Source organism: Salminus brasiliensis, chromosome 16, assembly GCF_030463535.1.
Source record: "Salminus brasiliensis chromosome 16, fSalBra1.hap2, whole genome shotgun sequence".
Taxonomy (NCBI): Eukaryota; Metazoa; Chordata; class Actinopteri; order Characiformes; family Bryconidae; genus Salminus; species Salminus brasiliensis.
This window is the reverse complement of record NC_132893.1, coordinates 20,176,665-20,248,753: the sequence shown is the minus strand read 5'-3', so window position 1 is coordinate 20,248,753 and position 72,089 is coordinate 20,176,665. Positions and strand designations below refer to the sequence as shown.

The 72,089-nt window shown below is 40.0% G+C and overlaps 4 protein-coding genes across 4 annotated transcripts in view; 2 read left to right on the top strand and 2 right to left on the bottom strand.

Moving 5' to 3' along the window:
• kpna7 (karyopherin alpha 7 (importin alpha 8)) overlaps positions 1 to 331 on the bottom strand; it is a 4,655-nt gene extending 4,324 nt beyond the window's left edge. The window contains exon 1 of the mRNA XM_072658455.1: positions 266 to 331. Coding sequence (XP_072514556.1) covers positions 266 to 331 — 66 coding nt within the window. The remainder of the gene's footprint in view (positions 1 to 265) is intronic.
• Positions 332 to 3,673: 3,342 nt separating this feature from the next.
• On the bottom strand, positions 3,674 to 8,973 carry tyr (tyrosinase). Its single transcript, XM_072658420.1, has 5 exons — positions 8,133 to 8,973; positions 7,302 to 7,518; positions 5,579 to 5,726; positions 5,253 to 5,434; positions 3,674 to 4,022 (listed from the first exon to the last, which is right to left on the bottom strand). Exons 1-5 carry the CDS (start codon positions 8,955 to 8,957, stop codon positions 3,781 to 3,783), a joined length of 1,614 nt encoding a protein of 537 aa, XP_072514521.1. The 5' UTR covers positions 8,958 to 8,973; the 3' UTR covers positions 3,674 to 3,780.
• A 4,368-nt stretch (positions 8,974 to 13,341) lies between these two features.
• grm5a (glutamate receptor, metabotropic 5a) lies at positions 13,342 to 52,801 on the top strand. Its single transcript, XM_072658312.1, has 9 exons — positions 13,342 to 13,658; positions 14,559 to 15,304; positions 23,516 to 23,765; positions 36,110 to 36,345; positions 37,473 to 37,719; positions 38,312 to 38,480; positions 38,840 to 38,966; positions 45,625 to 46,564; positions 49,294 to 52,801. Exons 2-9 carry the CDS (start codon positions 14,617 to 14,619, stop codon positions 50,198 to 50,200), a joined length of 3,564 nt encoding a protein of 1,187 aa, XP_072514413.1. The 5' UTR covers positions 13,342 to 13,658; positions 14,559 to 14,616; the 3' UTR covers positions 50,201 to 52,801.
• A 1,888-nt stretch (positions 52,802 to 54,689) lies between these two features.
• On the top strand, positions 54,690 to 67,673 carry rab38b (RAB38b, member of RAS oncogene family). Its single transcript, XM_072658744.1, has 3 exons — positions 54,690 to 54,917; positions 61,397 to 61,677; positions 66,659 to 67,673. Exons 1-3 carry the CDS (start codon positions 54,719 to 54,721, stop codon positions 66,809 to 66,811), a joined length of 633 nt encoding a protein of 210 aa, XP_072514845.1. The 5' UTR covers positions 54,690 to 54,718; the 3' UTR covers positions 66,812 to 67,673.
• The last annotated feature ends 4,416 nt before the right edge of the window (positions 67,674 to 72,089 follow it).

Below are 72,089 nucleotides of genomic sequence, written 5' to 3'. Positions count from 1 at the left end.
CACTAACATTAATAGCAGTGAAACTGAACTTAAGGTAAAGCGTTAGCTTGTAGCATTACACCACTCTCCTGTACAGCAGCCTACCCACCAAAAGAAACCCCTAGCAAACCATTCCGCTACTTGTTATAGTTATACAGCCCATTTAAGTGGCCTTAAAATGCAGCTAGAAACTGTAATACTTTAAAATATGTATTTTGGCACCAAATCACCATCTCTAACTTAAGAATTTGACTTACTAGTCACTTCCCAACGCCTCAAAACTTACCAGCGGGTCCTTGCCCTTGTTTTTAAACTTGGACAAGCGTTTATCGGTCAGGTTCTCGGTAGGCATTGTGCAGGTTCAACTTGTGAAGACTTGCGAAAGAAAAACAGCTAAAACGACCCAAAGACCCGCTCAAACCAACCAAAGATCTCAGTGGAACCGCGCAGAAAGCCTCCTATTTCTACAAGCCACTCCTGAGCAGACTGCAATTTAGAGCGCAGCTATAAACAGGTGCTGCCAATCACCGAGCGGTGGCGGCGTTCACACAGCGTTCACACTCAGGAGCGCTGTTCCTGGACCAGTTTTGCTGACCAACGTAGTGAACTTGGTGTTGTGTAAAGAGTGCAGCAAACCTGACCCTGGATCTGTTGTGCTGTTTTGGGACTTGGTCACTAGCACTACCCTCTGGGTTCCAACAGCAGGATATCCCTCCGCGTCCCTTCAGCCTCTTAGACACGCCCATGTGACACGCCCCCATAGAAGGCACGCCTACTTGGTTAACGTCAGTGCAGAGGCGTATTTCACTAAGCAGGACTTCAGCAGCTTGCCAGAACTGGATTGCGGCTGAGTAAAAAATCCACCCCATTATTTTACTATGATTAAAGAAATAAACCAAGAATAGACCCTTACCAAGCAAATTATTAGGGAGGCCTGTACACCTAGTCATTCATGCAATTATCTAATCAGCCAATTGTGTGGCAGATGCCTCCTATGTCTCCTGGCTTGATGAAAAAGATCAATGGTGAATGAGCAGACTGGTTCAGACTGACAGAACACAGATAACCACCACTCTGTGCCATTGTGGTGAGCAGCAGATCATGATGTTGGGCCAAGAACAGAAAGCTGAGGCTGCAGTGGGCACAGTTGAAGACTGGGGAAAACATAGCCTGGTCTGATGAATCCTGATTTCCGCTGTTGGACACTGATGGCTGGTGTCAGATTTTGGAACAAACAGCTTGAATCAATGAACCCAACCTGCCTTGTGTCAACAGCCCAAGCTAGTGGAGGTGATGTAGTGGTGTGGGGAATGTTTACTTTTTCTATGGGCCTGTTAATACCTATCATTGCTTGATTGGCACAGACTATTTGAGCATTGCTGGCAACGTGCGTCTCTTCATAGCCATGAAGACGTCTGCAGGAAATGTGTAATGCAGTCATGTCAACATGGACCAGAATCTCATATGTTTTCAACATCTTGTGGAACCCCTGTCATGAAGAACTGAGAGTGTTTTAGGGCTCTTAATAAAGTGCCCAGTGAGTGTATGCCTGTAACTGCAAAGACTGTGGACACTTTCAATTCAATAGGAGTCTTTATATAATTGTCCCCCTGGAAATACTTAATCGGGATTCATTTTTACCACATTACATTGAAAGAAAGTATTGGGACACCTGCTTATTTATAGTTTTTTTTTCTGAAATCAAGGGTATAATTAAAGGAATTTCTTCTGCTTTTTGTTGGAGTATCTGTCTCTACTGTCCAGGGATGGCTTTCTACTAGACGTTTGAGCATTGTTGTGAGGATTTGATTGCATTCAGCATTCAACAAAAGCATTAGTGAGGTCAGCATGTTGAATGATAACTACCTCACCTCGTCCCCAACTCCCCAACTCATCTCAAAAGTACTATTATTTCAAAGAACACAGATCTACTGCTCCATAGCTTAATGCTGGGGGGTTTTATACCCCTCTAGTCCAATTCTGTTGGCAGTTCTTCTCTGCAGGAGCTACACGAGCTGTGTGTGCATTTGTACATATGTGTCAGTAGCCGAATGCATTTATTAGAAGGGGTGTCAACAAACATTTGGGCATGTAGTGTATGCTCTTTTGGTTTCTGCAATTTTCTTGAAACAATTCCCAATATAAAATGAAAAGTACATCTTTTATTAGGATTAGCCTACATTGTGTTAATGGTGGAACCGCTAGTTCTCCATGAGAACTGTATTTCTCGAGCAGTATCTTGCAGTGGGGGTGTTTTATGGTCTTATGGGCTGAGACAAATTCATTTCTCCTGAAGGGAGATGTCAAATTGGACTAATGTTCTTATCCTGGTGCACCCTGACTGCACGTTTTCCCCACTCTTGCACACCCACGTTAAACCCATTTAAAGGCTGGTTAATTAGCTAATGAGTCGAATCGAGTGTGCTAATGTGGGGAAGTAAGCACTGCAGTGGAACAGGATTTGGAAAGGCCTCACTGGGCCACACAAGCAGCAGGATTTGACTTTATTCAAAGAGCTAACATGCAAAGCAGACTTCAGATGTAAGACTCAATCGATTAATGCTAGGCTATCTCTTGTCTCCATCTTTACAATGTCTGGTGACATTTTAATACCATATTGAACCAGTTGAATTCAGTTATCTGTGTTGGGTATTAGACCCAACGCAATGAACCTGAAAAATGACACGAGATAAAGTTATATTTGTGGGAATATACTCTTTTTTTAAAGTACGTAAGCTGTTGAACATGAATGGAAAACTGATGGCTGTAGACCAAACTTTTATTTGAAGTCTTAACAATGCATTGTAACAAAAATTAGGAAGGCTTTGTGTTCATTTGCCAAGGACATAATGAATAATGAAGGAAAAGAGCTACCTTGATTCTTAAATTACAATTAAAAAGCACTGGATTTTATGAAGATGAAGGGGGTTCTACCTCAAATACGATCTATTATTGAAGATTTCATCTAAAGTACAAATGTGCTGATTTTCCAGATCCCAAGGCTTTTTAATGGTTAATCACCCATGACATTTCAATTTTATCCAAGGCTAGGCTTAAAGGGCCCATATTGTAGAAAGCTGAATTTTCCTCCTGTAAGAAAAGTGTGATGCCGTATGTAAACACTGTTGAATTCTGCAACAAAAATTGTCTGTTTTGTATACATTGCACGTTTGATGTCAGGAAGACAAGCACAGTTACATATATTGCACCTATTCCTGAGACAGTGAAAATTGTCGAGTAAATGATTAAATTATTAAGTAAATTACTGTTGTCTGCAAAAACCTTTCTGACATAATGCGAATCTGGTAGCTGTTCTTTTTAGTGTGTTAAAATGTCTTGATGAATGGACCAATAGAAATGCTCCAAAATGACTTGGAACAACATGTATTACCATTGACTTCCATTGAAAGTTAAGCCATTTTTTCCTTCTTCCTGTAAAGTTGCTATTCTGGAGATATAAGGTTTTCACATGGCTAAATGTAGGATATAGGCCCTTTAATCCATTCCCGTGACTCAGCGCGGCATCTCATGTCAATGATTCCCCAACTCTAGTCCAGCTTTCCTTGGCCTTGATCATTATCTAATATGGCTCAAATACAGGAGAATGGAACTCTGCAGTGGTCTGTGTCTAGGACTGAACTTGGAAGCTCAGGTCCAGGAAACCTGTATGCATGCTTGTATGTCTCCCCCTGACGTGCACAATGCTCATTACATTATCTTACATATACTGTTGACCCCTAGTGCCCACATCAGTTATTACATCATTCTCCTGACACTGTCGCCCTCTGGTGCCCGCATCGCTCATGGCCTCATGGTTCTGTAAGATGCGGAGGAGCCCTCAGTGTCAGTGCTGATTATGAGGGGCTGCTTCTCGGAGCTCTGCTGTCTCCGTCTGCGCCGTAGTACGGATTTGCCGACTTTAGCCAAGCCCACAGCCAAAGCTGCAGAACAAAAGGCCCCCAGAAGGGCCGCACCCAAGAGCCACGGCCAGAGCCCCCTCGCCTCCTCCAGATACGACACCACATCATCCAAGAACCGCTGACCTGCAGGTGGACATAGATACTCATGTGAGGACACTTGATAAGAATGGGAAGGGACTGGCTGAAGAAAGTTGAGATGATTTGATTCCATCAGTAAATATAAAGGGTGTCTCTGTGGTATATTGGGATTGGTTTCCCGGAGCCAGAATAAGCCTAATCCTAGACCAAAAAGAGTGGAGTTTCAGGGGAATATAACTGAATAGGCTTAAGCCATGTCTATGAAACCCGGTCTTAGACTCTTTTAACTCAAAGCAGCTCTTTGATTCCTTTAGGGGGGATTTCTCCTTTCTTCACACATTAAGGTAAAGTCTTATCAATGCTCACAATAAAGGTGTCAGAAGTAGTTGTTTGGAGTGATGCCCTAGAAGAACCACCATTGGTTACTAAAGAACCTTTTAATGTGTGTTTTTTTAGGAATCCACTCGACTGAGAGGGTCTTTAGGGAAGCACTCTTATGGTTTATGTCTATAGAACCACTTATGGCACCTTTTGTAACACTTTAAAGTACTCATATCACAGATTTTTTTAAAATAATAATAATAAAAATGATAATAATGATAATGAATAATAATAATGACTAATAATGATAAAGATTCTATACAATGTTTAATGTAGAATAATAAACACTCAGTATTCCAAATGTGCTCTCCAGTTCATACATGCTGCCCTAATTTTAATCATTTTTAATAATGTCATAAAATCCAACATATTTACAGAGATCTGCTTATTCAGCTCAGTGGACCCTCACATAATAAGCAGCCCTGGACTACTTTTTTAATGAATCATATTACAGGGAAGCCAATCAAAACAAAGGTCATTTGCATGCATTTGTCTTAAAGATGCAGTATAAAAAAACAGCTTTTTTAATTCTAAGGAAGAAAGTAAGGCTGGGAAATAATCATGTAGAAATGAACTGGGACCACTGTTGCCATATAAATCCACACAAGCCTTATAAATGGGCTACAAAAATGTAGGCTATATTCTCTAATATCTGTCTCCTTTCAAAGCAGCGTTGTTAAAGTGTGGTTAGAGCACATTTGGTTATAGGAACCATGCTTATAACAGAGTAAGAAGAGTGTAAAGAACCTTTGGTGGTTCTTCCATGGCATCCCTCAAATAACCATTTAAAGCATCTTTCTTTTTAAGAGTGCTGTGCAAGAGAGAACCTTTTAACCAGTGTAAAAACCAGTGTAAAACCAGTGCTTACAAGAAAAATGGCTAGTTTGTACTCACCAGGATCTCGCAAGTAGGAGTACTCATAGCCCAGGTCTTTGCTGGAAAGAAAGTAATCTCCATTTCTGTACAGAGGAAGGAATGGTGCCATGTAGTATTCACTGTTGTGTCCGATCGGAGCGTTGGCTGTAGGGTAATGAGACCTTTCCGGTTGGTGCCTCCTCAACCACTGTTCATAGATGCTGAAACAAAGAGATAAGCAGATGCAAAATAAGGCTTCATTCAAATAGCAGTTCTTCAATGGAAGGCAATAGAAGAGAAGAGAGGTGGGTATACGGAAATGACCCATTAATGGAAGTGCTCCATTTCTCCTGGCTTATCCTTACCTATCTACAAAGGCATGATGCAAGAGGAAAACTGGGTCATTGGCTGAGCCCTGCACTGAAGTCATGGAGCCGTTCATGAAGATGTGCAGCGCTGCATGCATTCCCAGCTTAGGACTGTTTCCCAGACCAGTCCGAGGATCCCCAAAACCTGCATGAGGAGTTACAGGAGAAGGATGTTAGAGGAAAAATGCACACAATCGAAAGGTCTTTGTTTACTGACAGGGTGATATAATCCATTTATCTCATGATGAATTAATAAACACCAGCAAATCCAGTAAATTCAATGTTTTTCTTTCTGCTTAATTGCTGTTTTTTGTACTGTTCACATGCTATAAGCATTGTACTGTATGTGCCATATATGGAAGGAAACACCATGTGTTGAACGCAGCATGTGACCAGGTGCCCAAAATATTCTTTAAAAAATCATACATATCACTCCAGATTCAGGCGATCAGCCAAGACATGTTAGACCCCATTTACACCTGGTTACTTCATGTCACTAGCATCTGGATTGTATCCTGACATGATTTTAGCCTGACATGTTTTACACTTGATTGTCGAATGCGTCTGGGAGAGATGAATGGGCTCCAGTGCGTCTCAGACCACCTCCTGAAGTGGCTTGAGTGATGGGATTTGTACACTACACTAGCATTTGTATGTGGCATGGCCTTATCCAGATATAGTCTAGGAAAATACGGAAGCAAATGGAAAATACTGAAGAAAATGACCAGGAGTAAATAGGGTCTTTGATGTCTGATTTTTAATTTTTTTTTTTTAGTCCAGAATGGGAAATGCTAGGCTAGCATTGCTAACAAACAATAGACAAACTGTCACCAATTTTGTCTCAGTAAGGTGAAGGTGCATGTATTTGTCACCATACAGTGAAATGTGTCCTCTGCATTTAACCCATCTGTGGTAGTGAACACACACACTAGTGAACTAGGGGCAGTGAGTACACATACACCCAGAGCGGTGGGCAGCCAACTCCAGCGCCCAGGGAGCAGAGAGGGTAAAGGGCCTTGCTGAGCCTGGGAATCGAACCCACAACCCTGTTATCAATAGCCCGGTGCTCTAACCACTGAGCCACCACGGCCTCATGTAAATATGAAAATACATGGCCTTCAGATAAATGTCCTTCAGAAATCTTCAAACTAGACCACATACTGTATAAAACTAGTTCCAGTTACTTTAAGTGGTTGCCCACCACTCAGATATGCTACGCTAAGTTGATTTTAGTCATACTATGTTGTAAACAGCACTGATTAGTCTGCCTAAGACAAATGAAGATCAGCATTCATTTCAAGCGGGCTTTTACATGGATTGGATTAGTAACAAAGTCCAGCATTTGCTTGGAAATTAGCCTAGCATCTCCCATTCTAAACTAACGAACCAAATGTCAGATACCAAATGTGTTGACGGCCTGCGGTGAACTTCATGTTAGCGTGACTTTTCTCTGAACTGGTTGAACTAATACATGCTAATGTGGTGCTAATTTGGTGTATAAATGTGTTCTGATTTTTTCTCTCACTTGGGATTAATTTGGGTGATAAAGAACTGGAGGAACAGCAGCTACAAACCATAATCTTCTTTAGGATTTAGGATTAATTCTGAAGAAAGTTTAGAATAAGTGTTTAAGTTTAGGATTAGATTTAATGTTGCCCAATTAAATCGTATATTATATTATAATTATACATTGCTGTCTGGCTATCTCATAGTATTTAACCTTCCAGGGTGTTTCTGAAGCTCATGTTGGCCGTGCGGTCCATTGGTCCGGTGTCATACTGGGACAGGCTGAGAGTGAAGTCCACTTCGGCGGATGTGGGCAGTCTGTCCTCAAGGGTCCGGTCATGGTTACCAGGGTTGCGCAATAAGGGTCCTTCCTCCGTGCCATCGCACAACACACCTTTCAAACTGTACTCTGGTGCTCTGGAGCAAATCACCTGCAGGGACCACAATAACAGTCAGTTCGGACCATCTGCCATGTTCAACCAACCGTAAGATTCATGGATGCATCTAATTATCAATACGTTTCCAATATCAATATCAGCATCTCAAAGACGTCTGTGGCATGTAAGGGGTTCTGTGATGCTTACAAATAAAGGTTCCTCAGTGGTTCTTGGTTTGAATATGTGGCTTGAATTAGTTGTCTGGGGTTCTTACCACCCTCACAAACTGTAGTTTCTTTAAAACAAGGGTTCCTCAGTGGTTCTTGGCTTGAATATATGGCTTGAATTAGTTGTCTGGGGTTCTTTCCACCATCACAAACTGTAGTTTCTTTAAAACAAGGGTTCCTCAGTGGTTCTTGGCTTGCATTTAAGGTTTCAAGCCTTAATTGGCATAGAATTACTTCTTTGAGGTTCTTATATATAATTCACAAAAAATGAAAGGCTCTTTAGGGAGCTAAATATGGTTTGATTATTGCAGTTCTCCAATCAATGCCACTGTTAATTTCGAGAGCATACCTGATAACCTGGCAAATCAGTGTATCTGCACCTATTAAATATATTGACCAAGTTCAGAATTTCCAACATTTGAGAAGATCTTTCTCACTTACCTTCCAGGAGGAGAACACAGATGATGGACTGATGAGGTTTGGGTTAAGTCGGCTTTGGCTCCCCACGAGATCATCAGTGCATACTTCACATTCCTGTGCGTCTCTCCAGTCCCAGTAGGGAATGGTGAAACCGAAGTCTCCTGTTAACTTTCTTATCTCGTGCTCCCAGCGCAGTAAGAACACCCTGTGCCATGGCAAAAAGGCCGGTGCCCAGTGCCCAAAATCGACCCCCCTCCATATATTATTGGTGCCACCTAGCATAGCATGTCGAGAAACGTAATAGTGCATCCAGACAAACAGGTCGTAGATGGAGACATTCCTGAACAGAGGGTCGGTGCCATTGTTCATTTCTCTGTAGGTGCCAGTAGCAATCACGTAATCCTGGCTGATCGTATTCTTGGCAAGATTAAGGTAAGAAATGAACTTCTGCCTTTCTGTAGTGGACAGCTGGAAAACCTCCTTCCGAACCGATTCACGCCTCTCTGCACAGTTTGGTCCAAAGTAACCAAAACTGCACTCTCCACAGTTGTAGCCCATGTAGTTCTGGAGGCAGCGGCAAGTCCGGTTGTAGAACACCAGTGGCCATTTCTCTCTGTCATCCAAACCTTCAAATGGGTACTGGGGGCCATTTGCCTCCTCGGACACCACCACGTCTTGACACACTCCCCGGCCTGATCGCGCTCCGCAGGCTGACCCGTCCCCTTCCCAGGCGGGACAGCACTCCTTGGAAGAGAGGACCTCTGTGGTGACACATTGCCGAGGAAACTGCTGATATGTTGGTTTCAGAAACTGAATGAAGAAACTGATCAGAGCCAGCAACCGCATCTCAGCAGTGATCTCAAAGCTTCTCCTGCCTGTGATTGTCCAACAAGAATTTGGGGTTAATCCTTTCAGGGTCTTTTTTTTCTCCTTCTTCTTCTTTTTAAGGATTCCCCCCCCCCCCCCCCCCCCTCGCCAGCTTCTTCAGATCACATGCCTCTCAGCCTCAGGTCGTTCCAGAGTAAAAATTCTTTCAGTCAAATCCTCTGTTACTGGGAACTCGTCTCTCCACAGCAAAATCCCCAGTGTTGAGTTAACTCATAAACTGCTCTGATTACTCCCAGCTCCCAGACTTACATGAATATTAGAGGTTCAACACTTAAGGTGGTTTAACATTTTCATGCTTATTTACTATTAAAGGTTCTTAAATAGTTTCTTCAATGTACAGCTCTAGGAAAAATCAAGCATGAAGGGATCTATTCAGTGCTGAAAATCTTTGGCTTGTAACAACAGCAGACCCCTTTTTGTTGCTATATTTGTAAATACATACATCATTTTTTAAAGGGTCTATTTTTCAAACCAATCCTCAGGGACCCCAGATAGTCCAGATTTTTCCTCTAACTCAAATCACAACATACTAGTTTATGAGAACCACTGATTGAAAAAAAATCTACAAGGAGGTTTATTCCATTATTAGAATTATTTATCCAGGAAAAATATTTATGATTTCAAATGGTTCTTGGGTTTTTGTAGTTCTATTTTGAACTTAGAACCTATTTTTGAAGGGGTAGGAGGGTAGGTTGTATAAAAGTTTTCCTTGCGCAAGTACTTAATTTTTACAAAGATGAGCTTTTCTAAAACTGTCCATTGTAAGCTTTGTAAGAATACGTTCTTCTGTACTTTTAATAAACTAAAATTTAAAGTTCTTTATACTCCAAAATGTATGTAGAATTATTTAACCAGGCAAAGAACCATACATGTCTTTAAGTGGTTCTTTGAGTTGTATTACCTTTACTAAAGAACTCTAGAAGACCTCACTGGTGTAGTGATGGCAGCTCAGTGGCTCAGGGCTTAGAGCACTGGGTTAGTAATGACTGGGTTGTAGGTTTGATACCCAAGTTCGCTATAAGCTGCCAGTATTGGGCAAATCCTGTCACCCTGTCTGCTTGCTGCAGTGAAGGTGGAGTGTGTGCTCACTAGTGTGGGTTAAGGATGAAGGTTGAATTCCATTTGTGTCCAACATAAATGGGGAGTGGGGGTCTTTAAAGACTTGGAACAATGGTGGAACCCTTTTGGTGCTATATTGAACAGCATACAAAAGACCGATTAAAATATTTACCATTCCTTGAGTCCCCCTTTGAGAGTCATTGTTCTATAATACAACCATTACCTTTACTGAATAACATTTTTTTAAAAAGATTTTAAGATTGTATTGACCCAAATGCACCCTCTTACATGGTATATACATGGTAAAAGACTATGTATTTTTATTTATCCAAAGAAGGTGGTCTTAATCACCATATAGCACTTCTTGCATGCATAAACCCACTCCCAACAATGTGTATTGTAGATCAGTGTTGGCTGTTGGTCAACCAAAAATGCATTGGTCTACCTTTATTATGGAGGACGTTTATTATAGCACATGTGAAAGCAGTAATATGCCTCCATTCACAATCCACATTAGAAAGTCAGAGGCAACAGTCAGTGTTTTAACTGCTTGGATCTGAGTTGAAGTTTGATATGCAGTGCATGACTTAACCAGATGATGGCACTGTGTTCAAATAACAGAAGTACTACTGCGTTCAGGTCCCACTTGTCGAACAGACCAGGATAAGCCTTTTTTTTTTAAAGTCAGGTCTTAATATTCTCCTGGCTCTGTAGACGCATCTTGCAGATAGTGGTGCTGCTGAGAAGTGAAACCAGCTTAGCGTCACATTATGTTGAGTATAAGAATATTCTCTTACCTTATCATCTGTTCTGTTATTGGGCATGTAAAGATATATTGTGTGTATTAAAATCTAGACCTACATTAAATTTATAATACTCTTATATATTAGGTGTCACTGAGCTAAGACCTTTGGGAAAGGACACATTAAAACGATTAAGCTCCAGGAAAATGTCTTGCCAGAGGGGGGTAATAAAAGGATGCAATCAAACCCATTACTTTTTACAATTTTAAGACAAAAATGCCAAAAAAGTTTTTTTTTTTGAGTGGTAGAAGAACTACTCACTTCTCACCCTTTCTTTTTTTTATATAAATGAGAAGTGAGCTCTAAACACAAAAAATAAAGGTTCTAATTAATGGTTCTTGGAATAGAATATTATTATTATTATTATTATTATTATTATTATGTTTTTAATGCCATTTATAATTGTGCAGTACAACCAAATTGTTGTACTGTACTGTTCCAGAGGTATCGAACCCAAGCGGATGCAGACATGGGGTCTCACGGCTGGGCCATGATGTTCTCTTTTGTGGTATGTTTGAGCACAGGGTCAAACATACTACAACACCCCTAGAGCAGCAACAGAACAGCATTTCTTAACCCTGGTTTTGAAGACCACTGCCATACACGTGTTTTTGGTGGTTCCAACACAAAGTGCAGAAGTGCAGACACAGAGGCAATTTAAGAGCAATCATATTTTCGGACTGGGGGAGGAAACCCACACGGACACAGGGAGAACATGGGAACTCCACCAAGAGAGGGACTGGAACCCAATACCTCAGCGCTGAGAGGCAAACATGCTAACTACCAAGCCACCCACACATGATCACATAATCAAACCACCAAGCCACCACTACTTCTGGATTTCTGACACATTTGGAGGTATGCGGGCATCTCTTTCTTAGATGAATAACAAAAAAGTAAACCTTATAGACCAACAAGACACTAGAAGATGCACTGCTCATTAAGTGATGGAGTGGGGTGAGGAGTGTGGAGGTCAGATCCTGGCCAACATCAGATTTAAACAGCATTAGGAACTTGTGGGATTGTGTTGGGAAATATGTGCAGAAAGACATCCAGCCTCTATAGGAGGCCTGTGGACAGCAGTGAAGAATGTGGGGGAAGCTTTTAATTTAGAACCGCTTTAAGAAACTGTTATATGACTAATATGGCGTAAGGCAGTCATGAAGACCAGAGACTGTTATTTATTTATTTATTTTTTGTGAGAGATTACATAAAGTACATGAGCCAAAACATTAAGACCTTAAGATATAAGATATAAGGTCCTCTGTGTACCACCAAAACAGCTCACTCCACAAGATCTATAAAGGTGTGGTATCTGACACCAAGAGATTATAGCAGATCCTTTAACTTGTCTGTTGCGAGGTGGATCTGCCGTGGATTCAGCACACATGCACACAGCCATTAGATTAGGCAACCCTCTCCCTTTGCTCCAAGGTCCTATCCAGACTTATGTGTGCCCGTTTTCGGCACTTCTGCCAGTGAACAGGGTTTAGCATGAGCACTCTGGTCTGCAGCTACACAGCGGGTGTGTTTTGAGGATTTCCTACTGTAATCATCATCAAACATTTCTGAGACTTGAGCCTGAGACTTAGCCTTTCTGCTGGTTCCACCCAGATGGAATAGCTTTCACTGCCCTTACCCATCGATCGGCTTTGGGTGTCGACACCTATCGTACAATAAAGCTGACCAAGAGCCCCCCACAAGCTTTGCCATTTTGCAAATGTTCTGATGCAATCATCTAGCCATAACCATTTGGCCCTTGTTAGAGTTGCTGAGGGCTTCATGCATGACCTATTATACTGCAACCAACTACCAGAACTGGCTGTCCAGTCCAACATACATCCCAGACCTTGATATGTGCCATTGTTATGGGATAATCTGTGATGTGATTTGCTTATTTGGCTCATCAGTCTATATCAGGGGTGGGCAACTGAGGCTGGAGTTCATCACAGTTTGCTAATTTCCCTGCTCTAATAGACCTACTAAACTAAGCAGGCCCTCCAGGACAAGAATTGACCACCCCGGTATACTATATACAGTTGTATGCAAATGTTTTGGCCCCCCTTAGTCAAATGACCAGTACAGTATTTTACAACAGTACAACAGGATACAGAGAACATACACCTGTGCAGGTTAAAGCCTAAGTAAAGTTTATTTGGCGTAATTGAACATACTGGGAAATGTTGTTTTCCAACCTATATTCTGTAAATTATAAATAAAATATTAATAATAATGAATCATTAATGATGTGAATTATTAATGCTATTAATAATAGCCTGCTCCAAATTGTGTCCATACTGTCTACGAAATAGGGCTGTTTCCCAACTGTTTTCTGCCTGCCAGTAGGTTATTATATTCCTCTAGAAAGACACGCCAACCTGATTGGTGGTGGGAATTCAAACTTCCTGTCACTCCAAACACAACAGCGTGCGCACCCACACATACACACACACACACACACACACACACACATACACACTCGCAGCCTACGCTTCAGACTCAGTTGGATGCTGTGGATGCTGCACAGAGCTGGTGAGCACAGTCCAGCTGGTTCGTTTGCGAAGCTGGGCGTGAAGTACCCTTAGGCTTATTAGCAGAGACGTGTCCCGATCTATCTGTTTCGATCTCAGACGCTCGAAGTAAGCGCGCAAAAGCGCAGGCTGGGGCAGGCTATGCACGATGCCATGTGACGAACCCGAATCGACACACGGCGCTGAAGTGAGCGCTCAGACAGACAGAGACACCCAGCGCTGCGAGACACGAGCAACCAGCCAACCTGCCAGCCAACGAGAGAACGGTAAGATGCCTGTAATGCTGCTTGATGTTGCTGTAAACGTGAAATAGAGTCCAGTGAATAGCATCCAGGGGTTTGCGATGTGGGTCGTGCTTACGTGATCACACTGGGACTTCTCAAGTTTAACGGAATGTCAGTGTCGTTTGATTCATAGCCTGGCGCGTCTGCCTTGTTCCAAATGGTGTCCTGAAGGGCAGACTTACACTGGATGGACTTTTCTATAGATTTGCCTGTATAGGTCCAGTATAGACGAGTATGCGTTCCGAGTGTTCAGCACCACGGACAGCTCCGCGCCTCGCCTGGATTGCTTGTGTTTATGTGGGTTGCAGTTGTGAAAATGATCTTTTCAGGAGTTCCCAGAACTTTGAACACGTTAATGACCTTTACTGAAGACTGGTTTGCCATTTCTTGCTGGAATCCTTTCAAGAAAACATTCATATGATCAACGGTAATGAAAGTGTGACCATTGCTTCACAGGTTTCTCTCCTTGCCAACGCAGCTGGCACGTTTTCACGCCAGATTAGTCATTTGCCAAGAGGTATTTTAGTCCTTAAAGAAGACGAGTGGAGTGATTATGGGTCACAGAAAAACTGAAGTGATATTTATTTTGCTTTGGCTGGAGCTGATGGCTGTTTGTAGAAAATGTTTGAGGATCGTTTGAAAAAGCACATCTTTTTTGAGGCGCGTGTTCATTCGTATCTTCTTCTGCATCTCCGTTTCAGAGAGATGGAAAACATGTCTTTTCATCCAACATTGCCCTGACAACAGCTTTGTCACACTTCACAGAGTGGAGGATGGGTGGGTGGGTGGGAAGGGGGTGGTGGGTGGTAGTCATCTCCGAAGATATTGTCCTAGATGTTCCATCTGAGCTTCTCTTTTTTCCTTCCCTGTTATCTGTTGCAGATGCCCTGAGGGATCTACCTGCATTCTGGCACCGACTGATCTGAAAGGCAGGCAGGAAATGGGGATTTTGCTCTTCTTGCTCTTCTTTGCACTGTTTGGAGATGGCATCCGACCCACAAGTCTGGGCCCGCTGGTCAAGGCTCAGTCCAATGAGCGCCGGGTCTTGGCCCACTTCCCTGGTGACATCATCATCGGGGCTCTGTTCTCGGTGCACCACCAGCCGCCAGCGGACAAAGTCCACGAGCGCAAATGCGGTGCCGTCCGCGAGCAGTACGGCATCCAGCGCGTGGAGGCCATGATGCACACGCTGGACCGCATCAACGCCGACCCCAACATCCTGCCCAACATCACACTGGGCTGTGAGATCCGTGACTCCTGCTGGCACTCTGCCGTGGCCCTAGAGCAGAGCATCGAATTCATACGTGATACGCTGGTCTCGGCTGAGGAAGAGGAGAGCATTTCCAAATGTGCAGCTGATGGTGGCGGGACACCCATGAGAGGGAAGAAGCCCATAGTGGGTCTTATTGGACCTGGGTCCAGCTCGGTGGCCATCCAGGTCCAGAACCTTCTCCAGCTCTTCAACATCCCACAGATTGCCTACTCGGCCACGAGCATGGACCTTAGCGACAAGTCCTTGTACAAGTACTTTATGAGGGTGGTGCCTTCGGATGCTCAGCAGGCTAGAGCCATGGTGGACATCGTCAAAAGATACAACTGGACCTACGTCTCGGCTATACACACTGAGGGTAAGATGTGACGTGTGCTGCTTGAGGTGATTAAACTTCTCTTGTAAGACTGGCACACAGTCTTACAAACAAAGGTTCCAAGAATGGGTTCTTTAAAATGATGGCAAAGAGCAGGGGAGTCAGGGCGAATTTAAAGGCCTGTGACTGACAAGGTCCCTAAAAATATATCAATTAACGCATTTTTGGATCAGGTCAAGAATTGTTGACTTGTGAGGTCCAATGTAATATTTTTCATGGGGCCTAAATCCCTGGCAACGCCCCTGGTCAGATTATTAAATCTGCTTCAGCCATATCCAAAACTGGTACTTGTATAAAATGTTAGACATTCTTTAACAATATTGAAATTGCTAACCTGCCAAATTGGTACTATTAAGGTTAGTATATAGTCTATATCTTACAGTATACGTGTGTCGTATGCAATTGGGATGCAGCCTAGGCTTATGCTTAATCTGGAATGCAATAGTCAAAGAATTGCACACATCTATTGTACATGCAGATCAGAGAGAGTACCAAAATAAACTGTGTGTTTTTTTAAGACAAGGTCATGGTTGGGAGCAATGTCATTTACTGTCCACAAAGAAGGCCTTAGACTAAACATTCGAGAACCACTCTCTTTCTCTCTTTCCAAAGAAACATTTTTTTGCCACCGTTATTGGCTTTATAGACTGCAGTGTAAGGCTGCCATTGAGGTAAAAGAAGGTAAAAGAACATTAGGCTTAGATTTTCTTTATTTTTAATAAGAACAAGGTTCAATTTGGAGAACGGTGAGTGGCCTGTGGCTGTGGAAGTGAAACTCAGTTAAGACTATTCATAATTGAATCCTTTGGACAAGGATTTGGATTAGTTTGAGAGGTTTGCTCTGAAAGATTCATATGTACTGTATTTTGTGTGGTCTGTAACAGCGTGACTAGTATTATCTTTCACTCTTAGCAAGCTTTAATATTGTTGGGGAGGTATAATGCATCAGCAACCCACAGTAGCCAACTCTGGCCTATGTTTACCACTTTTCAGTATATCCTTTATTTGTAATGGTGCAAAGGTGAAATGTTGTATTCCAATAAGTAATCATAAGTCTTTGGCTGAATCCATATGTAAGCTAAATTTAAAATATGTAAGTGTTGTTCCCTTGCGGTTTAAATAATCTGTCGCATTTTTTTGATAAAGCCATTACGGGAATGAGAGAACCATCTACAGTTCTACCATGCTGTAAAGCCCCCCACCATCTCTCTGTCCACAGTCTCCCGGAGCAGGACAATTTTGATGGGAAACCATTGTTTACAGGAAGTAAAACAAGAGTGTAAACAGAATTCGGTCAAAGTAGATCCAGATTCTTTCCAGATACAAAACGCATGTTAATGGCAGGTGTAAGACCTAAGACTCCTAAAAATAAAGGTGCTACAAATGGCTCTTTGAGCGGTGCCATTGAAGAGCTTTCTTTAAGCCTTTCTTTAAAATGTTCTTTACACTCATCTCTATTCATTTCTATTCATCGCTCAAAGAACTAGTTGTACTACCTACATTTTTTAATAGTTTCCTAGCGAAAATGTCACACTTGATACTAAAATGAAGCCTTAAGAGTGACTGCTTACCAAATGAGGCAACAGAAAATCTGAATTTTGCTGTCTTCTTTCATTCACCTCAGAACACGTCTAAAAACACCACAGTGAGTGTGGTTTTAATGCAGTTTCAGAGAACTCTGGACAACTCTGAGGTTGGACAGGTAGTTCAGACCTTAACCCCTTAATACAGAAAGGCTTATTACACGCCAAGGTGCATTATTCAGTAACTAAAGGGACTTCTGTACCAACTAGTGGGGCTATTCTTTGGTTATAGAAGTTTGTACTTCTATAATACTTTCTAAAACTAGGCTGTTTAAGGGGTTAATCCCCTAACTTCAGGACAACAGAGACTTTCAAATAACATCAAATACCTTCTCAAAATCCTTGATGTTTGGCAATGTAAGCTACATCTTGAAACAAGTAAAAAATGCCTGATTTTAATAATAAATTCTAAACTCTGATATAATTCAATAAAGACAGGTAATCCTATCAAAGACAACTTAGCTTAACTGAAATCATTTAATTTTCTGAGATCATTTCACTGGCTTAGATTATGTTATCTAATATGGGGTCATAATACATAATATGAGCTGAAAAATGAAATCGTGGGGCCCCACCACGCACACTGTAATTGTGTAATTACTGACACTCACACTCTGTGCTGTTAATAGGTCCATCCTGACAAAATACATTAACGTTCTTCAGCGTGTTTGAATAATGAACCGTGTGTCAAGTCGCCTGTACCAGCCCTTGGTGGGCTCCAAGACTGATGACCTGGCAGACAAATGTTAATTACAGCACTGTTAAAAATGGAAGAGCTGGCATCTGTGGAATACTGAGGAGTAGTACTTGTACACCGAAATATAATCTTAAGGCAAAAGGTGGCGGAGTAAAGTGCTGTACCCTGTACTGATAAACACTCATTTCATGCTAATTTGAGCATTTAGCTGAAGCACAAGAGAACAAAATGTCTAACAAGTACCTCTGAAAAGAGCCATAGAAAATGAATCATCACCTGTAATTATAAAGCTCTCTAGCTAATGATACCCCGACCTGTTTCAGATCGCTTCAGATCAGCGCTGTGTTTTCCAAAATCCAAAGTGTTTCCCTTCATCATCGGCTACATTATATGTAATTGATTTGAAACTCCCCCACATTACTCCGGCCCTGTTTGCCTATAAACAGTTGATGGGCATATTGAGACCCAGCGTGACTCCGTTACTGTGGTTACTGTGTAGGCGCCCTGCTTTTGTTTTCGTCTCTCTGTTTGTGTCATGACAGACCATAGAATTCAGTAGGACAGCTTGGCTCGCTCAACGAGGGCCGATCATGATCACCATTTACATATTCGCTTTATTTTCTCCCTGCCAGTGGGCGGCGGGTATGGTATAATTAATTTCCCAGGTGGAGTGTACCGTGCTCGAAGGCTATTGGTCCCGGGTGGGCAAAGGAAATAAGGTCAGCACACCAACAACCATGTTAACGTGAGAGCAGGAAACAACAAACAGCGACCCGTATGTTCATACACTGAAAGAAAGGGACGCATTGAACGTGACCATCATTTCCACATGAATAAAATACATTACAGAAACTGAATACTGTCCTTCAGTTCACTTAGGTAATAACTGTGCTGTGTAATATCCTTTCATCCAGTAATCAGAATATCAATGCTTATTACTACATTATAAAGCAATAACTAAGGTAATTATTGTTTTTACATCATAATCTTTTGAAACACCATAAAAGATGAGGCTTTATTCATTCATAAAGGCACAAAGGAGTGTTCCAGCAGTTTACATACAAGACAAGCACAGAATACACAATGAGCGTACGGTAAAATAATAATAATAATAATAATAATAATAATAATAATAATAAATAGAACAAATATAGTGTCCACACATGTACAAATATTTGTGGACATAGTCTTTCTCCATCTCTCTGTCTAACTGCTCTATTTTCCTCATCCTTTCATACAGTTTTTCTCCTTTTGGGATGGTGACGGAATTGGTGTGCACCTGGAGATCCTTTAGTATAGATAAACACAAAGGTTTTGGTCCCCAGTGCAAGGGTGGTGGGGTGGTCTCAACTGACCAAGGCTATAAAGAAAAAAAATATATATGAATAAATAAATGAATTCATAATAATCATAATACAGCTATCATGAGCAGTTAATATTAACATAAGCAACCTAAAGTTAGCTATTCCTATAAGTCAACAAAATACAGCATATAATATTTTTGCTTGTTCAAACATATCTTGGTATTGTTTGATTTTATTTTACTTTTTGTTTGCTCGAAATTTTCACCCATTGGCTGGGTTGTTACTAACTCTACAGCTGAACCTCACAACTACGCAAAAGCTATCCAGCAGCATGCACATAACCCAGCAAAATGACCCAACGGGCTAAACTCATCCTCTGGGCACAACAAAAAACATCCCAGCAGTTTTTAGAGTGTTATAGTAATAAGAGTAAGAGTAATAAGCAGCCAGTTAATTTGTACATATTGGGCAGATACATTAGCCACCAGCTATTGTCTTAATTAGGGGTAACAAGGGCATAATAATGATCCTGACATATCAGGCAAAAAGATGTATGTATGTATGATGGATGTTGGACATATGTAAAATGTACACAAATAATGCGCTGAAAAAAATACTTTATTCACCTTGCTTTTAGGAATTAACAGCCAGCTACTGGCTTGTTAAGGCTCCATAAGTGCATTACAAGGGCATTACAATGTCACCCTATTTCAAAATGTTGCCAGTTTTTTTATACCCCATTAAACTAAGCCAGATTTCTTGGCTTGTCTCACCTCAGAGCAGAGTTGTAGGTAGTGCCATCTCTACACATCCCACATGCTGTTCTCTGGCAGAGAGGAACAGAGAGAGAGAGAGAGCCTTTGAACGCTGTGCCCCAAGAGGAGACGCAAACAGAGAAATTTAGAAAGGAAAATCTGTGACTAAACTTGGAAGCTTAAAAAAAAAAAAACAACGCTGGGAACAGCTTGAGGAATTTGGCGGTGTATAATAAGAATGTAGGCTCAGGATATAAATCCCTGTCCTCACAACGACTGAGGAAATTAGATTTAGAAAAATCTGATGTAGGAAATGATTCAATGCATCATTAGATATCAAACTCCACAACAATTGTGAATTGGTTTAAAAAAAAAGAAACAATTTAATATGTGCCAAAATGAGAGACTAGTTTATAATTCAAATAGCGATATATCATCAATGGCAACGTCTCAAAATCAGTACAGTTTAATTCAACCAGTGAAAATACACTTTATGTGACCAGCAAGGTTCAGTTTTAGAACCTTTACTGAAACTTGAAAGGAGGAAGAGAGTGTGTACTTATGACTCACAGAGGCCTGGCTAAGAAACCAAATGTTTCAAGCAGAGATTAATCATAACATAGCAAAGCCAGCCCACTGCGTGTTAGCTGGAGGAGTGCTAGGAGGAGAGAAATGCATCCACTTCCCTGGAGAGACAAGTACAGAACTTATTTTGTGTACACTTAAGAAGTTAATAGCTATTATGTTCCCATTCTCAGGGTATTTTTGATGCACAATGTTTTCAGTATTCTTAGGCCCCATTTACTCGTATCTGGATTTGCCTTAAAAATGCCTTAAAAAGTCTTTCGTGTTCATGGCAAAGATTTTGCACCCCATCAGTTCAGTGCTTTTGTGTGGACAGATAAAACAGAAATTCTTAAAAACGCTGACTTCCTTAAGATGTTCACTAGATGCTGACCAATGACTGTTTTTGGGCGGGTTTTTATTTACTGTGAGAACGTCTTGCATTCCCATTTGGAAAAAGCTACAAAACTGACCTTTTCTGCCTGGGCAAGAGTGTGTGGGTGATTCAGAGACAGCAACATTGCCATGGCAATGCATTAAAAACCCTATACTCTTAAAAATAAAGGTGCATGGGTTCTTAGAGTGATGTCTCTGATGAAAACGATTTCAAGGCGTCAATGTTAGAGGGTCTTTACTTTAGAGTCTGTATGCGAAATCTCAATATGAAACAACAGACAGTGAGAACATTTGGGTATTTAGGTCTGTTTTGGCTGTTACACTGCTTCTTAAGGAAATTGAAAAGAGGTTTGTGAATTTGCGCCCTAATGGACAGCTGTGCTGGGGGCGCTGGTCTTCTAGCTCAAAGCAGAAGCCATTTGAACTCCAGCCCAAAGAGTTCCCTCCTTCTATCATTTATAATATATTTATGTCATATATCATATTGTAGAATTGCAGGTTTATTCCCCTGGAAATGTGTTAAGGTCAGTTGATATATATATATTTTGATTTTAGTGCATTTATACACTTAACTTTGCAAGTAAGTAATTTGAAAAACACATGAGTATATTTTATTATGTACTTCTTAGGCAACATCTGTCATGACAATTGCATCAGCGGTGGATTTATTTTAACCTCTTAAACAGCCAATGACCTGCAGATGGGCTGAAAGTGTTATTTCAAACTTCTATTACTAAAGAATAGCCCCGCCAGTTTGCACAGAAGTCCCTGTAGTTACTGAATAATACAAGCCTTGGAGTGTTAAATGGGGTTAAATCAAGTGGATGTGAAAACAGCCCAGAGGAACCTAGGAAGCGGATTGGGTACCAGTAGCAATCTGTGCTGCCCACAGAGGATCACAAAATAATAAAGAGCTAACGTTAGTTAGGCTTTTGAACGTGACAATCAAGTCCTGTTAGGCAGGAGGGTGGGTTAGTGTAGATTAGCTTACATTTGCTAGCCAAGCAGACACTTACTTCACTTGCTAACTGTTTTATATATATATATATATATATATATATATATATATATATATATATATATATATAAAATATATAAAATATATATATATATATATTTACATACATATAATACAAATATATATATATATATATATATATATATATATATATATATATATATACACACACACACAAATCACTCTTGGTTCCACTAAAAGAACCATGAAGGTTCTTTAGGTCTTCAAATGGTTAATTCCACTGCCACGTCTGTACTACAAACATGCTCATATGGTGTCATTGTTTGCCTTGCAGATCTCCATGAGCACAATACACGCATCGTAGACCAGCAGTCCTACTAAAACACTTGGTACATATGGGCAGAAAGTAGGTGACCTGATTCTGAAGAGAAATGGAGGAGTTTACCCCTGACACTGTGCGAAAGCGGGGCACAGCAGAATGTTGCTCATTAGTCTGTCTTTGAATGAAGTGTAAAAAAAAAACAACAAAAAAACAGCTTAGACTACATCGACTAAATACATGCAGTTTCTGGTTTAAGGGACCCACTGAAATACATGCTTCTATTCATTGTGTGCAAAACAGTACAACTGCTCAAATGAATCACAAACACACCCACATAGACCCACATAAAATCACAGAAGCTTTTTATTCCTTTCAGTTCAGAAACCCAAATATTTAGATTCACAAAGACGTCATGCTCTCAAGAAAAAAGGAGCCTTTGGGGTTCTTTGGAGCAATGCCATTTGGAAGGGGGGGGGGGGCATTAGACATTTGACACATTCAAATCTCAGTGACAGTCACTGGAACGATTCAGATTGGGCAATGAAACTGAATATGTCAAACATACATGATGCTATTACTTCTGAAAATAAATGTGCTTAAAATATCATCATTCTTGTCAGATGGAATCTGCATCCCTGACCCAGTGTGTGGGTCTTAAAAGAACTATTTTGTACATGAGTCTGAGCGTGAAGAAGGTTTTTTTTAAGGTTAAGGAACTTTCCCGAGAACCGTTTGAGTACCTTGCATTGCCCAAGAGTAAGGCCTGTCTTAGTCTGACACAATGCATATTGATATGGAAAAGCCTGAAATAAACCCTATATGAATTTATTGGTAGGGATGTCCTGATTCGATCCAGTGGATTAATCCAGGCATTAATTAATGGATTGCATTGGCTATTGTAATCTCAATCCAGTTCAATCCAGAATCTCTGGAATAGCTATTTTTTGAGTATGAAATATATAGTATAGATAAAAATGTCAAAGTTGCATATACTCAAATATACAAAATACATACTCATAACCAGTTGGTTCTATTATCCCACAATACAATGGGAAATGTAAATGGAGGTGCTAGTCTCAAAACAATTATTATAAAAGGCCATAACAATGCAGTGGCTAAAGTGCAGCGGCAGTGGAGGCTAGAAAACTGACATATACTGGCATAGCAATGCTTTATCACTTCCTGCTGGTAGAAAATGGCTTAGTATGTTAATATTGTGTGTACTAGGGAATCGAAGCCTAGTCTACCACAGGGATGACAGTGTTGTTACCCACTATGCTATAAAACCTGCACATAACCTGCTGCACTGCAACTGGTAAATGTTCTACACTTTAAGCATAAATGGTTATATATAGTACCAAAATAGGTTCTGCTACCATCATCTCTCTTTGTTGCTATGTAGAATTGTTTAAAAATACAAGATTCAAATGTAGGATGCTCTGAATAAGAGTGCTAACTAATGCCATAAATCTCTACCACCCTAGATACCCATAAACCTGCATTATTGTACTTATCTGTGTTTCTGAAAGAACACTGGAGCACCATGGTTAATGTAACACTTGTCAATAACATGCTCTTGACCTTGATCTGCAGGAAACTATGGTGAGAGCGGAATGGAAGCCTTCAAAGATATGGCAGCTAAGGAGGGCATCTGCATTGCGCATTCCGATAAAATCTACAGTAACGCCGGGGAGCAGAGCTTTGACCGGCTGCTGGAGAAACTGCGCAGCCACCTGCCCAAAGCCCGCGTGGTGGCATGCTTCTGCGAGGGAATGACGGTGCGCGGCATCCTCATGGCCATGAGACGCCGCCGCCTAGTGGGCGAGTTCCTATTGGTTGGCAGGTAAGCTCACTCTACACTCACTTTACTCAATAGCTTATAGTAGCGTCTTTTGTTTTGTGCTTGAGCCACACTCTCAGGAACAAACATGTACCTTTCATGGTCTGATTGCTGTCACTGAGGTGGTACAGTGATCTCCAAACCCCCCCAAAGCCAATCAAGGACTTCTAAAGGTAGTAATTAGTTTGATCAGATTGGGTGGATTAGGGTTGGATCCAATGTCTGCAGGAAGGCCACTTGGAGATTGAATTGGGTTGGAGACCCCTGCTGTGTGGTAATTTCCGGGGTTCTTCTTAGAACCTTCACTTTATGTGGAGCTTTTTTAAACCCTACAAAGGATCATCTCACACACAAACACACAGACACACACACACACACAGGAGTTCTATAATTCCAGACTGCAGTCCATCTCCTATTAGTGTATGTTACGCTGGTACGAGTGGATCAGACACAGCAGTGATGCTGGAGTTTTTAAACACTGTGTCCACTCACTGTCTGCTCAATTAGACACTCCTACCTAATTGGTCTCCCTTGTAGATGTACAGAAGCTCATCTGTTGCTGCACAGTTTGTGTTGCTCATCCTCTAGCCCTTCATCAGTGGTCACAGCTCGCTGCGCACAGGACTGGCTGTGGCTGGATATTTCTGGTGGGTGCACTGTTCTCAGTCCAGCAGTGATGCTAAGGTGTTAATAAACTCCAGCAGCATTGCTGTGTCTGATTCACTCGTACGAGCGCAACACACACTAACACACCACCACCATGTCAGTCTCACTGCAGTGCTGAGAATGACCCCCCGCCCAAATAAGACCTGCACTGTGGTGGTCAGGTGGTCATGTGGGGTCTTGACCATTGAAGAACAGGGTGAAAGGATGCTAACAAAATATGCAGAGAAGATGGACTACAGTCTGTACTTATAGTACTACAAAGTGCTGGGTGGTGGTAATGTTCTTATTTGACTGTGTATATTTTGCATGCACTCTGAATGGCCTCCATGCAATTTAGAAGATTTACCATTAACAAAAAGATACATAATAAAAGTGCTTCATGAAATTGCACCTTTGCCATGTAAACATGAATGTGGTGCACTAGGAAAACACACTCAAGGTACATAGTTGGACCTTTTGTTCCTTTCAAGGTACAATTACACAGTTTGTACCTTGGAGAACCACAATGTACCCTTTTCATTCTGACAGTGTATGAGGCTTTTGTATTACCGTGGTTCGAACGGCATGACTAAGCCATCACACACTTTTCTCAAACTGCTCTAAGCTGTTGCATAATCTCAAGTATTGTCTTTTTCAAGTGGACTTGTTTATGTGGTGTGTGACACTGTATGACACACTGAGATCTAAAAACAGTAGCAGGAACATCTCAAAGCCTGAACTCGGTCCTGAACTATTGTACTTTTACCACGCTATTGCATCGAGTAGGTCTTCGTGGTGTGGATGTGTCTTGGGGAGGTTTTACATTATGCTATTGTAAAGTTCTAGTTATAACTTCTGTTCTCACCCAGCAGAAACCACTACCACCCAGCAGGCCACCATCATGAGCATCATCATCATCATCATCATCATCATCATCCTCAACTTCAGTTGTTGATCATCTCTGCATCATCTCTGCTTTCAAGAACTTTATCTCAGACATTCTGGCACTCTTACAAGTTCTTGTAATCGGAGTAGAGCTTTCTGCAATCCACTGATTTATTATGGATGTTTTTCTACGTTGTTTTGACTGTTGGCTGATAAATGTGTCATTCTCTTCATAGCAGTGTCTTGAGACGTGTTGCACGGTTTTGCTCTCATTTCTTTCACAGTCATCTCTATTTGGCTTTTTCAAGGTCACCTTTTTCCCCAAGGTTCCTCTACTGCTTCTCTTAAATAATCTTAAATAAATAGCTATTTTAAACTGAACTCTAAGGTAAAAGGGTTTAACATAGTACTAGAAAGGGTTATTCAACTCACAACGGGAGTAGAACCCTTTTTGGTGCTATATAAAACCATTTTTTAACAGGTTCTATAAAGAACCGTCTACAAACCAATGTGAATAACCTGGTAAAGAACCATTTAAGCGTCCACACAGATTTTTGAGTTAAGTACAGAACCATCTCTTTTACTAAAACCTCAAAAAAAAACTATTTTAAGAGTGTAGTTATAGAACAAAACATCTGAGTTTGGTAAGTCATTACTTCAAATCAATCTGCTACATACTTTTAATTTCAATATTGATCAAACAATAGAAAAAGGGTCTCTGTTCTTTTTGAGATTATTCATTTCTGATGACACCTTCTGTGAAAAGAGTATTTTGAGAATTTGCCCAGGAGCTTTCTTCCCCCAAAAAATCGGATATGCTATTCATGGCATCATGAAGCATGAGTGTATTCTTCCTATTTTAATTCCCCCCAGTGTGACATCTAAATGACCTATTATTAGGTAATTATCATTATTACTATTATTAAGACCCCGTTTTAGTCTTGGCTGTCTTATTAACAGTTACATTTGGGTAATATAGGGAGGAATTGTGTATTTGTAACTTTTTTAATTAAGAGTAATCCTTTTAACACCTTTTAAGGGTGTTTACACTGATACTGTGATCTGTACACAGCAGAATTGATGCATGATTGATGTTTGAGCAAACTTGCAATTTATGACAACGTATTTCTTAGCTGACCTGAAGGAAATGTGAGGGTAGCTGGTAAGAAAACATAGCACTTAACCCCCATTAACATTCTCTGCATCAGTGTGTTTTCTTGTAAACTCTGTAAAAATGTATTATTAACTGATTTAGCACATAATGTAGTCTAAAGTAACTGGACAGTAATGCAATTATTCCACGTTTTTTGTCTCTCCACTCCAACCTATTTAAAATGGAGTATGATGATTATGAAGTTAAAGCAACAGTATGTAACATTTTTACATTTATTATTATTAATAATAATAATAATAATAATAATAATAATAATCCCATAATATTATTCTACCACATCAGTCCATATGCTCTAACATCTCTTAAACATCCAGAAATGCATGTAAGCAAGTCCTCCTTGAGGGGTGGCTAGAAGGTATCCCCAGAGCAAGAAGAACCAATTCTCACATACTGCTGCTTTAATGCACAAAATACCAACTTCAAGTGTAATTTAGGTGTATTTCTAGTAGTAATGATTGAACTATATACGAATCACAGGCCTCCGTAGTTCATATATAATTTGTTTTTAGTAAACATAATTTTTATTAAAGTTATGCTTCTATGGTTGTACATATTTAAAATTTTAGCAACAAGGAAGTGAACTGTCATTATATAAAATAAGTTTATTCAAATAAACTGTCATTAATACACTTGCTTGCAAATCCTTTCGAACTGATAACAGCTTGAAGTCTGCAACCAACCGGCATTACCTGACACTGCATATCATCCTTTGGGGATGTTCTGCCAGGCGTGTCACTCAGCCGTTTTCAGTTCCTGCTTGTTTTAGGAGCCTTTTGCCTTCAGACCTGTCTGCAGTGAGTCAAATGTGTTCTCAGTAGAGTTCAGGTCAGGTAACAAATTTGGCAAGTCAAGAACATTCCACTTTTTTAACCTAAAAAAAGTGCATAGTTGCTCTAGCGGCATGCTATAAGTTGTTGTTCTGCTCCAAGGTGAAACTCCATGCATTCAGGCATTTGGTTGGATGCGAGCAGTTAAGATGCTTTGGTACAGATTCCAATTTCTTTCAGCTGCCGCTGCTGCTGGCTGTCACATCACCAATAAAGACAAATGAGGTGGTCGACTCATCCTTTTCCCTCCACACCTTTATCTTTCCATCACTGTGGTCCAGGTTCATTTTCATCTCATCTGTCTGCAACATGTTCTGCCTGAGCTCATGTAGAACAGTAAGCTGGTGTTTCTGCTGTTTGATTTTGAGGTTTATTTGAGATTCGCTTTGCACCTTTTGTAGTAAACTTTCCTGCTGGTGAGGTCCTGCTGGTGTATTCTTCTTTTGATGGTGCTTTTCATGGCTATCTTAATGCTCACATTCAAATATTCAGTGAAAGCCTCTACTGACATAAGCAGAACTTTTGTTGTTAGCTCAAGACTGACAAACTACGTTCTGACAAACCCAGGGATGCAAACTGAAGTGAACTTGGACCAACACGCCTACAAGCTCACGTCACAGTACTGTAGAACCACACTGGCCTACCTGGTGACTAAGGCCATACCTAGCCCCACTGGCACCATTAGTACAAGCTCAGTGCCACCAGTTTCATGTGGACTCTATACATTACAACAACAGTCGTACACACTACACAGCCACACTGCATCAATGTTAATCCACGCTGACCTTCTTGCATGCTGGGGCTGTACTTAGCCCCACTAGCACCAGTAGAGTAGCAGCATGCTCCTGTCATTTAACCCCTTACCACATGACTGCTCCAAGGCTTATTACACACTAAGATGTATAACTCAGTAACCACAGGGACTTCTGTACAAACTGGTGGGGCTGTTCTCTGGTAATAGAAGTTTGAACAGTTCACTTTCAGCCTGTCGGTCAGCTATAGGCTTTTTAAGCGGTCAACCATTTGGCGCAAGGTGGTCAGCATAGGTGTCTAAGCTCAGTCTTTTATTATCACAAGCTTATAGTTTTAGCTCAAGCTTTTAGCTTTTTTGGCTTTAGACTCTGAAAAGATAAAGTCTGACACTCTCTCACATCTCTCACCTGGTGATGCAGCAGCGTAACATTAAACGTTAGCATACTGTATCTCTATTGAGATCTGCTCTTGCTTTCTACTCAAAATATGTCACATGTGGGAGAGGAGAAATGTGCATCTTGCTTGTGTGGCGCTTTTCCCCTGGCTCACAGTGTGTCAGAGGAAAACAGGAGTGTGATATCTCTGATCTCTCACAGCCTTTAATGCCGTCAAACCCCTCATCTACATGCACACATGCAGGTGTTTGTGGAGTTGGGTCTCAGCAAAGCAGGAGAGGAGCTTTTTCTGGCCAATTTTCCCAAAGCAGGTTACAAAAGCTTTGGAAGAGAAACGAGGAGATTTTTATAATCCGGCCGAGGGAATATGTAAAAGTCTTTTGGCTAGGCAACCACAGGTACCTTCTCTGGAATATGTTTTCTGCACTGATTTGACTCTCTTTCACTATATGTCCAAATATTTGTGGATGCAGTGAATGCATTCAGCACCCATTGCTGGCACATACACACACACAGCTTGTCTAGTTCCTGTAGAGGAGTATGTTTAACCAGTGCAGATATGGCAGAAATTGTGTTGACTGTTTGTTTATCTGTCTCAAAATAAGAGCCAGTGGCATCAACCAGCATTAAGTTATCCTGAGCTTTTCAGCTTAAATTATAACATATATTATATACAGCTACGGTTAGTGTAGCAGGTCCCTGCTTAGCTAGCTAACGTAAGATAATCTCTAATAATACTCTGAATGACCCTCCTGCCTAATAGGACACAACCTACCTAACCTAACTAACATTAGCTCTAACCTCTAGTTCTTTAAGGAGTTAAAGCAGACTCTCTGAAGTCACAAAGTGTACTTTAGGGAACCAAAACTGTTTTGTTAATATACTAGTTATACTAGATTTTTTTGCGTTTTAGGGTCAAAGTGCAATATAACAGTTAAGATAACGTAAATAAAATGTATTTTATAGTATTGCACTATATGTAGCTAATAAATATATCTAAAAGACTTATCTAAAAGGAAAGCAAGAAGGTAGGGTACAGGTAGCTTGTTGGCAGGCTAAACCAAATGTCCTACCAAGCCAATTTTAACCCATGAGTCACATAACTACATATTGGGTAGCATTGATATGTGACTGGCAGTTAATTTGTCATGGATTTGGTCTATTCCAATCACTTCTTATTTTTATCGATGGTTCTGAGGTCCCGCTCTTAAAGTCCTAACCAGAAAGAGAGCTTGGTTGGCAAGCGAACTAGACAAAATTGTAAAAAAAATTTAATCCTGAGTGAACAGCTTTTTGCATTTTATTATTTTAAACCTCTAATTCTGAACCAGAACTGAAAAAAGGAGCCAAGAGTGAGTACTTGCAGATGTTAAATATGATTAAATGTGACGTTGCTTCAGAGACCCGTTTTGCACTTGTGTTTTAATGTTGAGGTACTGTGATCAGGTCAGAAATAAATGCATCAGGATTATTAAAGTTTGATGGAAAAAATAAGAAAAACGATATAGAGAGGGAGAGATCCTATAACCATGCTTGCTCTCAAGAGTCTAAAGGTTGTTTATTTATGCACAGTGTAAATTTTTAAAGGGTGTCTATTTCAGAAAATGGTGTCATAGGTGTCATGCTGAGCCTCTGGGCCCTACATGCGGTCTGGCTGGTCTTAGTGATTCTGCATGCCTTTTTGGAAGTGTGTGTGAGTGTCTGTCTGAGTGTGTGTGTGTGTGTGTGTGACAGGAAACAAATGTGTCTGAGCTTCTGCCCCCATTTGTCCCAACATGTTGGGATGAGGAAGTGGGAGAGCAGGTGTAAACCACAGCCTAAGTGAAGAGCTCCGGCTGGATCAGATTAAATACTCTCGGAAATACAAGAGCCCGACACCCCAAAAACAGTTTAAGCCATGCTTTGGGCCATATTTCACCATATTTCACCATATGTCACCATGTGTCTCCGGGGGTTCTTCTCTGAAAATTCTTTCAGGTTTTTAATATATAATGACAAGTCTTAATCTTCAATGGCAAGAGTCAAATATTCCAATTGAGTAAGCCTTATTCTCATCCAGAGACTAAATTCCAAGAACCTACAATACAGGCTGCACATTTGAAAGCAGCATTAATTTTGTAAAGAGAAGCATCACAATCTGCAGCTGCAAAAATCTGCAAAAAATCAGGTTTCGGGATGAATTTGACAGAACATCAGATGTGTGTCGACCTCTGACCTTCTAATGAGTGATATGATTAATGTGGTAGATGTTTTGGAGTTTATTTTAAGGAGCATGCATATTTAATCTGGGAATTCTGTTTAGAGTTAGTTCAGAGTGCAACCCAAATCAGATTGGCTTCCAATTTACGTTTTCTTTTTTTCTTTTGTTCAGATTTTTTTTTTATGGCCAGATTGTACTCTCTTTGGCTCACATCTCTATATTGGTTGCCATAGCAACCTGTGCACATGACTGTGCTGACTAGGGAGTCCCATTTATGAGCTTAGGTGTTGATGTATTGTTTACTTAAGAACTTGCTAACGGAAAGATAATGCTGTTTTTCACAACAGTGCTGCACTTTTGAACAGCTACAGTAGAACAGAATACAAAACAAAGAATATTAGTGTTATATATGTTAGTGACCTGGTCAGCAGATAATGTTTGCAAAAAATGAATAGACCCTTCTAGTAATATCCAGGGACAGAAGATTAAGTCTTTGCTAAAGCAGTCGTGGTAAAACTGCAATTTAATTATGCAATTATTTAATTAGCTAGAAGTGTTAGAAGGCCTCCATGTTTACCCCCTTAAACAGCCCATGACCCACCAGCGGGCTGAACGTGTTTTTACAAATTCTATTACCAAAGAATAGCTCTTCCACTTTGTACAGAAATCTGTGTAGTTACTGTATAATACATCTTAGTGTGTAATACGCCTAGTAGTGTTAAGGGATTAGGTTGGAACATGTGAATGTGCACCCCTGACCTTCTTGTTGCACTTTCTGATGTTAAGAACAAGCTGAATGTGCAGCTTATGTTTAATGCTGTGTTCTAGCCAACCAACAACCTCAGCATCAGTCTGCATGACAGGCAGATTTATTTCAAAAAAGTTGTTATTCATATAATCTCAAGTAATTCTTGTAACCTTTTGTAGTCAGATCATGGTTTTGTAGGTTATAAATAGCCTATTGAGTCCTTTACTGTGCAAGTCCTGCGATATGTGGCACCAAGACGTTAGCAGCAGATCCTTTAAGCCCTGTAAGTTATGAGGTCAGGCCTCCATGGATTGTTTCAATAAGCCTTGGGCACTCATGACCGTGTTACCAGATCACTCGCTCTTCTTCTTTGGACCAATTGTGGTAGGTACTGACTACTGCATACCAGGAACACCCCACAAGACCTGCCTGAGGGTTTGGAGATGCTCAGACCCAGATGTCCAGCCAAGACAAGACAAGACAACCATTAGTGTTGGACAGATGGAATTTGACCTCCACCTTTAACCCACAGTGAACACAGCATATACACTGGTAATCAAACACACACACTGTGGGCTATGGTGCCCAGGAAGCAGGGAGGGTGAAGGGCCTTGCTCAAGGGCTCAACAGTGGCAGTTTGCTGAGCCCGGGTATTGAACTCACAACTCCGTCATCAATAGCTCAGGGCTCTAACCGCTGAGCCACCACTGCCCCAAGAATCAAAGTGGCTTAGATCTTTATGCCTAATTGTCAACTGCTTCCAACACATCAACTTCAAGACCTGGCTAGTCACTTGATGCTCAATGTATATATCCCGCACTGTGTATATATTGTCAGCTGCCACTGGAATAAGATAGTCAGTGTTATGTTTTCACCTGTCAGAGGTTTCAATGTCATGGCTGATCGGTGTAGAGCCATGAAAACTTATACATACTTATAAAACATAATACATACTTTTTTTCTGCATAACAGGATCTTTGGTGGAAAACCGTTTACCAGTTCCACTATCATTACAAGTCAAGCTTTTTGCTAAGACTACAGTTAGGGTTAGGGTTAGGGAGCATTAGAACTTTCACACAGGTAGATGGCTTCATGAGCTGAACCCAGTGTGCTAAATTAGATTAATTAGATTTAATAAATTAGAATTAAATTTATGACTGGAAATTAATGGATCATTTAGAAAAAACATTTCTACATTGTGTCTCAGAAGTCTTGTGAAATGTTTATATTTTCCAAATTTAATACAATCCTTTTATGTGCATATCATATCATCAGTATAACAAAACTTTGAACTTTGAACTGTAACATGAATTTCAGAATTCCTTGCTCTTTGGTGTGTTCTCCTTTTGCTTTAATGTCAGTGTGCACTGAAGCTGTCACGGACTCCACAGGCTTGGGAAAGTCTCTGATGGGTAGATCAAATCCGCCTGAGAATCGTCTGAACATGAGCTTCCACAAAAGGAATAAGACTTAAAAACATCTCACCCTCTTTTTTACAGAGGCCTTAACATGACCAAGGTCAGACATTTGCATCATTTTTGTCCTCATCATTACCTTTGCTTTCAACCTTCCACAACTTACAGGTTTAACTTCAGAAGCCCAAATGAACTTCATAAACTTGAATGAACTACAATAGACTTAAATTACTTCCCAATGTTTTTAATAAGCAAATAATGCCAAATAAAAAGCAGTTTCAGCTGGCTGGGTTTTTGTTACGTTAGAGAATGCAAGACTAGAATAAAAGAAAAAAATCCCAGATCGTAAAATATCAGTCTCAGATCTTTGGACCTTCACTTTAGATCTTAACAGATATGCTATTATATAATTTTTAAAAATCACTATAGTGCCTGCTAGCTCTGTTTGCTGTTGCATACAGTGTCATTATAACAGGGGAGTTATAAATAGTTTTTAAAAAATAAAAAAACTATTTAATAGTTTTAAATAGTTAGTCTCAGTTGAACTCATTATTTCCTGTTTAGCGCTCGCTGTAATGATAGTGGTAGTAATTACCCAAAATGAGTGTGTGAGCGTGATTTGTCAAGTTCAGCTCTCTCTCCAACTACAACAATAGTTAATGGGGGGAAAAAAGGCCAGAGAACAACTCCCAATTCAGAGCCACGAAAAACAGCCATGCCTGAGCAGCACAATTTTACAACTCAGTGAATTTCCATTATTCACTAATGAGCGGTTTACTTCTGCTGCAGTGCTTTAAGCCATCTGTCTGTGGTGAATCAGGGAGGAAGCGATGTATTGTATTGGCTGCAGATTCGCCATTGACAGGAGCTATTCGAAATCTAATCAGAGGATATTATTGCCCAGAATGCAGTCTAATGGCTTATGCCTCATTGGTCTGAATACGTTTGATATAAATCATTCAGAAACACACTTGTCTAATAAACGTGTGCTCAGCACGTCTGGGAGCTGAAGCCAGGGGGCCTTTATTGCCTTTTGGAATCTGAATGCGCTACTGTAAGATTTCAAAAAGCCAGATATGAAATGAAAAATCCCAGAGCAGCTGTAAAACGTTTGCTGCTTCTTTTTTCCCCCCTTTAATCTGTGGGACTTGGCTAAACGCGCTGGAGTGGCTTGGCTCCTGTGCAGGGTCTTTTTATAACAGCATCAGTAGCAGTGGGAAGTTATGAAGGAGGCCGACCCGGCGGGGTCAGTGTGTGGGCTTTTTCTCTGTGCTGCAGTGATTCAAACTCCGCTAACACTGCCCTCGCCGCTTTCTCTCCCATCGCGTTTGGCTCCAAGGACTAGTTATGAAAGCCTCTCCTTCCCTACAGAGGGAACACAAACGATACAAAGGCCTCCCACACGTCGAGTTGTGTAACGGCAGCACTGCAAGGTTAGGAAGTGTTCGAACAGACTGAACGCTAAATAGTGTGTATATGTGCATTGGGGAAGGGGTGTGCTTGTATTCAGACCTTTTCAGGATAACCAGAAAAACTGAGAAAAACAAGGGTGCACTGTAGGAGTTTCCATAATTACCACAATAAACGACAGTGGTGTAATTACAGTCAGTGTGGTCCTTTCAATGGGTTTTACAGGTGTATAATGCACCCTGTGTTGTACATACTCTACCAGAGACGTCACTGTATGACTGCATTACTGTAGCATTGTAACAGTAATCTTAAACTCATCTTCAAAATGAGTTAGGCTCGAGGTGTATTACTTATTCCAGTAATAGCTGATGCTTGCTAGAAGTTGATACACAAGCCATCATACAGTTAAAGCAGGTTTAATAAATTGGTTCATGCTGCGAGGCACTAAAACAGTGTGGTTCATAAAAGAAAAAGTGCCAATGTATTGTTCCATGGTCTTTATCATGTTCATGCTCAGTGCTGAGAGCTCGATTAGCACTGATTACACAGCTCGATTGAGCTGAGTAAGGGCTGCTGTAATAGTGTCTTAGTGCAGTAAAATCTGTCTGGCTGCAGAGAATAGTGGCATTTCAACAACAGGGAATTGTTAAATGAGGACCAAAATATATAATATAAAGGCTATGTGGCATAAAAGGACATGTTTCATGTACCATGTCATGTGACCCTGCCTGATAAAAAACTTAAGCCTGCCCTCAGAGACTTAAGATGTAGACCTCATATTTACTAGTCTTTAGTTGTGAAGGGACACAGACATCAATAATATGGCTTGTAAATAACGTTGCAGTAGCGATAATGGACGAAGCTGGAAGTTGGCGTGATAACAATGCTGACACCAGAGTAGCGATGTTGAGTCGACATGCTATCACTACAAATTTTGACACATATTAATGCCACAGTATGTCTTTGCGCTCCACTTCCCTCTACAATAATATTTTAAGCAAGGAGACCCAACCTTTTACCTAAGATGGCACCTCCTCTCAGCAGCACGTAGACTTGTTAGCTTTGTGGCAAAACGTAGTCCTCAGATCGTCAGTACGAGAAAACGTCTCTTCTAGGCAGACAAGATGCAGTTCCTGTACATGTGCATTTCAACAAGGTTTGTAAGCCAATCGGTAGTCGAAATTGCCTTTTTAATGATGGCCAGCTAGGCGGTATTTTTTGGGTTGGGACAACCCAGAAAAATGAGACAAGCCTATTGCACAGTTACACTGTAACAAAACACTGTAATTATTCACTGTGATTATAGTCTTACTTGATTGTTGCTGTCCTCTTGTTGTGTCCTCTCAGCGTATGATTGAGACAGACTGAGAAGAGACTGTAGCTGGTTAGCTTTTAGCCTTGCCCCCACTTACTTTCCTGGGTTTGTATTTCAGAAGTCTTTTTTAATCAAATTTTATTGAATTTAATTTTAAGCAACAACAGAACAGGCTGATGAAATGACTATAGGCAGGTCCATCGTAGAAATATAGTCCCATAACTAGCAGAGTCAGGTATTGGTGTACTGCTCTCCAGTATCAGCACCACCATATTTTTCCAAAGTGGCCGTCACCGTACACTTTGACTGGGACTTTTGCAAGGGCTGGGTTTCTGTACATTTTTGGGGTGTAAATACCCAAATTCAAGACTGTTACACAGCAATGTTGGGCTTTTGAAATTGGTGTTTTTTTGTCAGCTCTGTTTTGGTTAGGCCAGATTTTCTTTTGAATAAGCACACAACTGCACCAAATAAAATACCACTATAGAAATGCTACACCTGGAGCAGACATAGGACAGATTTAACTATTTCTGATTGACACACTACTGTTCATATCATGCATTTAACATTCTCTCCACAGCGATGGCTGGGCTGACCGCTATGATGTAACAGACGGCTATCAGAAAGAAGCAGCAGGTGGCATCACAATCAAACTGCAGTCTGCTTACGTTACCTGGTTCGACGACTACTACCTGAACCTGCAGCCAGACACAAATCAGCGCAACCCCTGGTTTGTGGAGTTCTGGCAACATCGCTTCCAGTGTCGGCTAAGAGGCCACCCACAGGAGAACCCCAAATACAACCGCACCTGCACCAGTGAGTACAGCCTATTACTGCCTACACCTCACATGCATTCAACTATTTAATAATATGCTAAATCAATTACAATGGCATTATTTACAGTAATATAGTATAGGAATTAACCAACTGCTGAATTGTGTTTTACACCATAAAGAACATAATTTCATCCTTTGTTTGTAGCACAATGTAACTGCCAAACTGCCTCGTAAAAGCCTAATTAACACAATCAAGTCATTTCTGAAGAAACAAACCAATTGAAACAATAGTTTACTTTCTTCTTTCCTTGATTTTGCCTGTAACTCACATTCTCAGTACGGCTTGACAAAGCTGACTAGCTCTTGGATCCACATATCGACTAGGTCAGGAAACGTCTAGTTCATTACCGGTAACCTAAACCCAACATTCACTAAAACTGTAACCTTAACCTTAAACCAAGATCTAAACATTACTGTAAACTTAAATCCAACACTTACTCAAAATCTAAACTTAACCTTAAACCAAAACCTAAAGATTACCGGTACCCTAAACTCAACACTCACTCAAACCCTAACCTTAACCATAAACCAAAATCTAAACATTACTGTAAGCCTAAACTAACATTTATTAAAAATCGAACCTTAACCTTAAGCAGAAATCACAACCTGGCTTTAACCATAAACCCAACACTCACCTAAAATCTAACTTTAACCCCAAGCTAAAACCACAAACTTACTCTAACTCTTAAACCAGGTCTAAACACTTATGTTGTCAATAATCAATTTCTCCAGATAGTTTGATAACAACTTAAATATGGCGAATATAAAAACCTTGTGTTTCCATTTTCATTGTTTTCACTTTTTGACACACTTTTTGACACAAATTGGTGAATGGGCCAATAGAAATGCTCCAAAATGTGTTGGAATAAAAGCGATATACATTGACTAAGTGCTTATCACAACAATTGTCCATCCAGCGGTGCATCTATCCAGTCTTAACCTGTACAATCCCATTTCCCAGACATGGACTAAACTGGTCTGGAACTACATTGGAGTGCCAGTGCTGAATCTGCCATATGCTTTATATTCTAGGCTTAGACTTAATCTATATTTAGGAAACTGGCACTAAATGAAAATCTTAAATAAAAGCTTCTGCTTTCCCCTCAGAAAAAGAGTCTCTCCGGCTACACTATGCTCAGGACACTAAGATGGGCTTTGTCATCAATGCCATCTACAGTATGGCCTATGGTCTCCATGCCATGCAGAAAACACTGTGTCCTGGCTACAAGGGTCTTTGTGAGGCCATGAGACCCATCGATGGCCGCAAGCTCCTGGAATTCCTCATGAGGACCAATTTCACTGGTGTGTCGGGAGAGGTGGTGCTGTTTGATGAGAATGGGGACTCCCCCGGGAGGTAGGGCTCGAAGGAGTTCATTCATGCTTACACAGAGAGCTGTAGCTGTAGTTTAAGAATTCTTATTTAGGACTAAGTCAAGAACAGGGTGACGTCTTTCTTCATATTCAGCTATGGCTGAACGGTCTAATTGCTATGAGGACTTATTAGTACAGTATGTATGTGTGCACCTGACTGTGAGTGTGTAGATGTGTCTGCATGAATGTCCATGTTTGACGATTTTCACTTTTTTAATATCATTTCAATCTGGCAGTTGTTCTTTACATTCTATAAAGAGTTTATGATGAAAGGAGTAATATAAATGCTCCAAACTGACCTGGAATCAGTTCTTTTTTACATGTATTCTTCTTCTGTAAAGATGCCAATTTGGCTATACAGTTATTTTTTTATGTGACAGCAACAATACATATCACTGTCATAAGAATAGCATTGGATGGACATTTCATGGTGAATGGATAAACAGAAATGGTCCAGAATTACTTGAAATTGACCATAAAAGTTCTCCCACCTAATTTAAAATTTCTGTTTTGCAGAACATTTCCACAACCTGTTTAATCCTTTTGCGTGTGTGGTCTTGTGTGTGTCTTACTAGATATGAAATCATGAACTTTAAGCAGATGAGTGAGGAAGACTATAGCTACATCCATGTGGGCAGCTGGGATAACAGTGGGCTAAAGATGGACGATGAGGAGATTTGGGCCAACAACAGCTCCATCATCCGCTCTGTCTGCAGTGACCCCTGTGAGAAAGCCCAGATCAAGGTGAGATTAGAAGCATCTTACCAAACCTTTGTTAAATAATGTTTATTATTAACTTCTATAATACACTTCTCTGAGAAGACCAAAGCCACAGAAAAGGCTAATCGCTCTGGGTTATATCAGATAAAACCTTGTGATTATGAGCAACCATAAAGTCTTTTCCTCCACAGATATGCTAGGTTAGCAGGTAAGCAGCCTAGACATGGCCGTTCTCAAGGCTTCACAAGGACAGGAATGACTTTCCTTTAAAAAAAAGTCTAAAGTGCAAAGTCCATCCAGTCTCACACAACATTAACACTTTAGCTTAAATGACTTGTTTATTTATAGTGGGTAATTGTTGGATTCTTCCTTCTTTATCCAAGGTGATCCGGAAAGGTGAGGTGAGCTGCTGCTGGACCTGTACTCCTTGCAAGGAGAACGAGTATGTGTTTGATGAGTACACTTGCAGAGCCTGTGAGTTAGGATCCTGGCCAACAGATGACCTCACAGGTGAGTCAGCATCTTGCTCCAGACAGCATGAGCTACAGGAAGATGCTCCTGTTCCAGTTTAGAACAGCCAGAGCCAGAGGTGGGAAGAATAGTCTATACACTCCCAAAAACAAGTTTCTAAAAAGGGCAGACCTTTTTGCTGGTGAAGAATCTATATAGAGCTTCTGTAAACAACCATCTACAACAGGTTTTCTTGTATTTAAAGAGCCAGTCAATGGGTTTACCTAAAGACCTTTTGTGGAATCCCCTACCTGTGAAATAACTGTTTGTTGTGAACTGAAATAATGAAAAGTCAAAGTAGAAAACAAAAGAACAGGAGCAAAAAATAATACATAGGCCAGTTTCCCAGACCCAGATTAAGCCTTAACCTAGAGTTTTTACAATTAAGTTAAGTTAAGTCTTGTCTTGGAAACCAGGCCTTGCATTGGAACCTGTGCATTACAAAACATTACCCTATATGGAAGGCCAATGGCAATCCCCATTCATGTGAACTACCCCTATTACTAGCAATGCCCCACAACAGTAGGAGGGTGAAGACTAGCACATGTCTCCTCCGACACATGTGAAGCTGATGTAGCATTGCTAGGTAGCAAGCGCACTTGGAGGAAGGTGCAACACCCCAGCTCCGATACAACGGCTAACAGATGCCTGTGCAGACCAACACCACACTAGTGATGTGTGGAAGAATTAACCTATCCTTAAGTAAAAACCTATCCCTAAAAGTGCTCTCACTGATTCCAGCTGCTGGTGGCAAACAGCATGACCCCTGATTCAAATTAGCAATCCTTGGATCATAATGGCAGCGCCTTAGTCCACTGGACCACTCAGACCTCCGAATAGAATTAAATTTAGCCCAAAAAATAGTAGCTTTATCTGAATGGCTAAAGTGGAACTGACCTCATAAATATAATTATATTCTAATTCTATATACTATTACTCACAAATATAATATAGTATTTAAAATATTCAATGTTCATGTAGTACAGTGTTTAAGACTGAACCGTTTACAATATCTTAAATCAATTTGTAAACCTTGAAATGAACATGTTAATTTACATAGTGAGGTAATCAGTTCCCAAATCAAAGACTCCCTTAAAAAACCCATGACCTGCCAGCAGGTCGAAAATGTTATTACCAACTTCTATTACCAAAGAATAGCCTCACCAGTTTCTGTTTCAGTTACTGAATGATATACCATAGTGTGTAATAAGCCTTGGAGTGGGTTAACGAGGGACTCATTGTGTTGAAAGAAATTGAATAGAATGGAAAAATAAATGACTTAAAATCACACCATTTAATAAATGCATCAATTGGTAAAAAAAAAAAAACATTTTTATGTCACCACAACTCTTGGCAAAGTGAGTAAACTGAAACAAAAAAAATGTTGATGTCAAATATAGAAACCTAGGTGGGATGAACGCAAGGTTGGGGGTATATGCACAATTTCTGTCGAGGATGAAAACATGATATGAAAACATGATATCATTAACACAAATTTAATCCCAATATACTTTCCTGAGCACATAATGAGCATCATCAGGACTAAATAAAAACAATGGATAACAAGTCATTGTTTCATTCAAGAGAGGTTTAGATATGGCTGCAAAGTGGTGCAGCTGTCTAAGGCTCTGCTCTGTTGTCAGGAGATTTTGAGCTTGAATGCTGACAATGGCCACAATCCAAGAGCGCATTATTGGTCTCGGTGCATAATTTGTAAACACAATTGTACTTTGTTTTGCTGTTTGGCCGCCACACTGTATCTGTTGCAGCTTATCAAAACAAAAACAATCGTATTATGTATTGTGCATTATGAAACTGTCTTATTGTATTATATTATACTTTACAATAGTACCCACTCTTACTCACATAAAGAATTCAGGGAGATGTAATGACCATGCCACTGTAAGCAAATGCATTGGACTTCTTTTAAAGATAAATTCAGCAAATGTCCACATTCAACACATTCAAGTGGAAATTGACATTTTCTGTATCACATATAACTCCACACTTTCCCACAAGTGAAGCTAAATGTCTGGTGTGTAGGCAAAATAATGGCAGGTATTCTTTGTCACAGTTCTTTCCCACAAATCTCATGTTCGACAAGTCCTCTGGACAGTAGTGAGGGCTAAAATGGCAGCGTAGAATAATGGCAGCAGGGGTGTAGTGCCTCCCTTCTCCCTAGTGCAACCCCCTCCCCACTGTAAGCAAGAGGTTCATATAATTGAGCAGTAAACAATGCTAAATGTATCCAACACCAAGGGCTGACTACCAGTGCCAGTGACACTTGTGGTGGTATTTATGGCCACAGGAGTTGGGCTCACATTTGGGCTTACCTTTCTTGGGAAAGAAGTTTGTTAGCAGTTGCTTCCCCTCATTTCTTTTTTTGTCTCTTTCCTGACTCTCTTTTCTTTTCTGAAAACTGAATTTTGTGTTTTTGGGCATCATCTTCCATAGCATGGATACATGCTACATAATGCCGCTTTAGCAAAATGAACGCTAAGTTAAATGTACCTAGTTAAAAAGCCTGGTGAAGATGGCACTATATGTAGATTTGGACACACAATTAAACCACTTTATTTAGCCAAAACATTAAATTTACATTAGTTAGCAACATTTATTGTGATCTTTAAATTATATTAATAGTCAAAGGAAAATAAAATTCCTCAATGGCTTACTTGGGGCCCTGGTAACTTAGTCCCACTTTTCACCCCACTACGACACCCCTGAATGGAAGTAACAAGTGAGAAACCATGTTTTCAGTAGTTTACCCTTAATGCAACTCAAACTAAGCAGGTCTCAATATGCTTTAATGTAGAAGTAAAATCAGACCTTGACTGCTCACGCTTAAGACATATTTTAAAGAGAATTGTTAAGGTGATTCCACCAAAGAATACAATCTGGAAATCAAACGCCATTCAGTGCAAAGTGTAAGCAAGTTCAGCAGATTTAGGCAGAATTAGGCAGATACTGAATGGATTTACCATTTTACATAAGAGACTGGTTTATGATTGTAGAAACTACAAATACTGTCAGTAGATAAAAAATACTGGGCCACATGCTCCAAGAAAATTGTGCCATGCCCCAATATAATCATGAGAAATACACAATTTAGATTAGTTTCCCTTCTAGCTTTGATTCTTAGGCTAAACTACATGACACAAATATTATGACAGCACAAGTTAATGCCATTTCCCATTTCCCTTTACAATTCAATATCCTCTCAGGCTGTTCTCAGTACAGAGCTAAAAATAGGTAGACATGGACATGCACAAGTATTCAACAGCATTGATAAAAACATTTATAATGTCTGTATTGAACAGCAAGTCAGACACGGAGTAATGTTAATGCTTTTGTTAAGACCTAACAAAAAAACATTAGATTGCAAAAGTTAGTTGTTAAATGTGTAGCAGTATCAGTGCTTTGGCACAAAAGAGACCATTTAAGTGTGCATGACTGGACAACTTTTCTGGGTTCTGAGTATTCTGTCAAAAAAAAAAAAAGAACCAGCAATGTAAAATGCTCCTGTTTAAACTTTAAACCCCAATTGGCCAATACATTAAAACACTGTTAAGTACAATGAGTAACACTGATTGTTTTGTTACAATGGTAATGTATCCCTGTCTACAGTCATATCAAAATAGTACGACCACCACTGATTAGGAATGAACTCGGCCCGGGACGTCACAGATGACAGATGATTTATATATGTGCAGCAAACCCTGTCATGCCACGTGACAGGGTTTGCTGCACATATATAAATAAGCAAGCACACCAGTCAGTTGTAGCAGACTGATGTACAAAAGTCCATGTAAATAGGGTACTGGGCGAAGGGTGGTAGTATCTCGGTACCTGCTGACTTTGTGGGATGTTTTAGAGCTGCTGTAGTAAAAAAACTTCTCGCACATTGAGTGCCTCCCAACGGCATTATAGTGGTCCTTCAAAGGCCACTGATGCCAGAGGGATACGATGACTCTGGCAAGTGGTACAGAGCAATCGACGTACCACAGTAGATCAGTTAACCCCGTAATAAAGAACACCTTACGTCACCTATTACAGTTTCACTAGTGTCATGTCTTGAAGTTGATTGGGTTGGAAGGAGGAAAAATTGGCAAGTGTAAGGTTCGGTGGCACTTTGACAAGAGCCTAATTGTGACTGTTTTAGAACACCTGCAAAATAGGAGATTTTGTGGTGGGTTCCAGTATGTATAGCTGCTAGCATCTTGGTGCCAGATACCACAGGACACCTTCATAGGTCGTATGGAGTTCATGCCTGAGCTGTTTTAGAGGCTCAAGGGGGACCTTCACAATATTTTGCAGGTTGCTTGTTTTGTTATGGCTGATCTAGTATAGTATAGTAAGATTATCTTCTGGCATAACATTGTCAAAAACAGGAGTAGGACAAGTTGTAGGAGTGTGTTGTCTCGCATATTTGACTAAATAGATTCTGGGCCACTAGGATAAACACTCTTACACTGGGATGTTTGATACAGATGGGCTGTGATACAAGTCTCCAGAATCTGGGTCAGAGAAATTCACAGCAGACCCACTTCTCCTTCAAAGCTGCATTTTTGAGACCACACCAGCTAAATGCCAGGAACAGAGATCTGAACTTGGCAGTGGCCCTTGTCAGAAGGTTCCAGCACGGCTGTCATAGCTAAGCTCTAAAGCAGCAGTCCCTCAGCATGCAACAGCTCATGGGTAACTGGAGTAATTCTCCTGCCCGTGGAGTGATTTAACTGCGCTGTCCCATAAGTAGTATCTATCACACCTGCTGTGTGCCCTACAGTGACATCTAAATCCAATGCAGTTTCGTACTGGAATCAAGCAGAATATGTTCTGATTGACTCTGGCTCCGCTCATGTATGGAAAATCTTTAACCGATGTTCCAGTGCCCATCTGCTTCTATTCTGAATTATGGTGTGGGTGATCATATGAGCACATATAAAAATGTCTGTATTCCATTTGATACCTTCTATAAACTACCGTTAACAATGCCCCAATCATCAGGCAGAATTCGGCGCTGCCCAACGAAAAACATGTATCTCCAACTTTCTCCGACTTTACAGAAGACGAAATGGAAATTAAAAATGGAAAATAATGGAAAATAAGAGTTTACTGCTGAAGTAATTTAGAGCATTTCTATTGGTCTATTCATCCAGAATTATTCACACAGTATACGGAGCAGCTACAGGATTCAAACGATGGAGATAACTAAAAACGGACAAAAATGGAGATACATATTATTCATTGGACAGCAGTGATATTCCTATTTGTTTTATGTAATAGCTTTGTGTAGGGTTATTTTTAGAAGGATCTTCAGACTGAATTATTTTATTTACATCCCCCTTTGAAAAATCAATTTGATAAGCTTAATGATATTCATTTGAATATTTTTTAAAATTTGGTACCTAAATGAAAGGTTCAAGGCTTGGGTGTATGGTATGGGAGTTTTTATTTGTGAGGAACATATCTGGAGAAAAATATTCTTCATGCTCATTATCAAAATGGTTTCTTAAAGAACCATCCAGGGAATCAGTAGTGGTTCCTCCATGGCCTCCTTATTTTAACAGTGTTGAGCTCTGGAAAAAACAGAAGCTTGTTCTTGATACGCAAAAGGATATCACACATCAGGCTTACCCTATGTGTTCTCTTCACAGCTGTGGAGGGAGGAGGAAATTGTTTTGGCTGGGCTCAGAAAGGCATGCCCCAGGCTTAAGCGGTGTTAACAGCTTACCACAAACAAATCCATATTCCATAACTATAACTGAGCGGTTTATGGCAGTTTTGGGAGTACTTTGGGAGTCTCAGCAGATTATGCCAGGTTTTTTATCCCTCAAGTAACTTGGGACTGGTACAGAGCCAAGAAGGTTCCTAGACCCAGGATTTTTAAAAAGAGATTAGAGAGAAGACAATGGCTCTGTTTAGCACAAGAGACATTTGGAACATGATGTTTGCAACTGATAATGGGGCTCAAGTACTATTACTACTACTACTACTACTAATAATAATAATAATAATAATAATACATGCATGACTTAAATAGGGGTAAACATGTCTGACAATGAAAGTGGGAACAACTAATCATGGTTTAAAACTAGTTTCATAAAAACTTGTCCTTTAGGGTCCACAATGTTCTGTTACTGAAATGAAAGCTGGATAAGTATTTCTCCACCACATGGTGCTTATGTTTTCTGTATCTGCTGTGTATCTCTTCCAGCAGCATAAGGGTATTCTCTGTAGGTGGCCCCAGTGGTTGTGCTGAGCTCTTCTTCTCTTGGCCTGCATAAAACAGACTAGGCACTCTTCCAACCCATCATAACCTCAGCTCCTCAGCCCCATCAAAGTGAAGCCACAATGGGAATCGGTGTCATACCTTTTTACTTGCTCTCTGCTGATGCAAATCACCCATGCTAAATATATCATTGCTGGTTTATGCCAGCCTCTGATGCATAATAAATGGGCCTTGGGTTTTTCTTCCCCGGTTAAAGAATCACAGGTTACAGAGTATTCAACTGCAGTATTCAATTTTGACATGAGCTGTGAAGTAAAACATGCTGCTGAGTCGTTACAGATATTTGGATTAATTGTCTTAGCCTTAAAAAGCAAGTAAATAACCATATAATTCAAAATAATGTGACTAAACTTTGCTGTTCCTCAGGGTGTGCACCCATCCCAGTGCAGTACCTACAGTGGGGAGACCCCGAGCCTATCGCCGCTGTGGTCTTTGCTTGCCTCGGCCTCCTGGCTACCATCTTCGTAATGCTAATCTTCGTCAGGTTCCACGATACGCCTGTAGTAAAGTCCTCCAGCAGAGAACTTTGCTTCATCATCTTGGCGGGTATCTGCTTGGGCTACCTCTGCACTTTCTGCCTCATTGCAAAGCCCCATGTGGTGTACTGCTACCTGCAGAGACTGGGCATTGGCCTCTCCCCTGCTATGAGCTACTCCGCTCTGGTCACCAAGACCAACCGCATCGCCCGGATCCTGGCTGGCAGCAAGAAGAAGATCTGCACCAAGAAGCCTCGTTTCATGAGTGCCTGTGCCCAACTGGTGATAGCTTTCATCCTCATCTTCCTCCAGCTGGCCATCATAGTGGCACTTTTCATTATGGAGCCACCTCAAGTGATCTATGACTACCCATCCATCCGCGAGGTCCATCTCATCTGCAACACCACAACGCTTGGTGTGGTTGCGCCATTGGGCTACAACGGGCTGCTCATCCTGAGCTGCACCTTCTACGCCTTCAAGACCCGAAATGTTCCTGCCAACTTCAACGAGGCCAAGTACATCGCCTTCACCATGTACACCACCTGCATCATCTGGCTGGCCTTCGTACCCATCTACTTTGGCTCCAACTACAAGATCATCACCATGTGCTTTTCAGTCAGCCTCAGCGCCACCACAGCCCTGTGCTGCATGTTCGCCCCGAAGGTCTACATAATGCTGGCCAAGCCGGAGCGCAATGTACGGAGCGCGTTCACCACCTCCACCGTTGTGAGGATGCATGTGGGCGATGGCAAGTCTGCTTCAGCAGCTAGCCGCTCCAGCAGCTTGGCGAACTTATGGAGACGACGGGGTTCGGGAACAGACAATGTCAGGTCAGTTAATATACTGAAATATGATGTTCTGAAATGTACAGAATATATTGCTTGAGTTACCTTTAAGGACATGCAGCTGTACTGCAGCACAGCAATACTAGGTTAAAATGTTTTACCAAGTGTGTAATGCAGACAGTCTGGTCTTCAGCAGTCTCAGGCTCAGACACTCCACTCACACATTTTCACCATGATTATATCATTTATAGAGGGCTGTCAGTCATACACATTTTAAGACACATATTAAGACCATGCCTAGACCTTTTTTTTATAGAGGTCTAAAGAGTGCTTCACTGAACACCCAAGTTTAGTATTCTAAAAAATCAATATATCAAAATTTGTACCCGTGAGCTTTAGGATTTACCCGAGGAACTCAGATTCATCTGCTCAGACAGTGAATATGTCATGTAGCAGGATGTGAAGTGACATCTTCCTGCAAGTGACAGTTAACAGTAGGTTATTCTAGTGTGTAGGTAGGTATTTTAAGGTCACTTATTCAGTGGGTAATTTCCTCAGACAACAAAAAAGAAAATGAATAGAAATGATCAATCTGGACGGAAATAACATCACAACACAACAGCTCCTGTGGAAAAGACAATTGCCTCAGGACACATTCTACCCTATTTCAACAGGGCTTTTGTCTTCAGTGAGTGAAATGAGTTCCTTAAAAGCGAACCACACAACAAAATTGGCCAGTTAATTGCATTCCACTTCTTGCCCCTCCCTGAAAAAGGTTTTAGATCATTGCATCGCTCCATCCAGTCTTGCATTTTAAGGCCATGTGGTTGGGTTTGAACAGTCAAAATATTTCTCTACAGGACAGAATTCATACCATTCCATCAATACAGGTAGATGAGTCAGTTGCACTGACCTTGCCTAAGGCTTTTTACTGTACGTTTTAGCACATTGTAACCTGGCCTTTTTGCTCTACGTCAAGCTGATGTGCACTCTTAAAACTAAAGGTGTAAATGGTTAGTTGAGTAATATAATAGAAGAGCCACTTTGGCTTCCATTTAAGAACCATGCTTGTAAAAGAGACATAGACATATATCTCCATTAGAAATATTCTTCTTCATGGAACCAACAATGGTAGCCTCTTTATTTTTAATTGTTTATTGCTCTGCTAGTGTGTGAATTGTACACGATCTACCCCAGAATATTTGTTTTAACAAATGTTTTTCTTCATAATTGAAAGTATTCTTTGGCCTCTCAAGTTGTCACGCCTAATATTCAAGCTATGCATCCAGTTAAATTGGCCTGCCTCAATGTCAGTGATCCTTCTTTGATCTTCATGTTGAGAAACAACAGCATCAGAATACAAATGCAGGCAAAAATATGTAACTTCTTAAGTACTTGAGAACGGCATGCTGCTGCTGATGTCAGAAATGCTAATTGTTCCTCTTGATACAGAGCATTTCGCTCCTCAGCTCAGTCACCCACTGAGCTGTCTCTTAAATAAATAAATACATAAATAATTAAATATCACTAAAAATCTGTTTATCTCTCAAGCTTGCCAGCCAAAGGTTTGCTTTTGAGGATGAAAAGTGAATTTAGACCAATTCCCCAACTGAGTATGTTCTAGAGCGCAGTGAGAAAAGTGTCAGATGGTCCTTTGGAGAGGGAACAAACTCAAAGAGCTGAACCAATTATCTTTTCAAAGTGTGATTCCTTCCTGGAACAAATCAGAGGGGTCATGCATGTGGGTTGATGCTTCCCAAAGGAGACGGGGGACACGGAAGTTATACTTTTTTGTAACAAAGAAGAGAAAGTGGATAATGATGGCTGTAGTGCTAATTATATAGTGCTCACTCGAGTTTGGTAGTGACAGAATTGTGTAGATAAGTCAAGGAATTGACAGTGATTGTGTATTTGTTCTAAGGTTGTTTTGATGGTTCATGAGGTTTTGTGAAATACTACAGATGGGTTGGCTTTATGTGAAAGGTCTACATTCTGTAGACTTTCTGCACAATGAACAAGCACTAAATGAAACTGTCTAAAAAAAAACCTTAATTTTCATCCAACTGGATTTTGTGGAAAAACTCTTTACATGTCAAGGTTGCATAACATTCATGTATGTTGTAAATACCATGCCGTTGGCCTCCATGACGTCTCCACGATCTGCTGATCAGAACATTCTGTTCATTTTAGATTAGTTTCTTTCCATCAGAGCCATTAGGCGAACTCTTGTTTCTCTGAATTGCTTGAGAACTTTCTATTTAGAGCAGCTGGAGCCTCTTCTGGACCTCTGTCTCTCTCTGTAAGAGCTGAAAGTGGCAGCATAGAGATCCAACATATCTCTTCAGTGTGCCAGTTTTCTGCATCCTCTGTACTATTGTATGCACTTTGGATGATGGTGCACTGTTTAGGTTTGTTGTAAGAGGCACGTGAGGGAACTATGGCACTAAATGTATGCATAAATGTCTTTGCGTTCCAAAAAAATACGATTCCTGCAGATTTTCTTAACATTTCTGGAATAAACAAAGAAAAAGAAGTTTTGTCAGTGTTCATTAAATATTATAGAAAACATGTACTGTCTATAATTTTAAATTCCATCCAGCTTAGATCTGCAAACACTTTGGCGTGTAAAAGTCTTGGATGGAAACATAGCTTATGAGTGGCAAACTGTGTAGTGTGAAAGTAAAAGCACGATTCGTGGGTCATACAGTATAAAATAGGCTTCAGGCTACTATGACTCACAGTTCGTTTTCTTGGATTTTGTTTTCTTCCTACAGCTCTAATGGCAAAACTGTTACCTGGGCACAAAACGAGAGAGGCTACCGGCCGAACCTGTGGAAGCGCATCTCTATTCACATCAAGAAAAAGGAGGAGAGCAACCAGACGGCCATCATCAAACCCTTCTCCAAGGGATGCGATGCACCTCCAGACACAGGGGTCAAGGCATCCTACGAGAGGCCTCAGAGTGCCCCACGTTACCCTGTGACCTACCACCCACGCACCCCGTCTCCTCTACCCACCGTGTGCCAGCGAGGGTCGGTGCAGCGCTGCTGTGAGGACGAGGAAGCTTCTAGAGATCGCAAGAGAGAAGAGTCTGTCAGAGAGCGCCAGCCTCCGGTGGTAGCCTTGCCCTCATACCTGACCGAGAAGTCACAGCGAAGTGGACCTCAACAAACCTCCATCATGGATCAGATCACCTGTGTGGTGAACCGCTTCACAGCCAACATCAGCGAGCTCAACAGCATGATGCTGCCGACCAGCTCGCCTCCGGGCACATCCATCAACACCTCCGGCCCCAGCTCACCCACCTTCAGGCTGCTCCCGCGGGAAATCCCGCAGATTTCCACCACAGTGACCACCTATGCGGAAGTGGTGGCTGCAGCCAATGCCACTCCACGCTCTGCGGTGGGCATCACTGGAGGCATAATCACTGGCGGGAGTAGCCGGGCATCCCCTGCTAGTCTCTCCGAGAGCACCTACGACTCTTCGTCACAGGTGAGGACCACTGAACTGGAGGAGCTGGCGGCCCTCACACCCCCATCCCCGTTCAGGGACTCCTCTGTGGGCTCGGCCAGCGACTCCCCGGCCTCGCCGGACTCCGAGGTGGCTCTGTGTCAGCCCTGCTCCCCAAAGTATGACCGACTGATGCTGCGCAACTACAGCCAGAGCTCCTCCTCACTGTAAAAACTTTACCCCAAGAGCCCTCCCCTTAAAGAAGTCGGAGGACGAGGGCATTCTGAACACAAGTCCGAAATTTCTTTTGACTCAGATTCAGTTTTACCTGGTTCCAAAGTCTGTTTGGATCTACATACATTGCTGCAGAACTCACAAGAACTTGGAATCAAGACAGTTCTGAGATGGATGGATGGATGGATGGACTCTTGTCTCTGGTCTCTTACAAACAAAAGCCCTCACAATAAGGAATGTATGGTACTTGGAATTTGGTGTGTTCTTTTTGATGAGCGTATCTAAGAGGGAATACAGTGCTTCACGAAGTTTACATAGATGACTGAAAAGGTTCCTCATGAGCTCTTGAATGAAGTACACCAGACATGACAAATGTTGGCAGCTTTTAGCTAACAGATGCATGTGTAGAATTGCTTAGGGAAAAACAAAGGAGAGAAGCAACTGGGGGGTGTTTCGTGGACCTCAGTAAACTGTGGATTCAGACTATATCCTGTGCTCGACCTTCAGCCAGTGATCACTTTCCAACGATGTCAAACAACGGAGATTTGCAAGACAACAGTCCACACGTTCTAACAGAGGCATTTGTTATTCATATGTATAGCTGTCCACTGGCTACAAAGTTGCACAATCATCTACATACAATCATCAACTGCAAACATGGAATGTAGATTTTTAGGTAGTATGGGACCAAAACTACTCTCTGCAGGAATGCTTTATAGCAGTGTGTTCTTATCCAAGTTTCTTTGCTTCATTGTTTTACAGGTGACAGTGTTTCATGACAAACGCCACCAAACCATTTACAAATTCTGACAATTCATCTAGTGAACCAATTTGTTTATAATGAAATGATCTGAAAGATGTCTACAATGCCTTTATTGCTGTACACAAATTACCTTGTGATTTGTGATTACTGAGGTATACAGTGCTGTGAAAAAATATATTTGTCCTTCCAGATTTCGTCTATTTTTTACATATTTGTCACAATTGTTTCAAATCATCCAACAAATATAATTTGTCTAATATAAGACAAATAAACACAAAATACAGTTTGCAAATGATCATTTTATTCAATGAAGGAAGTTCAACTGGCCTGTTTGAACAAAATAATTACCCTCTTAGTTTCTCAGTCAAGCAGTTAATCAAATTTAGTTGCTAATTGGGTCAATCAAATTAGACACGCCCATTACAGCCAATCTGTAAAGAAAAGTGGGCCAGAGTTCCTCCACGGCAATGTAAAATAGACTGATCTCCAGCTGTAGGAAGCATTTGATTGCGGTTGTTGCAGCTTAAGGTGGCACAGCAAGCTTTTAAGCTCGTGACATGTAATTATATCTTTTGCAAGTTTATTATTTACTAATAAGATTCCACATGGCAAAGGCCCAGAGTCCATATACATGACCATATATCCTGGGTTTCCTCATGTGTTATATGCTATTTCTACATTGACATGAAACTATTTTGTGTGACAAATATGCAAAAATAGAGGAAGTCAGAAGAATACTGTTTATGGTACTGTAATCATTCTGAACTTGATTTAGTTGCAGTCATATTTATTTAAGTGTTTCAGTGCATTTTTGAGACTGTATGTGCGGGGCGTATGTGATCACTGCTTGTTTACAGTCATTAAAGATCAATGTGTGCCAACTACATTAATGAGAGAAGTATAGTTTTATATAGGTTCAGTTATTAAGGATGTCCCAGTAGATTGGTTGTGTGATGTGCAGTATTTAAAGAAAGCAATAGTTATGAATGTAAGGCATAGTGAATTAACACAGACATGCAGTCATCTCATTTGCACATGCTTCGCATCTTATTCTCTTTAGGCATCATTTTTAAAACCATCTGGTGTGCAATGTGCTTTCCAAAAATGTTGTTTCAAATGTGGATCAGTCGGATTACCTCTTGTATCAACACAAAATATTGATTTATTAACATATACAGTATTTATATATATACATATATATATACATATATATCAATCAGATTTTATAGAAAGAAATTACAGATGTTACTCGTTTGTTTTTAAATATCATTTGGACCAAAAACAGATTCTCCTTTAAAAACAAAAAAACACATGCTTTTTTTATCAGATTTCAATCAGTGCTCATAGTTTCCTACAAATGGGTGCACTGTGCTCATCTACAACCTTTAGTCTAATTAACCATGTGCAATATCTCTATTGAATGGATGTACTGTAATGAGGAATTTATGTGAATGAGAATTTATGTTTGCATGCAGAACAGTGCCAATAGCTGACTCTGTAAGTGCTAACTCTAACTTCTTGCCACAACTTTTGTACATTTTCTAAAAGTCTTTTGCATCTTTTGCTCTTTGCCTTTTTTCAGAGAATGTAGATAACAGCTACTTAGTGTGATGTATTTTTCTACCTAATATTTGTGTTGGTTTAGTAATAGAATTGTAATATAATAATCTTTAGATTTGTTAAGCTTTGTGATGGTGGGATGAATGTAGCTTGTAAAAGCATTTCTAATAGTTTTAGAAGTTGTTTATTGTGATTTTTTTATTCTGTTGCAGTTGTAATGTGGATAAAATGAACTATTTATTGAGTATCATTAAAAAGGGACTTAACTACGGCAATGTTCTTGTTTATTTAGCAATATTCTAGCAAGATAATGGTTAATGGTTGGGTATGCAGTTGTCTAAAAGTGTACTCAGTTCATTTTATTGTCTTTATTTCTTTATTTTCCTTTTTTTAACTTATACCAACTATCACTTATGCACACATACAAGTATACACACTCTATGCAGTGTAAAGCTATGTAGCTTATTTATGTCAACTAAACTTAGCATGAGGACATAAATTCTACAAAACAGGCTAAAACACTGAAATTTTATAGTATGTTTTATAGAAATTTTAAAACAGCATCTGTTGATTTAAAAGATATCAGTTCATTTATTAAATATAAAATCACTCAATAAAATCAATATATTAGCAGTGCCAAAAGTAATATAACATAATATAACGTAATATAAAATAACCTCCACAAGGCCCAAGGGTTAATACTGCTATGTCTTGACTGAATTGTAATTCTAACCTCAACCTTAAGTTATATGCAAAAGTTTGGGAACCCTGGGAGGCTTATTTACTAAAATTACATAAATAATAAAATGTGGCATGTACAAAGGTTATGGTTTATTTTATCAAATACATTTAAATTCAATGTTAAACATATAATCTAGTTCTCACTGCATTCAATTCATATACACAAATCAAGCTACAAAAACAACCTTGATTTAATTATGTTTGTCATAATACATCAGCCCACAGCATCTTAGCCCCACCCGCTCACTCTAAAGTTATTAGGACAGTTTCAGTAAAGGCTGCTTTTAGAATTAGACACAAATCAGACAACCAAATCAAGACAGTGCTCATCATTCATAAAAGCAACAATAGCAAAAACATTCTAAGTAAGAAACAGAGGTGCAAATTCATTCAAAATTGTCTCATGAAACCAAGCCAACATCCAAGCCAAGTAGAGCTAAATAAATATATTTTAGATATATTATTTAGTATAGTATAGATATCAGTATTTAGTATATTATTTACTGTGTTGTCTTGGTCAATGACTTGTTGGAGTCATTGTAAAGTCTCTGTACTTTGCTTCATTCAGCTTTACCTCAACCCTAACCTGCCTTCCTGTTCCAGCCATTGAAAAACACCCCCACAGCATGATGCTACCACCACCATGCTTCACTGTAGGGGTGGTATTGGGCAGATAATGAGCAGTGTCTGGTTTTCTATAGACAGGATGCTTAGAATTGAAGTTCATTGAGTTTCGGGTCTGAATATTTATGTTGATTGAAATTTTAGTTTGTCCTTTTTAATACATTTGCTAAACGTTTTCCCTTTGCCATTATGTGGTATTGCACACAGACTGATGGGGAAAACATTTTTTTTATTATTATTTCAGAACAATTTTATTTTACATACAATTATATTACATAAAACAAGTTTAAAGTTCATTCCTTAAAACACTTCAGTTTCTGCTCTGCCCTGTCCTTTAGACTGCATTTCGACTTTACATTATTTTATATTGGTTTCAAAGGCTGTAGTTATTTTTTTTATTAACGTTTTATTACAGATATAATCTATATTTTATTACATATTTAAATGTATTATTTGACTTTATTACATATCACCTATTCACTTTTTCATTCCCTCTTTCCTCATGATGACCATCACACATGTCCCCACTACGTCAGGTGGTCTGAGCTGGCACGTGGACACTACTAAGCATTTTTAATAGTTACACAAATACACACAGCCGCCTTTAGCCTTTTCCCCCATAGACGGCTGGGGAAGGAAACGTGGCGCGCATGAGCTACTCTGACGGCCGGTCACAAGTTGGCTGAGCCCACGCCCTTCAAACACACACTCTCTCTTACACACACACATACACACACGCACGCACGCACTGCCTCAGGCGCTGCATCACAACTTTGCCCGGACTGAGTAGCATGCGCGCATAACGGCCCTGTCCACTCCATCGAGCCATGCAGAACCACCACAAAGAGCGCCTGTACAAGATCCTGGTGATCGGAGATTTAGGAGTGGGCAAGACGAGCATCATCAAGCGCTACGTTCACCAGACCTACTCCACCAACTACAGAGCCACCATTGGAGTGGACTTCGCTCTCAAAGTCCTCAACTGGGACTCGGAAACCGTGCGGTTGCAGCTGTGGGACATAGCAGGTAGGTGTGCCCCAGCAGGTAGACGCTGGGCAGCTGACTGGGAGTTCCTGCAGGAAATTCTGAGTGGACTGCCTTTGATGATGGTGTATCTCGTGTTTAACAGCTGTAGGCTATTCATTAGACCCCATAAAGGCTTAATGGTGCCACAGGATCCATAGACATACATTACTGTTCAGAAGTCTGGAATCACGGCTCATCATTTTAGTCCTATATTCTGTGATTTACTGTTCACAGTCATTTTTCAGGTGATCGGCCTCAGATCACTTTTTAAATATGAGATATTGTTAGCATATGATTAGCTGTATTCATAGTGCTGCATGTGGTTTTTAATTCAGAATAAAATTAGCAAAGTAATAAAATGTGATACATGAAGAGAATCTTGCTTAAACAATGGAACTGAAAGAAAGCAGCCGTGTTGATGTAGCACATTTTGTTGAGGTTTGACCAACAAATTATGAATGAACCATGAATCATTATTTTATGTTTCTTAATCATAAATCATAAATCTAAATGTTTTTTTTTTTTTTTTTTTTGGAAACTGGATAGTTTTCACGGCTTCTTGGTTTCTTACTATCGAATCCACCCTAAGTGAACTAAAGTCACACAGGACTTTATATATATATATATATATATATATATATATATATATTCCAAACTTTCGAATGATAGTATAAGCTTTTTATTTGTATGCCGTCTCCATCAGTGGTCTCTACTCCTGCATTCTACTCTAATAGGGTTGCATACAGTACAGAACATGGGCCTTTAAACAGTAAAGGGAGTGGAACCCTATTGGGTGGAACCTTTCACCTAGACAAAGAGCCATATATTCATGCAAAGGGTTCCTTGATTTCTCATAGTACATGGATATATTTCTAGAACACCTTATTTTGACAAAGTGGATAAAACTGGCACCACAAAACTACTCTTTATTACAGAGTCCAAATTATAGCCCAGTCCTATTTAGGAAATGTTCAGATGCACACCAAATCCAGCTCACCAGGTCCAATTAATCAAGTCAACTCTGAAACTGATGTGTTAAGTAGAGTCAGGAACTGGACTCTTCAAGATGACCACTGATCTAGACCAGTGGTACTTAGTCCAGGTCCTAGAGAACAACTGTCTTACACATTTAGAGCGTTAGAGCGGCGGAAACTGGTATTCCAGGACAAGCATTTGAAGGACCAAAAATGAAAAACACTCATCATTGTCTGAACAACCAGATGTTTAATGGCTTCAGACTCTAAACAGATAACTAAATATTTCAAACCTCACCTCCTATCATTGGAAAATCAATAGGTCCATCACCAGTAAAACCACTGAGTACTGAGTACTAAGTGTTAAGTGCAAGACACCATAACTCCCCTCACTCTCTCTAGGTGGGTAGTCAATTTAGCTGATGGAAAAGAGTAAAAGTACTCCGAGCTGTCCAGTGACACAGTGTTAGTAGCAGTTTGAAAAGATTCAGTGGCACGTCATGTGACTTAGAGAATGGGCATGGGCTAGGCTTCGCCCTCCCAGTGAAGTAAAGTAAAAATGAAATTCAACATATTTTCATATTTACTGTAAAATTTTGTTCTCCTGGGTAACTTGGTATTATTTTCTTCTCATAGAAAATCTGCCATGGATTTCTTTACAGTGGTGGTGATTAAAACCACCTACAAGTGTGTTCTGAGTGTTGATATGTAATACTGACTATAATAAAATATATGAAAAACAAATGGCAGGCATCAGGCAGTGTATTAATGAGCATTTCGTATAATAGCTGTCTGTAAGGGAGGCTTTTGACTCAGTTTTTCTGAGACAGAAATTCTGACTCAGTACTTTGTCTTGAAAATAGCATTTCACACCAAACCGCTCTGAATTACCTTCCTTAGTTCTTACCCCTAAAATTATGCGGATTATTTAAGATATGTTGACAAATTAGTGGAATTTCTTCTTTAACTAGTGGGTAGAAATGGCAGTGGCTAACATATTTAAACAAACGCATCATTTGCCATGTTCTGAAGGTAAGATTAGCAGTGAGAAATGCAATATAGCCGTATATATAACGGTATAACATTCATCACACTGTGTTTTCAGCTAATACAGAATGGATTATGCCTCATGCTGAAGTTTCCCGGAGCTTAAGACACATCCCCTACTGTATAACTCTTCAGCTGTTGCGTTAGATATGCTAATGAGCTTGTCTGTGCACCTTCCTCGTCAAATTAGCATGCTGTGCAGTTTGATTTGCATGGCGACTGCAGTTCTAGACTAATAAAGAGCAGCTTTATTTGACATTCCGACGTGAATCACCAGGTAAAGGAATCCTCAGACTACTGGTGCCTTCCTCCTCCAGAATGCCATTTTAATCATCCAGATCCAGTCTCACGTGTTATGCACGGCAGCCACCCACCTCTGCTTCTCTCTCTCTCTCTCTCTCTCTCTCTCTCTCACACACACACACACACACACACACACACACACACACACACACACACACACACACACTCGCTCAGAACCCAGACTCACTTCCCCACGTGGAAGGTATGCGTGCAATCATATGAGAACTGGTCTCATGTGAGTAAGATTTAGAGGCAAATCACAGGGGAGTCATTGTGGAAAAAATCGGTGTAAACAAACCACAGAAAAGACTGGGCTTCATTCCTATCCAAGCTGCATCTGCCGCCCCCTAGAAAAGACCTCCAGATCTCCATGAAAAGAGGGGTTTAAGATACTGCACTATGTTACAATAGGTGGTAGCAGTACTACCACCAGCTGGTTGTTAAATATCCAGCACATTTATTATGAATGTAGGCCATACAGAAAACATGTCTAGAGGTCAGAAACATCAACAAATTGCTCATTATTTTTAGTAGCACTACAAATTTGGTGTGAACTTTTCATAAATATGACTGATGACTGGGCTATAATTTGGACTCTGGAGCCCAGAGTAGTTTTGTGGTGCCAATTTGATCCACTTTGTCCAAATCAAGGTGCTCAAACCTATAAAGCTCCAGAAATATATCCATGTAGAACTATGAAAACTCATGGAAACATATGCATGCATATATGGTGCTTGGCCTTGTTGAAGGGTTCTTCACATTGGAGGAAATTCCTTTAAAAAATGAGTAACACATAAAAGAGTTCCACCCTGTTAGAGTAGAATGCAGGGACAGAGACCACTGGTGGAGACGGCATACAAATAAAGAGCTTATACTACCATTCAAAAGTTTGGGATCACTGTTCAAAAGTATGGAATATACAAGTATATGTGTAACTTTAGATCAATTAGGACTGATTCAATGAGTATGAAAATATGAAGCAATGAAAGCTATCTTCTATGAAAGCTATTTAAAAAAAAAAAACAACAACAGGTGTTTCATGATTCAACGATTCATGATTCAAAAGTGTCAAGTTGATCATACATGAACAAATTGTGCTGCATTTTAAATCATCTGCATCACATTATTCATATTTAACTCTGCATTAAACTGACTTGATATGTACGTGATCCAACAAAGACTAAATGTATAGATTTTTATTTTGTGTCAAATATTCTACCTGAAAATGAATATACACTGATCAGCCATAACATTAATACCCCTGACGGGTGAACTGAATAACATTGATGATCTGGTTCTGAGCAGTAGTTGAGCAACAACAGTCAGGTTGTGAAGTTGATGCGCCGGAAGCAGAAAAAATGGGCAAGTGTAAGAATATGAGCCACTTTGGCAAGAACCAAATTGTGATGGATAGATGACTAAGTTAAAGCATCTGGCAGGTGTTGTGGGGTGTTCCTGGGTTATACAGTGGTCAGTACCAAACAAAAGTGCTCCAAGTTTCCTGAATGCCCTTTGAATGATGCTATATAAGAACCACTACCCAATAGAACTTTCAGTAAATTTTTATTTCTGTAAATGAGTTCTGAAAGTGTGAAGAACCCTTCCAAAGTTCTATACAGTCATTAGATGTGTTTCCTAGAATCGCATGTCTAAGCACAGAACTATTTAGGAACTTTTGTTTGTAAAAGTATAGGCTTTAGCTTTTTAGACTATTTGGGAGCTTCAGACTAAATTGAATCCAACTACTCTTCATTGCTGGACACTTTTTTAATTATCACTGCATTGCTGACTTCTGTGCTTATTTGCAGACTAAGCAGCAGTTTCACTGTCTCATAGCTGTCACATAGCTGAACTAGACTGCCAGAAATCCTCCAGACTCTGTCCTTTCTTGAACCGTAACTAGCTGACTGCATTCAGAAACATCCTCTTGTTAGCAATCTTAATAATGACCAAAAATAGCTGGGCAGCGTTGTGCAGCTTGGGGCCTCTGAACTTATTTGCTTGTTTTCTTTAGTCGTCAGTCATTGATTTTGGGAAATTGAATCTTGGGGTATAATGATACTCACGTGACTTTTAATATATGGCTTCTAAAAAGGAGCAAGTAAGTGGCATAATGTAATTGTTAATAATTGTAAAACTAAGGGCTTTCCAACTGTAGTGTAGAGTAGTTAAACAAATCACATTAAATTTTAATTAAATACAATTTTAATACCTTTAAGATTGCTTCCAATCTGCATTGTGTTGTTTTAAAATAATGACAGGATATTGTCTGATACTATCATCCCAGTCAAGTCATCTTTATGGTAATGTAAACCTTATCAGCACAAGCTAATCACTATGAAAACACTGGAACTAGCCAGTTTGAACAAATGAGTGGCAAGATTAGCAAGATAAGCAGATCAGATAGGCTACAATGATGTCTTACTCAACATTTATAGAGATGAGGAAGGATTAGATCTCATTAATGACATAAACATGATGATTGGATGATAAGAGGCCCTACTGGCAAACCGTGGCTGTTAAAGCTAGGCCTTACGTAAAGGCCATAAATGTCAAAAGTTTGTCAAAAAAGACAAAGAATATGATAGCACACATTATTATGTTGTTGATTGGCTGCAGAAGGTTTTTTGTCAAGCTTATAAAACACAAGCCAATAGACATGTTACCTTGGTTGTATGGACCTAGACAAACATTAATATTTCAGTATTTCAACCCCTTCTGAGTGGATATTTGCCATTAAATTCATTGGTAAAATGTGTTCTATGATCCTGTTTATTTATTTGATATTTAAAGAGTATGATCTAATAAAGTCCACAATTGTTAACAAGGAAATTCATGAGTAGCACGTGTCATACATCAGTTGCATTCTGCAGTCTGCAATCTCACTCAGAAAGTAGCACAGTACACCCAACAATAAAGGCAGCTATAAAGGGAATATTGCCCAAGTCTGAGTGTATCTCCAGTGAGATATTTGCTTCAACTGAGTTAAAACAATGATACAATAACAATAACAGTAACATCAATTCTTATAGACATTAAATACAACATGCATAACATTGATGTCACACAAAACCTTGTATCTCTGAAATTACAATTTTTCAGGAGAAGGAAAAAAAGGTAAGTCGGGGTAAAAAGATTTTATACTGTCATTTTGGAGCATTTCTATTGGTCCATTCATCATGTAATCTTGATACAACTGCCGAATTAAATATTTGAGAAGGTTTTTTGTGCGACAGCAACAATAATAATTATACATTTGTGCCTAGTTGTGATTTTTTACATATAATAATGAGAATATAACAGCTTTTCTTTTATTCATGGTTAGTGGTGGGTTCAAGCCATTTATTACTACACAATTGTTTTTGCCCTTTTTAAATCATAATGACAACAGAAATTACCCAAATGACCCTGATCAAACATTTACAAACTGTGGATGTTTTGGCATGATAAGATACACACATTTAAGTTAACACATACAGGTTTAAATGACAGACCCCTGCATGTTTCATGATGTTGTTGGATTATGAGATATGGGGAAAGCAAAAGAATTTGTAAAGGAGGAGAACATAGCTGAACATAAAACAGAAAAATGATCTAAAAAGATATTCAATGAATTGAGAATGCCTATCAGAAGTGTTTAAACTCTAATTAAGAAGTGGAAAATGAGGGATTCTGTTTAGTTTGGGATGCAAAGAAAAACCTACAAATAACATTAGCTGACATACAGGACACTCCGCCAGGGTATGCCAGGGTAAACTTTTGACCTCAACTGTATATACAGAAATGTTTCTGATTTTGTCAATGTCCAGCCAAACTGGAGACATAATTGATGATGATACTAATGATTGATTTGTTAAATGGCTCCTATCTGCAAGTCATGTTCTGTATCTCCTAGTGTTTTGTCCTGCTCCCAAAACATCTGATCCAACTAATCATCTAATTAACAAGCCCTTCCTGAGTTTATGTGTATGCTGGGGCAGTGAGACAAAAACCTGAGCAGGGCAGGGAATACCTAAGAACCAAAGAGTTGGAAACTTTTGAGTTAGTGTGTAGTTATCAAAATAGCTGTATCTGCAACATTAGCTAAGCTACTGTAATCTAGTTTAACGCTCTGTCTACCTTTTCTCTTTTGTCTCTTTCCCTGCTGGGGGGAAGGCCAGGAGCGCTTTGGGAACATGACACGAGTTTACTACAGAGAGGCCATGGGGGCGTTCATTGTTTTCGATGTCACCAGGCCCACGACCTTAGAAGCAGTCACCAAATGGAAGGAGGATCTGGACTCTAAATTGACGCTGGCCAATGGCAAAAGCATTGCCACTGTGCTGCTGGCCAACAAGTGTGACCAAAGCAGAGACGTTGTGACTAATAACGGCCTCAAGATGGACCAGTTCTGCCAAGAGAATGGAATTGTTGGATGGTTTGAAACCTCAGCTAAGGTAAGATGTTTTTTAAATGGATAGATTTTGAAACCTGACTGAAAAAAAAGCCACAAGCTATCGTACAATACTGAAGAAGATCACATTTGACTGCACACTTCAGTTGAATTCCTCAGTAATGTGTCGAGTTGTTACAATCATCTCATCACAGAATGAAGTTTGACAGTCATTTTGTTTGGTAGTCATAGCCTACTGTTGACAAGCTACATTGCTAGGTAGAAGAATCTTTATTGAGCTTCCAATTACAAAAACGTCTAACAAAACTCTGTAAGATCTACTTGTGTTTAATGCTTACATTTTTTTATAACTAGATTCATTAGACGCTTGTTATTAATTTTATACCTAGGTTTGTTAGTGTGATGGCAATGCCAACCTTTTCTTTTTCAATACAAATATTAAAATCCGCTAAGCTTAACTTCACCCAAGTTAAGCTTCTAAGAGTAGGTTATTATACCACAAGTACTCAAACATGCTACAACCCCATAAGAAATAACAGACAGCTTACAGCATCACACAGTGAGAGTGTTTGTTGTTTCAGGTTAGATTGCTCACAGGATTGGATTGCATTCATGCTTTTTTTCTTCCAATATCTGATCCAGCATTTTCTGCTGTTATCTGCCTGACACTGATGCCCATCAATACTGATCTGCAATCTCTACTTGTTGTTTTTTTTTTTTTCATTATATTATAGCCAGTTACCAACAATAGATTTACCAAAGCACAGAGCAGAAAATTCTTCCAAATTTCATCAAGCCCATTCCCACCAGCTACAGCACTAAATGTAAATCTAAATGTAATAATCAGTCCATGCAGCAAATGGCAGGAGACACTTTTTAAAGAAAATAAGCCAGTATTTTAATATTTAAATCATCTTCTAATCAGATCAGATATTTGTGTTTCTATTAATAATACAGGCACATCATTTAGGTAAGATGCGCTGCTAATTAATACAGACATTATTGTTAATTTTGACATACTGCTGGCAAAAACAGGTGATTGGTTCTTCTCTATCTGGTGGGCTTTCAGATGAATCTCATTGTCCTTGTGCTGAGATTGAATATGGACTGTTCCATATTAAATGGAGCAACAGAAAGTGAGGCATCTTCACTTACCTCCCAAGTTACAGATTTGTTCTATGGGATGTTGATAAATGTACACGCATTGGATCAGGCCTTCATCTTAGGATGATTTTGGAGAAGACTGTGAGAGAGGGGAGAGAGTTTGGGCTGAGGCTAAAGTGGCGTTTGCTTTGTGGTAGGAAACCAAGTCACCTCCTGATGTGTTAAGTCAGGAATCATAGATGACAGGGTTAAAGGGGCGGTGATGGAGTGGTGGAGGGTTGTGCAGACTTGTTATAGACGTGTGGACAAGGTCAGGATGGAATGTATAGGACGTTAGATTAGGGAGGAGTGGCTTCAGGCATGTTCCTCCTCCCAAAATTCAATTGTTTCATTACTCATAAACCCTGGTCTGCCACAGAACAGGTGATGCTGTACCCACTGAGCTACACTAACTAACAACTACTTCCTGCATGTTCCTCACTGCTGTGCACAGACCATATAGACTGAATTTATATGCTTGAAAATAGATGGGAAATCTTCATGATGTGTGGTACAAAAAGCCAAAGCTTTTTTTCTGTCTCCTTCTTGAATTGGCATTCTCATGCCACCTGCCTGTGCCACTCGTTTCTTTCAGTATTATCATTAATACTGTACAACACATGTTCGATCTAGTAAAATCTGACGATATTTCATGTTCTGGTAAGTAAAGATAACTACACCATATAGACAAAAATATTGGGACATCTGCTCATTGATAATTCACAGCTTCTGAATCCAAAGGGTTTATCCTGCATTTGTTGGAGTAACAGTCTCTACTGCTTTCTACCAGATTTTGGAGCACTGCTATAAGGATTTAAATGCATTCAGTGACAAGGGTGTTAGTGAGGTCAGGATGTTGGATGATCACCAACCCACGTCATCCCCATATTGGACGGAGCACCATCATTCCAGAGATCACAGTTTCACTGCTCCACAGCTCAATGCTAGGGGGCTTTACACCCCTCTAGCCTATGCTTTGAATTAGCCAATAGCAAACAGCCAATAGATTAATGTTTATCTACTCCAGAGAGTCTTATTCTATTGGCTATACATCTCTACTAGACAAGCTGCGTGTGTCTGTGTGTGCACATCTGTATCAGCAATGGGTGCAACTTAAAATAGTTAAATGCATTTATTAAAAGGGGTGTCCACAAACATTTGGACATGCAGCGTACATCATTGGTTGTAGTGTGAAGCATTAGGCAATTATGCCATATTCATAAGGAACATCGTGGCGGACAGTTTCAGTGTTCTAGATCTAGAATTTTTTTTTTTTATCTGACTATTCATCTGTTCAGTCTCCCACACAGAAATAGGTCTCACATCAGGAAAGGCTAATGAACCCCATGTAGTCAGCTCAGGCCCTAATGAGATGTCAGGTGCCCAGGACCAGGGGATCATGAGGAAACATGCATTATGAGCTACGTTTGAAGACCTCTAATTAAATGCCCATGAATATTCAGGACCTAATTACACCTGACAGTCACACCGACCAGTTGCCTAGGGACAGGGAACAGGTCCAGCGCTCACTCGAGGGCTCTCTCATTAAATCTAATGAAGACGTTCTAAAAGGATGAGCTTATTTATTTCATTATTTATTTGTTTCAATTCAACACCTTTGTTCCGTTCATCATGCCGCAAAGCGGGGAGCCCGAACTGTTTTAAATGTACCCTCGCCTGGTACAATTCCACGCCTTTTAATAATTCACAATGACTCCCGACCTAGTTCTGGGAGAGCGGAGATCAAAGAAAGGCCTGCTATCGGCTTATGATCAAAAGTGGTGGAAACAATCAGATACTAGTGCCGTGGGTGAGTGCTTGTACCGCCCCATGCTGTTCGGTGCACTTTTATGCGTATAATTGGTCAGAAAATTTTGAGCATGCACTACTTTTTCTAAACCCGCAAACTGGAAACGCCTCATTTCTAGATTCCAGTCACTAAAATTCAGCTATCCATAAGGTCGTAAAGTCATAGAGCAATGTGACTGGTATGATGCTGCATGTGACTTGATTTACATAACGTGTTTGGACCACATCTCCAAACATGACATTGCCAAGGATGCCAAGGATCACATGATTAGTGCCATGCACTAGGAGTGCAGCAGTACTTTCAGCCATCAATTCGGTTCTGAAACAGGTGGTTTAATTTGACGTACAGTAGCTGAGACATGATTTTAGCTGAAGCTGTTTTGTATGACATCTTAAACCTGACATTATGGCCGGAGGAACTAGTGTAGCCCAACAGCTGTTTCTATAACTAAATCTCATCTGCTAGGTACAACAAATATGGTATTAATGTAGGAGGTTACCCAGCCAGTAAACAGATTAAATTAGGTGTGTGAATTCTAGTACACTTGCTGTGGTTTGCATTACAGAATCCATAAATGAATTGATGAGTACCAGGTACAGGCCTAGAACAGTGCAAATGAGTTTCCTACTACTTGTATAGCATGCTTGCTGCAGTGGGATACTGCTGCGTTTAGTGTGGTAGAAAGCTATTGAAAGCCAATGACCTAAAAATCATAATTATATAGATTGTAAAATATGACTACTTCACCACTTATGTTGTGTCCATGTGTATGCAAAGGCTATTTCCTCTCTTAACACATTCAAACAGCGCCAGCAACATTGCTGCCAAATCAAGCAGGATCCACCTAATTAGCTTCTCAGGCTACATTCTAATTATGTTTTAGTAATATTTTTTCATCATCTTAAACTTTCAAATATGTTTAATTTAATTCTGAAGCATTAAATTATTCAAACCCACTGCAAATTAGCTTTTTCTTTGAGCTGTTTGCAATAAACCAATCAAAAAAGAACAAATTAAAAAGCTCAAAACAAGTAATATAACTTGCTTTCTACAAATTCAACACAACATGTCACTTTTAATGACGACTGCAGTCTCAGAATTATTCAATTATATATCCCTTCTAAGAGCACACATTTGCAAATCAGGTGGCGAATCAAGGGCTTCATGAGTTGCATTAGGTTTGTTTGGCTAGGGGTGTGTCGACTGTGATGTTTGAATGCATGTTAGAAATATGTCGAAATATTTCTGAAAAAGAGATCACTGTCTTGTATAAACAAGGACAAGGATACGAAAAGAGAGCAATGGCATTGACTGTTTCTAGAGATACAGCTGAAAGCAGAGTTCATAAGTTTAAAGTTTAGAGAACACTGGCTACACTACCTGGACATGGCAGAGAAAGGAAGGTATGACTAGCTGCCACCATATTCCTGAGGAGGCAGGTGGCAAAAAGATGATCTGCTGCTTGATTTGGTAGCCGCAGGCACTGTCACAGTTGCCTGACGAGAACCCCACAGAAAATCCATAAGGAACAGGGCTAAGATTCCTCAGGGATGCTGCCAGAAACTGGTGTCTGTATATGCATCACATTTAGCAGCAATAACAGCAAAAGGGTGCTCTACCAAATACTAAAGATGCTTGTCATGAAGGGGCATTAATTCTGAGACTGCAGTGGCATTTTGTGTTGAATTTGGAGAAAGCACTTGTTCTATTAGCTGTGTTTAGATGTGTATATTGGTCTTGTTTTATTGGTTTACTGCAAACAGCTAAAAGCTTCTTCATTTTGCTAATAAACCTCATTTGCAATTAGGATTGAATCATTTAGATTGTAACTGTGACTAAGAGCTAAATTGCAGAAAATATTCTATGGCATGAGAAGTAAACCATATATTCATTCATGTAGCATGTATGTATACACAGCAGCTGACCTTTACATTGTGTGAATGGTTTATAAATGGACCAATAAAATTGTTCTCTTTATGTTAATTTCCTTTAAAAAGAATCTTTTGGCCTTATTATGTAAAGGTATTTCTTTGGTCAGCTGTCTCACGCTCTTTCTCCCTCACTGTTGTAGGAAAATGTCAATATCAACGAAGCTGCAAACTTCCTGGTAAAACACATCATTGCTAGTGAGAACGATATCCTCAAATCCGTGGTTCCGGACACCATCTCGCCCCAGCTGGCCCCGACCAAAGAGATGAGCTGCTCCGGGTGTTTTAAGCCCTAGCAGAAGAGGAAACCGCACCAAAGAACAGCCAAGAACAGCCAAGAACAGCAGAGGACAATGGCAGGACTGAGGGATTCACTGCCTGTTTCCCTTCTGCCTACATTCTCTCTGTTCACACAAGACCCAAACAGGACAGCAAGGACCACTGTGTATATATGTGTCCATTTGTGTGTATGTGTGGGTGTGTGTGTGTGCGTGCATGTGTGTCTGTGTGTGTGAGTGTGTGGGTGGATGTGTGTGGATAAATGGAACACAAAAAGGAGTCCAATTATGTATGAATAGGTACTTCAGTGATTTCAGTGTTCTTGGTTATTTATGTGCAAGTCTGTGTTTGCACGAGCAGAATGTAAACATTGTCCACTTCATTAGAAGCACCTGCCTTGATTTTTTACTCACTGGTCACTTTATGAAATTCCTTATAAGGTGTACAGTCACTGACTAACCCATTTTGCACATTATTAGCCACCCTCTATCCATATAATGGCCAGTTTTTTGACCAGGCGACCACTGATGGCCAGCACAGGTTTTCCACATACCTTTCATCAGTGTCACTGCTGGGTTAAGAGTGGTCAACTCCATACATGTCCAGTCAAGAGTGTCTCTGTGCTCAGAAACTAATCCCTAAAAAAAGGGGAAAAGAGGATGGGTAACACAAACTGTGGTTATAGTCAAATGGGCTACAGTCTCTAACTGCACACCAGCAAGGTGGAGCTACAAGTTAGGTGTTTCTAATAAATTGGGCAGTGGATGTATGTTTCAACTGTTCAACACTACAGGCCAAAAGTGTGGAAGCAAGCAGAGCTTTCTCAAAGTTTCAACAATATTTTACAGCAATGACTGTAGAAAACATGGACGCCGTGGTTCCATTCCCTTCCGTTCTATAGAAAGGAAGCCGAAACTGTCTGCCATGTTGTCAAATTTGCAACCAGAGTCTGTAGCCAGACTCACCTACATATTTGATAGACCCGCCCACTTCTCCTAGACCGAATGTGTCTTATGCTGCGTTCCAGTGCTCATATGATAGTTGTATATATATATACTTGTAATTTTATATTGTATATATAAAGTTAGTCAGCTGCACGTAAAAATGATTAAAAACTGAATTCAAAAACATGGAAAAGATAAAAGGTCGCACTATACGGCAAATCTTGTTAATGCGCATATTATCTAGAAGTCTCACTATAGTTTCCCACTTGTAAATAAGACTTCATGGTCTGTTTGAGTGCAGTTTACAAGTGCTACAAACAGTTTCCCAGTTTCCGAGAGCATTTGGACACAGCATCAGACCGCCTTCATTGAGCTTTCAGCACAGAAGCAACACAGATTTTACCCTGGACACCCAGTTTGTCTGGTAAATGTAATGTTTCAACAGGTCCTACAGACACGGTCTTCCAACCAAGGCTGTCAATCATTTCATTCCTAAGTTTAACCCTGCCTTCTTACGATATAGCAGAAAACTGATTTCTGGGGGAAAATAAAACATGTGCCAGTATTAGCACAGGGGAAAGTAGCTGTTGGAATCAGACACTGGAGATGGAAAGTTTACAGTTTAGAGGAGAAAAATGAGAAACATGTGTGGAGCTACACATCAACCAGCCAGCAAAGACGCTAGACCTGTGGTTGCTTTACGTTTGAGAGAGGCGCTGTTTTATCTTCTGTATTTTCTACAGTCATTGTTTTACGGTCAAGGACAATTTTTGTACAAAACAACACAATTATATTGTCGCTGTGCTGCAAAAGCCTCATATCTTTTTCCATATATTTTTCGGACAGTTTTTCTTTGGCTTGTGTCAAGTGGTATGACCATTCCATAATGAATTTACCAATGGAAATGACCGAAAACCCAAAATGTCGTGGAATAAAATCTTTTTTGCATTGAGTTTTGAGGGTTGGAGGGTTTTTTCCTTCTGTAAAAGTTGCAGTTTTGGAGATTTGTTTTATTTTTTATTTTAGGACTTCTATATATATTAAATCTTACAATCTGATAAATATCAATTAGCATTGTAATTGCTAACAGAATTATACATAACATACTACTTACTGTATGTTATCCTTTCTATTTGTGCCTTTATACATTTTTTTTTATTCCCATTGCTTCCAGACTTGTGGCCTTGATAGTAGAGTGGGCAATATGGCCAAAATATTGCGATACTTGAAGCTGATTTGCCAATACATAACACTCATCACTGTCTTTTCTTGATAAGTTTTATCAGACAAAACAGCATGAGGCTGTGCCATCAAAAACTAAAAGTACATGGATTTTTGTATATTACATACTGTGCTGCACTAAAGCCAATTAAACATGACTAATTTATACTCTTAATGAAGCATGCATTAAGACTTTTTTTTCAAGTGCTGACGGTATCCACAGTATTCTCCGAATGGCATATTAATACATAACTTATTATGACCACAAAAACAACAAAAAAACACCCCTTACTTCATATTGCTTATTCTGCCTTCAGATAATTCCTGAACACAGGCAAGACACACACAGGCCGCTCAGGACAGTAGATCTTCAGTGCAGCTCACACATGTTTAAATGCATTAATGCTGTGATGAGCATTAGGTCATTTACAAGGCTTCATAAATTTCAGCCAACTTTTAACATTTTCATTATCTGCATTTAGCTGACGTTCTTATCCAGAGCGACTTACAAGGTTACTCATATTACAGAGGTGGGCCAACGTAGTGTTAAGAGTCTTGCCCAGGGACTCTTATTGGTGTAGCGCAGCATAGCCACCCAAACTGGGAATCGAACCCCAGTGTCTCACATGGTGTGGTAGCTTACTGGCCAGTAGTGGTGTTATCTGTTGCGCCACACCAACCACAATCTGTCAGGTTTTTATTCTTTTACCTTCAGTTACAGGAGGTTAGATGAGGTCTTAATCTCTATGATGAAGCAAGAAAACACAGACGCAAACGACAAACATGAGCATATGAGTAAATATGCCAACTTAATCCCCAATCGCCGCTGGTTTTTGCCCTCCCTCTCCCTCTCCCTCTCCCTCCACCACTCGTTTCCATCTATTTTCTGCTCTCTTCTATCTCTCTTTCTTTTGCGCTCTTGCTCACTCTTTCTCCCTCACCCTCCGCAGTGATTCACTGTCTGACTCACTGACATTATATAAATCTCCCATGAATCCTCTCTTCAGCACTCACTTTTGTTGGGATATTTTAACATGGATATTGATCTGAATTCCTCTCTGCTTCGTAGCCTCGCTGGGCGCCAACACGTTGCACTTCGTATTTGATATTAGCCCATTGTTGTCTGCATGGGAGGTGTTATATAATTAGGAACCACACCATTAGGAATGTCTGGGACTTTGTAGGAGCAAACAGAATGCTCGGCGTAAGGTGTTACATGGTTTTGAAGTGGAGGAAACGTGTAAAAAAGTGGCTTTTGGTTTTATTTTGGGATGCTAAATGTGGCCTGACCTGTTCTAATCTGCCAAAAATTAAACAAATGTGTTTTCTAATAAGACACTGTGTTTATTAATGCTGTATATTTGCAATATGTACACAGTTTTTATTTGGGGGGGGGGTTAGAAGTAAGAAATATCATATATAAGAAAATATGTTTTGAACAAAAAATTTGTCTCAGATTTTTTGTCTTTGTAATATGGCTTCTGAATTGACACAGACAGAATCTAGTCGGGTCTCGTTATATGGTACAGTCAGGAAAGGGTTCGGGGTATAGATTTGTATAGCTTTCAATGTGATGCTTCTGAATATGGAACAGTGCAGAAGAACATGCTGAACTTGCTTTTGTACATCAACACAAGCAGAGAAGCTCTTGTGGGAATGGAAGGAAGAGTTGACAGCAGTATGTTGGTGGAATTGCGCTGTGTTTTTTAGCATATTACTCATATTCTGCCCAAGTCCTCTGGTATCTCCATGACAACTGCTGAGCACAGATGTATAAAAGCTTGTTTTCTCTGAAGGTTGCAGCTTCTGCAAGATCTGCCTAGTCTTTCTGACAACCTGTACATAGTTACAGCTTTCACAGTTACCACAAATGTAGGCAATTATCCAAGACCTGTTTAGTGTATTATGTTTGCTTCTTTAGTATTACACTGGAGCTATGCGGAGATTCGACTTTATTGTCATTACACATGTACAAGTACAAGGAAACGGAATGCAGTTTTGGCATCTAACCAGAACTGCAATTAGCAACAAGTGTACAATAGATTCAGTATACAGAGAAAATAGAGATATGGACAAATATACATGTGAATATATTATAAAAGGTATTGTAGACATAATATACATATGTCAAGCTGTCATCAAAAAATGATGAAAAGGGCTGTCAAAGACAAACCAACAAATGCGTAGCATAATATTTTCACCCAGCTAATATTGCTGTCTGTTCTATCGCTTATTTCACCTCAGACCTTTTAGCTTGAAAACAGTGTGTATAGAGAGTTCATTAACTGATGATAAATGTGTAAATTCTCTAATATTGAAAGATAATCAAATGTAATCAATGTGAGTAGAGTTTGCTCCTTTGCTGCACAGTAGAAATGTGCACCATCACTCTACAGTCTGCTAAATTTTCTTTTTGCAGTTACATGGGGTTTTGATTTGACTGTCTAGCAATCCTCTGAATGTTTCCTTGGTGTTCCAGACCTCAATATGACCTCCAAGGTTCCTGTTAGCTGCTATTTCTTAATAACATTGCGCAATGAGAAAATGGCAAAATAAAAAATGCTCTGCTATCTTCTTATATTCTTCTCATGCTTTGTGGGCATTGATTATTTTAACCTCTTGAGACCCTGCATCCTCATATGGGGACATTACAGTTCTGCTTCTCTGCACCATGATACTTTTCATTTTTAAAAACTTTGACCCTTTGGACTCAAAGTTGTGTTTTTGCGTATTTTCTACAGTCATTGTTTTACGGCAGGGACGATTTATGTACAAAACACAATTATATTGTCGCTGTCCTGCAAAAGCCTCATATGTTTTTCCATATATTTTTCTTTGGCTTGTGTCAGGTGGTTTGACCATTCCATAATGAATTTACCAATAGAAATGACCCAAAACTACATTGACTTGCTTTGAAAGTTGACCTTCAAGGTTCCTGTTAGCTGCTATTTCTTAATAACATTGCGCAATGAAAAAATGGCTAAATACAAAATGCTCTGCTATCTTTGTGGGCATTGATTATTTTAACCTCTTGAGACCCTGTATCCTCATTACAGTTCTGCTTCTCTGCACCATGATACTTCATTTTTTCAAACTTTGACCCTTTCGACTCATATGAGGACAGTTTTTA

Bases quoted from the DNA above. Each gene is read 5' to 3' on its own strand.
- rab38b (XM_072658744.1), top strand. From the start codon at position 54,719: ATGCAGAACCACCACAAAGAGCGCCTGTACAAGATCCTGGTGATCGGA. The intron at 54,918-61,396 runs GTAGGTGTGCCC...GCTGGGGGGAAG, and splicing joins GCAGCTGTGGGACATAGCAG to GCCAGGAGCGCTTTGGGAAC. The intron at 61,678-66,658 runs GTAAGATGTTTT...TCACTGTTGTAG, and splicing joins GGTTTGAAACCTCAGCTAAG to GAAAATGTCAATATCAACGA.
- tyr (XM_072658420.1), bottom strand. From the start codon at position 8,957: ATGCGGTTGCTGGCTCTGATCAGTTTCTTCATTCAGTTTCTGAAACCA. The intron at 7,519-8,132 runs GTAAGTGAGAAA...TGGTCCCTGCAG, and splicing joins CTGTGTTCTCCTCCTGGAAG to GTGATTTGCTCCAGAGCACC. The intron at 4,023-5,252 runs GTGAGTACAAAC...GTCCACCTGCAG, and splicing joins CTCCTACTTGCGAGATCCTG to GTCAGCGGTTCTTGGATGAT.
- grm5a (XM_072658312.1), top strand. From the start codon at position 14,617: ATGGGGATTTTGCTCTTCTTGCTCTTCTTTGCACTGTTTGGAGATGGC. The intron at 15,305-23,515 runs GTAAGATGTGAC...CTTGATCTGCAG, and splicing joins CTCGGCTATACACACTGAGG to GAAACTATGGTGAGAGCGGA. The intron at 23,766-36,109 runs GTAAGCTCACTC...TTCTCTCCACAG, and splicing joins GAGTTCCTATTGGTTGGCAG to CGATGGCTGGGCTGACCGCT.